The following is a 72,089-nucleotide window of genomic DNA, read 5'->3' as shown; positions in this document are numbered from 1 at the left end:
CTCAGAACAATAGAATTACTAAAATAGTCCATCACAATATTGATTATTGTTTGTATAATGTGAGGTAAAAAATACAGAATAAGTTTCAGTGTTTGTTTCCTCTAAGAAACTGTAGCGATATTTCTACATCTGGTCAAGAACTGGTAGTGTTTATAGCATATGTTGATATTGATGCATATGGAACAGTTTTATATCAGTGTGTTTCTTGCTTCCAATGAAGTGACGTGTTGTAATTGGTACTAACTTTCTAAGGCCTGCCAGGGAACGTTTTATGTGAAGTATGGGATTATTCCAGTGTTTCATATGTATTATTATAGTAACAGTTCAAACAATTTCATGACAGATACGTTATAGTGTAAAATATAATTATCAGTGTTTACTTAAATAATATTTACCACGATAATTTGGCTGAAAGGGCGAGTATGTTTGGCGCAACGGGGATGCGAACCCGCGATTCTCAGACTACGAGTCGCACGCCTTAACACATGTGGCCATGCCGAGCCCTGCTGTACTGAAAAAAACAAAAATCCAATATTTTCTTCAAAATATAACAATATATTTTTTGTTTTGAGAAAATAATACTTAGGCCCTGTTCTGAGAAAACAACATTATAGATCTGTCGTTAAGAGAAGACACAATAGTTCAAGTTGTGATATCTAAGTGTTTAGTTAAAATATGTTATTACTGTTTCTCCAAATGATATATCGTACGATAAGGTGTGTGTTTATTACCTGTTATAAAAAGATATGAGGTTCAAACCCAGTGATTTACTTTCATTGGGAGCATTTCTAGCTGTCTATAGGAATGAAATTTCTCAGAGTGTTTCATGTGTTTAGAAATTTTGACAGCATGAGAACATCGGTTATTTAGTATATGCTAGTGCCATCTATTATTAGAAATAATACAAATCAAAAGAAATATTTGAATTTTCAGAAATCACACTCGCAAATTTGTGCTCCATCTATAAACAAGAAAGTTATACCTAAACATCAGAGTAAATTTTTTTTGGTTTTTTTTGGAATTTCGCACAAAGCTACTCGAGGGCTATATGTGCTAGCCGTCCCTAATTTTGGAGTGTAAAACAAGAGGGAAGGCAGCTAGTCATCACCACCCACCGCCAACTCTTAAGCTACTATTTTACCAACGAATAGTAGGATTGACCGTCACATTATACACCCCCACGGCTGGGAGGGCGAGCATGTTTAGTGCGACGCGGGCGCGAACTCACGACCCTCTAATTATGAGTCGCACGCCTCACGCGCTTGGCCATGCCAGGCCTATCAGAGTAAAATACGAATCAGACGAATCTTTCGTCTTGGGAAAGAGTGTTATTTATTCAAGTATTTACATATTTTTTTATTCTACATTTTATTTTATATACCAACAAGTTCTCAGTAATTCATAATGCAATAAAGCAATACCTCACGTGAATCAACAGTAGAAAAATGTTTCTATAAATAGGTTGGGTTTACCTTTTAATATTTGTAACTTAACAAATACAGGTTAAATAGAGTGGTTTTGTTAATACGTATGACATCAATTTAAACATTTAAGAACGTAACATTGACATTTTGTTTTAAATATCTCTATAATTATCCAGCTATTTATATAAACATGTGTACTTATATATATATGTACTTATCCAACATGTACTTTGCTAAATTTACGTACTACGATCCAGTGCACAAACGTAAAAATGCGTCTGTTTAGAGGTCATACAGCTAGCTAGTTGCATCTAGAAACACTTATTCTTTCTCGTGACGTTTTCAGTCTCAAAATGTTGATGTTATGCTTTTGTATTCGATATTTCATATATTTGTTCTAACATTTGTTCTTTGCTATACAAGTATTACAAGTATCTATTTTTTAATTTATGTATTAACTGCTCATAGTTTGTTAAATTCACTGTAAATAAGATTTGATAAATAAAACTTTCATAAAACGTTGGAAGACGAGTAAAATATCCAAAAAATTAAATGTAATTTGGTATTTATTATTTGTTTGGTACATAATTAAACAAACATAGATACATAATGAGCTTCAAACCAATGTTTTATAAAATCGTTTTAGTTTTTTTAGCACTGTTGTTCAAAAAAAAAATTTCTCATGCACAACAAGTATGGGAAATAACAAAGTATACCTTAACATGTTAAAATATCATATGAGCATTTACGCTAGACAGATTCCTCAATAAATCAACAGTAAGTGTGATGGCTTATTGCTCCTCAAACAGTTATTTTATTGATACAATGGACATATCTTAGATGCAAATATATAGTTTAACAAATAATGACATAACTAATATTGAGTTTCCCAAATATATCATGTGATCATGTATTACCTAGGCAGACCGTGGTCTATATTTTCCGTAAAACTGTTGGTGGCTGCAGGAAAAGGTAGAAATAGTCATGATGATACCCTTCAGTATCCCACAATTCTCGAGCTCTTAACTCGTACAACCTAGGACAAGTCTCGGTGTCAACTATTATATAAATTGCAAACTTAATACAAGAGGGTATTACAGAGAAACACGATCAACCAAGCATTGTCAGTGATACGTAACCCTAATCTTAGTTAAAGCATTACTTCACATTTATCACCGATTTAAAATGACCAGGTAGTTAGGTAGTTCGACTCGCAGTTTGGAAGCCGCAGGATAGAATACTTGTCGCACCAAACATATTTTTACTTTAAGCGTTGTATTGTATTGTCTCACTACGGACAGTCTCACTATTTGTTGGGAAAATAATAGGTCAAACATTTGCGATGGGTGGTGATAACTAGCTGCCTCTCCCTCTACTATTTCTCTGTTTAATTAGAGACGTGAGCACAGTTAGTTTTCCTGTAGGTTTACACGATATTGAAATCAAACCTATTCACATCAACCCCAATTCAAAACTTGCAGGTAAGACATCACACAATGTTTTGATAAAGTCTGGAAAACACTTAATGATATATCATTAACTAGATATGAATTGGTGGGATACAGCAAAGTAAAATATAGTATACAATAGCATGAAATGGTTTAAATCCTGCTATTTAGTTTACAAACTAGTAAACAGCATTATTAACGGTTTTCTTATCAACCTTTTTAATAATTTGTTATTTTTTATCATGTTGGAAGATTAAGAGACCAATTGAACAGTATCCAAGAATTTATTAGAACTTGGAGGATACAGTAATTAGAAATGTGTAAAAAATCCCACTATATGGGGAACTGTGACAACTGTAATAAAGTAAGTTACAGTGAGCTTAACAACAATGACATTTTCTTAACTTTCCTGTCAATTAGAAAGTTGTCAATTTCTTCTCATATACTTGAGTAAAACTACTCAATGGCTATTAATGCTACTTATCCATGGTATAAGTCCATAGGTTAGAAAGAAAGCAGTTAATAACAGATATTAAAAACATCTTTTCTGACATCAGTGATCTTATATAATGAATAACGTTCGCTTAGACGTAGCTTCAAAGATTTAAATTGGAGCACATAATGAACTTCACACGTATTTTTGGAAAAAATAAAACGAATTGATTTATTTAGACTCTAATTACAAACCTATGTTAAAATATAATCAAATTTGTTTGGTATTGAAATGCACGTTTAATCAACTTACTGTTGAAAGACACCTCAAACTACATGATACACAAAAGTGGTGTAAACAAATACAACCAACATCTGTACTCTTAGTTCACTCCAGACTTTATCATTCTATCTGATTACTGACTAAAGAATGTAAATCCTCTTGCTAATACCGACTGATAAAAATTAACAAAAAGGTTTCAGGAATCTAACTGCATAAGATATATAAACTCTTCAAAAAAAGAAACGCAAAAGGCAAAATTTGAGACATATTGTTAACAAGTTCATTCCGGGCAGTTCTGTATGACATGTGTGAAACTTTTCACATTCACTGCTGAACATCTAGCAAAATCGAATCGAAGTCCACGCTCACTAGTTGACGTTCAACGTCACTCAACGTCAATAACGAGTATGCCCCCGTGAGCATCAATAACTGCTTGGCATCTCCTGCCCATGGAAGCGATGAGATGACGAATCCCATCTTGTGGAATGGCTGTCCACTCAGCCTGCAAAGCTGCTGCAAGCTGAGGTAGAGTCTGCGGTTGAGGTTGTTGCCGTTGCAGACGTCGGTCCAACTCGTCCCAAAGATGTTCGATGGGATTTAAATCTGGTGATCTGGAGGGCCAGAGAGAACGTTGATGTTGTGGTGTCTCAAGAAGACAGTGGTGAGTCTGGCTGTGTGAGGACGGGCGTTGTCATGTTGAAAAACGTCGTTGACATTCACCATGATGGGGCCTAAGAATCTCGTCGACGGTTGCGTACGGTTTGATCAGAAATCCTACGCCGCCCTGGTATGATTGAGGCAGTAGACGTCGCAGTGGTGGTCCTATCCCGAAGGTGAAGTAACCGGATGTAGCGATCTTGTGCGGGCGTAGTCACACGAGGTCTGCCAGATCGTGGACGGTCACAAGTTGATCCATGTTGTTGGTGACGATTCCATAGCCTTGTGATGGTGCTTGGGTAGACATTCACAGCTCTTGCAACATCTGATCGAGATTCGCTTGCTTCCAAGCGACCAATGGCGTTGTTGCGTTGTGCTTCAGTCAGTCTTGGCGTAACTGTATTGCGTGTCGATGGCTTAACACTGAGCTATGGAAACCGAAAACCAGTCACTTTTATAGGGATTTTGCACATGTTGAACTTGCAGAACATGCAGATCTTGCAAACAAATTTATTGGACACGCACGTGTTGTGGCGAAAAATATGATGTTTTCCTCCGTTTTCAAAGTGCACAACTTTTATTGTTATTTTGGTCTGACAATCAGTGCCTTAACACGTGTAATATCACATACTCTGATATTAACGTTATTAATATATTTGTAACGTTATTACATATATTTATCTTTAAAATAACAAAAATATCCCTTTTTGGTTCTTTTCTTGAAGAGTATATTTACATAATATATAAATGTTTAACATCACATTCTTATGACAATAACCTAATTCTTTGCTTACTGTCAAAAAAAAAAATTAAAATATTTAGCATTCAGAAAAAAATACAATAAAATTATCACCTTTTAAACATTGTACGTAAAATATTCATAGTGTTAGCTGTGTGTTTTTAAACATAACTCAGCTGGATAACGTAACGTTTAAAATAGTCTATTATTTAAACTTTTCAATAAATATCGTACAACATCTGTTACTGGTACTAAGTTATGTAGTTTAAAATTAAAATAAACATTGAAAGAAAATAATTTAGTAAGTAAAGACCAACAGGTGTGGTAACTTGTGGACAAATGTTGGATAATGTAACACCTTACTTAGTTTCTAATTACAATAAACTATGTGTTTTCAATATAACCATGACATAATGACAGGGAATTAATTATTTATTTGAACATGACATTGTCATTGAATCGGGTGTCTATCAAACGTGTTATTAAACAGAATAATTAATAGAATATAAAATCTTATACAAAGAAAATAATTTGTAACACAACAAAATAATGCTTTTCATAATAAATGTTAAATGTTTTATTTTGAGCTCCAGTCAAGGAAAAGTGATAAGATAATACACAATAAAGGGTGTTATGAATTAAATAATGTTTTATATACACAACAAATAATATATATCTGAGTATTTTCTAAATTCATATTAATCATAATTCTTAAATTTTTATTATTTTTATTACAGCATGGAAATCGACTAATGATTATCTGGGATCTGTCCTCCACGAGCATCGAAACCCATTTTATTACGTTCTAACTTTTCAAACAAACCGCTGCATTACTCTAAATTTCAAATACCTGTAAATTTGAAATAAAATTTAGAAATTAATTGTAACATGTATCAGGTTTATGATATTTAGTGACAAGATTGATACACAGAAAACAGAAAATTAATAAACGTAATAAGAAATATCATAGTATGTATGTCTGGTGAAATGGTAAAAACATATTTTGTTACAATATTTAAATATAACATCTTGAACTATTGTGTCGTTTTCTTAAAACAGAATTAGAATGTTATTTTTTCAAGATAGAACTAAAATGTTCATCTCTCAGGTTGAGACATGGATGTTATTTTCTCAGAACAAAAGAACAGTGTTATTGTTTAAGACAGCAGTACAGTGTTGACACTCAGGACAAATTACATAATTATTTTCTTGGTATAAGACTTGGGTATTGTTTTCTCAGGACAAAACTATATGGTTATTTTTTTCAAAATAGAAGTAAGTGTGTTGTTTAATAAGATAATGTTGTTAAACTGGAAACAATAAATAATGGAAAATTTAATCTTCATTTATAACTCGAAATAGCTTAAAACTAAAGTTAAATTGTAATTTAAATTTAGAAGTTATTTAAATGTTGAAACGTATCAAGTCCATGATATCTGCTAACAAGATTAATGCATTAGGTTCAGTTATTATAAATAATAACTTACATATAAAAGTTTTACAAAATTATAAACAGTATCGAGTTTTCTATGTGATCAAGAAATTTATTGATATTCTGTTCAAGGTTCAAGATGAGTGAATTATTTTGGAGTTGATATCTGTAATATTCACATAACGGACAGTTATATCGCTTAACGTTGACTGCACGCCGAATAGAAGTCGAGTTTTTCATCGATTAAACGGTTTGTAATGTTCAAAATATATTAACGTTCCTGGTCAATATCTGAAGTTACCGAATAATAAGTGTTAACCATAGATGTACTTTAAGAGGTTTATAGTATAAAATTGTAGCAAACAAGCAATACATACTGTCTTTCGGAGAGTTGCGTTGATTACGTTTCTTAAATGTTTCGCGATATTTTTGAAATTTTATCTTGTACAACAGAACTAGCTTTTTTATGCACATATATTATTGATTGTTAGACTAGAGAATCTTCTACAAGTTTGGTGAATAGGTAGGAATTTTGTAACACAGATTTAACAGTATACGCTACATACATTTACAAATATATATTTAAGTAAAAGAAACGTCGATATTAAAATAGATATATAATAGTGAAACAGTCACACCTCCTTTCTTACAGAAATAAAAATTCGCCTTAGACACTTATATATATAAATCTGTTCCATATGCAGCAATGCTAACACATATTATAAATATAACAAATCTTTGACCAGACATGAAAACATGACTACAGTTCTTAGACAAAAACTAATCAAAACGGGAACTTACACAGTGTTTTTGGATAAACATTATATCAACAATAATCATTATTCTGATAGACTATATGTGAAAATATTTTGTTCTGAGTGTAATGTTTTAAGTCATTACTTAATGAGTGTCTTAACATTTTCCTTCCACAGGGATATATCTCCCCTGATACATCTTGACGAGTGGCTCTAAATCTGTAAAAACACCAGCAACTCACACGCCCTGTCGGTTTACTGATCAATACATTATTTACCAATGTAGACTACAAAATTGTTGCCAGAGTTATTATGTTTCAGTTTGGGCACTGTGTTAATTGAACTTGTTCACTTTGTTCACTAATATATTTGTAGGCTCGTGATCTGTAATGACGTGTGCCTTCTCTACCAATTCCAGCCGTTTTTAAATATATATTGTAGGGTTTGTTAGTGTTGTAAATACTATTTAAAAGTTACATCAAACTATTTCCTTTAATTGCTGTGACTCTGGCTTGTGGTCACCAATGTTATACAAATACAGTAACAAGAGGTGAAGTTGGAAAACGTAGATTATGCAAATGTTCACTTAATATCGGTTCAGTGTTCTATGGTCCTTACACCGTTCTGCAGAAACCATCCCAGCACCATCACTATAATTACAATGCTCTCCATAGTTTATTATAAGAATGATAATGGTGGTTTGACGTCAAACAACACCTTGAAGTTTGCTTATCTCTCAATAGGTGGAGATGGTTTGTTTATTTGTTTATTTTGGGAATTTTGCGCAAAGCTACACGAGGGCTATCTGCGTTAGCTATTCCTAATTTAGCAGTGTAAGACTAGAGGGAAGTTAGCTAGTCATCATCACTCACTGCCAACTCTTGGCCTACTCTTTCACCAACAATAGTGGGACTGACCGTCACTTTTTAACGCACCCACGACTGAAAAAGCGAGCATATTTTGTGCGACGGAGATTCGAACCTGCGCCTCTCAGATTACGAGTCGAACACCTTAACCCACATGGCCATGATAGGCCAAAGATAGTACAAGACTAATGAAAAAACAAAATTCAACCAGTGCAGAGAACGCCACGTCAATTGGACACAAAAACTGGGAAAAAACTGAATCATCGACAGAGACAAATTCTGGAAGATAAGAAAAATCAAACAATCGTTTTATATTAACACTAGTAAACCTTCACTAAACAGAAATTCCAGATTAGAGGTGAGTAACCTGTGGCTACCACTGGTTGAATCTACGGGAAATATCTCATCCAATCAGATAACTACAACGGTGCTAATGCTGCCTCTTATCGGGGCTGCCCCAAATTCAAGGCAGTTCTACAAGCCCAACGAACTCCAACACCGAGTTCCAACTAACCTTTACAGCCAAAAAGTCCTTCCGGTTTGTAGAACCAATGCTCACGAAGCCCACCAGAAACCAACCTCTCATCGAGGAAATGCGCCTATAGAAAATCCAGGTGAAAAACAACATATGCAGCTGCTTGCAGTAAACAAACAAAAAGTGATCTAAGACACTGGTGATATCCTGTGTACAATCGTGCTCATCATTTCCGATGTCCTTTTTCAACTCTGCTATGACAGCTTCGACAAAGATCATGATCCCTCACCTAGCATGCAAAACCGTCGATGCCACCTATACTATCGCAAACCCCTACACTTTGTCAGACTGCTGGAAAGAAAACTTGCCAATCAGGAAAAGGAAATTCATGTAAGCCCGAACCCCAGTTAAGTCCTTTTTCTTTCATATAATGGTAGTACTTACACGTATAAACGTCTCAAGCAGTGTACAAGGGAAAAAATACGAACTATTCCCACTGCTTAAGGCTACTCACATTGATATCTTATGCATGAACGAAACTCTACCTAAGGAAAAACAAATTTTAAGACTACAATGCAACCCATAAGCCACTTAGTAAAGACCGCCGAGGCATCGCCATATTATATTGCAAAGACATCATGACATCTTTACCAAAGATCTCGCTCACCACAAATAATGAATTAATCATTTGTCAAATACATACCACACAACTTCATCCAATATCAATGATCTCCATTTTCGAATCCCACCGAACCAAACCCGACACAACCATGCTGCAAAATATTTACAATACATCCCTTAACAACATCATCATAGGTGATCTTAACAGCAAGCACACTGACTTCAACTGCTGAACCACTAACAGTAATGACACCATTCTCCATAAATTCCTTGAGAACAACAATCTAGTTACACCAAACAACAATCAAGCCACCCACACGCGTTATGGTGGCAGTAAAGACATCCTAAACTTCGTCATAGACGCAATGGGCCAGTCACACCAATTGCGTAACTTTCAAATCCCTAAAGACGTGGGAAGTGACCACTACCTTATCTACATATATATTTCACCCAAACCTAAGTCCAGCAAAAGTGTGCAATAACCAACATACGATTACTTAGACAGGACTCACATTCATCATCACATTGCTAATCCATTACCGCCACTATTAACTGAAGCATCCAACGTAAATGAAATAGAAAACTATGCAATCCAAATAACCAATGCCATTATCCAGGCCACCAACGACGTAATACTCACTTAGAAACGCAATAACAATACCAACTCGTGGAAACTCAATCCAGAGATACATCAAACAATAACAGAAAGACGCCGACTTCGACGTCAATTCATCATTACTCCCGACCCCAATACCAAAGCCCTGATCAATAACAGGAAAAAAATCTTATCAAAACTACAAAAACACACAATCAAAAAAAATTATTACAACGCCATCAAAAATGATTACTCAACATCGCAATTTTTTTGGCTAAAGATCAAATCCAAAACCAATACCCAGTCAAAAAGCAAAACACCCAACATCAAATACAACACCACCTCGGAATTCACTGACTCTGAAAAAAGTAATGCATTTGCTTACCATTTCATGAACATTTTCGTCACCCCAAACATCTCAACGTATCACATGTCACACCACAACCACATCAGTCAGTTCATCACCTTAAACTTCACTCTTTGCTCCACTCAATTTCCTACCAATCACAACCATGATAACTGGTCCTCCTCATTTTACACTCGTCCATTCATCAGAACCGAGAACAAGATGCTCCTAAATAAAATCAGAAATAATGCCTTAGGACCAGACAAAATCAACAACGTAGTTGTTAAAATTCTGTCTGATGCCACCCTCAACCACCTAACCTCAATATTTAACCTTTTCCCGTTTTCAGGATATTACTGGAATATTTGGAAATCTGCAGTAATTAAGTTCATACCAAAAAACACACTAATCTAAGTAACCCTAATGATTACAGACCAATCATTCTACTAAATACCCTCGGCAAACTTATGGACAAAGCTATCACCAACAAAATCAATTGTTTTCTCGAGTGTAACAACTTGATTAGCGAAAAACAAGACGCAAGAAGAAGAAAAAGACAAACCACCGATCACTTAGTCCGTCTCACTGAATCAGTTTTGGGAGAGTTTACTCGTAAAAAAGCAACTGCTGCCACGTTTTTAGGTGTCAAAAAGGATTTGACTCACTCTGGCACAATGACCTCCGATACAAAATCCAGACTCTGGGCCTCACGCCAAGCCAAGTCCGATGGATCTCCAGCTCCAACTCCAACCGTACGGCCGTAATTAATCTTCATACCTCCCTTTCTAGTTGATTCATCCTAAGCGCTAGTGTGCCCCGAGACTCAAAGCTCACCCAGTGCCATACATTTATATTAATTAATTACCCTTTCCTTCCCTTAATTATACCCTCATTTCCCAGTATGCTAATGACATAGCAACATGAAGCACCTCTAGCAGCTAACAAGGTTCAAGCAACACTCGACTCTGTATTTCATTAAAACAACAAGTGACGTATCACCTTAAACCCCACCAAGATCCAAGAAACGTCAATAAGTATAGGAAAAAATTAAACTAAGCCTCAATGAAATCAATATCCAATTCACAAATACAATCTAAATCCTTGGTCTTACCCCGTCTCGGAACCTAATCTGGACCCGATACACACAAAACATAAATAAAGCAAATAACAGAATATTTTTCGTAAGAGTGGCACCAAAAAGGATTGTTCATCAAAAGTCATCCTCACTGTATACAAAGTATTTATTAGACCTCTTTTCGGATATATTAATGCAGTCACATGCAACATGTCCGAATACCAATACTCATAATAACAAAATCTCCAAAACCACGCAATCAATCTCGCTTTTTGGCTTCCCAGCTACAACCCAATGGCATATCTCGAAACACTAACTGATCTGCTAACAATACAAGACTGGTTCATTAAATTAGCAGATCGCTACTACACCAAAGTCAAGAAGAGAAATACTTAAGCACGTCTAATATATAAAATAGCTGACACCCCCAGCCCAGGGTTAAATACACCTAGCCACTAAACCACACGGATTTGTATTACCTTATTTATGTGTTAGTATCTTTCAACATTTCAGATCTGAGCACTGGGCGGGTAGATTATTCGCGGTTTTCTCCGTGCACTCCGGTTTCCACCACAACTAAATTTCCTGCCATCAAATCTACATATCTCCAGTACCCCGGCCCTGAAAGGATCCCTTCCTTCCTCACTCTTTCCCTTTTTCTCACCTTCCTCCAGTCTTTGTCATTCTCTATGGAAATTTTGTTTTTCCTCGCTTCTTTCTCTTTACCGTCTCCCCACTCAACACATGTCGTGCTGCAGCCTGGATCTCTCTGGTCAACCATCGTTTTCGCCACCTGAAGTCCCAACTGCAAGGTAAAATGGGGCTGCACCTCGAGCAACTTCTCCGAGCTTCTTCCCAGCTACTTTTGACTTGCGGATTTACCACCTGAAAAAAACCAAGAATCACCCTTGTTTCCCAAGTTATGTCTCGCCTCCGAACGTGTGCAGAGCTAAAAAGAAACAACAGTCTTTAAGCGCACCTGGTTTGTCTCTATGAGGTTTAAAAACTTGATCTACTGCCATGACGAATTGGAATTGAATGAACACACACACTGGTCAAGTGTGTCGTCAACAGACTATCGCCGCTACAAATCACCAATTTTATCGCTCAGATTACACCTGGTGCAACCATACACCCTACCAGGACCCGAATCCTGCGTCGACGCGGAGTTCTCTTCCAGTCCTTTACGCCTGAAGATCTGTAATATTTATGTTAACCCTGGAAAACTGTAATCAGCGTCAGCTGTTTGACCACGAAAAGCTCTATCCATCTATTTTCTGTTTTTCTTAGAGGCGTCGATACACTCATTCACGTTGCAGAAACAAACATGCTATGAAACGCCAAACCAAGACCGATATATAGCAATCTACCAGATTTCCTCCAAACCTACCAATCAAGCCACTAGATTCATTAAAATAGTTATAACCTCTAAACACATTGCCGATTACATTTTGTCCTCCACAAGTACAGCGGTAAGTCTACGGATTTAGAACGCTAAAATTAGGGGTTCGATTCGCCTCGGTGGACTCTGGAGATAGCCCAATGTGGCTTTGCTATAATAAAACACACACACACGAACATTCACTGAACATATTTTATGCAACGGATGCAACTATCATATATTTCACTTCAGCGCCGAACGCCTTCATCGTCTCTCGACCAAACCATGGATATCTGAGCCCCCTGAACAACTACAACGTAGACAATCAACTGAAGTCTTCACACAGCCAGCCAATGATTTACCGCTCAATCAACAACCAGCCAGGAAAAGCACACAAACTTTTTCATTCAACTCTGCATGGATGCTGCTAACCTCCACTGCCAGCAACATCCCAATATTTACCATCATGACCAAAATCAATGACACTGAAACTGACGACGTTCCCAACCTTCAGCTACGACCTAATCTAAACAAGAAATGTATCAAATCCTGCTAGACCCTAAATTCAACTCCAAGTGTAACAACCACACGCCACACTCAAACAATGTAAATAAGGACCACCGACGCATTTTTTGAAACAGAAAACCACAACACTAACACTCAGAAGACACAATCTAAAATTGCAAGACACACAAGTCATTCCAGACCGCTGAAGAACATCAAAAAAGAACATCCAGTGGACTCACCTCCACCTTCACAATCGTCCTCATAACCTCTGAACACCTGATGTGAACGCAAGTTCAACATGAATTTTCTCGCTTCTTTACAATATCGCAGCAAGTCGTTTTCCAAGCCACCATCCAACTAAGTACTTCGAATACTCTCGAATTGTCGTTCTCTACACTTGTTTCTCCTCAACAGGCAGTTGTCGTCCATTCTAAAAATTTCATCATGGATGCTTTGCCTAAACAATCTATAAAAGTAAATCAAGCTTATTTAAATTAACCTTTTTCTTCTGTTTTATTCACATAAAATTTTGCTTTATTGCACTATGAATTACTGAGAAGTTGTTGGTATATAATATGCATTGTAAATTCTTGGGTAAATAGTACTCCTTTCCAAGTCGAAAGATTTATGTGAAACATCTTCTGTATAAAATGAACATTCAGGTAGATATATAACTCTGGAAACAAGTCAACATATTATTTATCGTCAACTTTTAGATCCATGTTACTGAATATTAAAACATACGTTATTCCTTCGTACATAAATTAAGTTAAGAACATAAATATGTATACTGAATATATTACATGCACTACCACCTGTTCACTACAGATGTTTATAACTTCAGAACAAACAGCTACGTAATACAGCTTACTGTATGTGAAGAGAAGTCACAAAATAGTATAGCATGGGATCAAGGTAAGACATCCTTGTCATATGTACTTAAGAAACAAACGTTAAGGTAAACAGAGGTAACAATTAATTGATCTGTATCTTACACTAGTAATGACATGTGCACTTACACGGTTTCAACTGCTTACTGTGATAAGGCTCTATATAAAAATATCTTGGTAAAAACTACTGGCAGGTTTAAATTGGTAACCCTCCATGTTGTTGAGAGTGTGTTACACGGTTGGCCTTTCTCATATAATATATTAGTTGTATTATATTCCTAACTAGTAAAATCATGGTTTTATTTATATTTCATAAGTGGAGTCATGAATGTCAATATAATGAGTGGATCAAATATGAAATATTCTTTCGGCAGAACATTTAGTTAGAGGTATCTCAGAATTGTAATTGTTTTCTGCATGTTAGAAGATATTTATCAAAAGGAGGAATAATCTCCAAATCGTCACCCATCAAAACATCTGTAATTGTCGTAATTTGTACTAATTCTCCACGTTAAATGGTTCAAAGGTCGACATTGTGGATCGTAGTAGACAATCGGATTTATGAGGTTTGAGGGTGTGTTGTATAGTTGTGGTGTGCGTGAGTTGGTCTTCAGTAGGTAAGAATAAAGTTCCCGTAGATTGTGTTGGCCCGGCATGGCCAAGCGCGTAAGGCGAGCGACTCGTAATCCGAGAGTCGCATGTTCGCGCCCGCGTCGCGCCAAACATGCTCGCCCTCCCATCCGTGGGGGTGTTATAATGCTATGGTCAATCCTACTATTCGTTGGTAAAAGAGTAGCCCAAGAGTTGGCGGTGGGTTGTGATGACTAGCTGCCTTCCCTCTGGTCTTACACTGCTAAATTAGGGACGGCTCGGTGCAGTGGGCTAACAACCTACTCACTTAAATACTTGTTAAAGAATACGCAAGCGATTGCGGCCCTATGTTCCCAGATGGAAGCTAATGGTGATAACTAACTAACTAACTAGGTTGTGTTGGGTTTTTTAATTTGTAGTAATACTTTGCTTAATTGTTTTTCAAGTGTTTTTGTTGGATCTGTGTTTATTACATTAAATTTATTTGTATCTGACAAGATGTTAATTTTTTAAAGTATTCATTTGTTTTCATTATAACTATAGCACTGTCTTTATTTCCTTTTTGAATTTTGATGTTGTTGTTTTTGAAGTTTGTTTATAGGATTAATATCTCTCCTGTGATGTTGTTTTTTAGTTTTCTTTTGTTTAAAATATGTTGGTGGTTTTTGTGTGAAAATTCGTTGAAAAGTTGTTTCAGGTATTGTTTGTTTGTTTCGGAATTTCGCACAACGCTACATGAGGGCTATCTGGGCTAGCTGTCTCTACCCACTAACTGTTGGGCTACTCCTTTACTAAGGAATAGCGCTATTGACCGTCATATTTAACGCCACCGCGCCTGAAAGGGCGAAAATTTTTGGTGCAACAAAGATTCGAACCAGCGATCCTCAGATTACGAGTCGAACGCCTTAACCCACTTGGCTATGCCGGGCCTCCTGCTACTGTTTTGAGGAATTTCTGGAATATAGGTGTTTTCAGTTCTACATTAAAAAAAAAAAGTGTTGTTGGTTGTTGGTGGAATTGTTGTCGAAATTGTCTTCTTTTCTTATGGTTATTTTTCGTTGTTTTTTTATTGTTTTCAGTTTGTGTATTGTGTATCACCTGTCTTATAGTGAAATATTCCAGGCAGGCTTTCATTTCAATGAATGGAATATTTTTAGATGTTACTGCGAAGCTCAGCCCTTCATTGTATCTCTTCATTGATGTTGCGTTGAACGAGTCAATAAATGTACGTTTGAATTCAGAAGGTCAGATTCATTAAGATTCATTTTTTGTTTCTGCAAGTAATTTTGCTTGTATTATTTCCAGTTTAACATAGTTTTTGGTATTTCTTTTCTCTAAATTACGGATGATGTTTCTAGATTTGTTAAAATTCTTGGATAGTTTTATCATTACAAAATGAGATATTTGTTTTCCTTTCTGAATTGTTGGATGAAATAAATATCATTTCTTGTGTGGATAATTTATTGGATTAAGTTTCATAATTTTGTTAAAATCGCACGAGCTTGAAAGGTTAATTTAATAAAATCCAAGAGCAAGAAATAAAAATATTTGTTTCATTAGTTTTCATTTTATTTACTCTCGAAACAATACGATTTCGTGGATCTTGCGCAAGTACATCTAATTATAACAAGTATATGTTTTAGAATCAAGTAAAATTTCGTTTGTGGTTTACCAGTGAGACAGCGGTATGCTTAAAAACTTACAAAACAAAAATTCAGGGGTTGATAGACAGCAGTGAATATTTAAAATAGCTTAAGAAAGTTTTTCTCTTTTCTTTCCATTGTTTCATCTTACTTTTCAGTTTATTTTATTTGATTTATGGCGTTAATAATAAAATGTTATCAATATCTTATAAATTGACACTGAAATATTGGAGCTTTATGTTAAAGTTGTAATATCTTTTGAAAATTGCACCCGAAAACCAATACGTTTATACAGACAGCCTCATAACACATATTTAAGGTTTCATCACTGGTCTTCCTACATGCGAGTTTTATTCTCTTTATTCCAAACAGGAGGAAACAGGATATATTTATTAGAAGACTTCTCTGACTGTCCACTATTGTTCCATGGCTTCTTCAAAGACCAATGATCATTCATTTATATGCAAAAACGGCTCGTTTGGGTTGAGAAAATATTTTACATAGAAGAGCGAACAACGTTTCGACCTTCTTCGGTCATCGTCAGGTTCACTCAAATACTAAATAAAGAAACAAACATAAACAAACGCAAAATTAAAGAAGCCTTACTTATACAACAACTTAAACCCAAAATAAACCAATATAAAGGAACGCCTTTATACCTATATTAATATAAATAAATAAAATTATAGATTCAAACATCTAATACCGCCCTCTACATTTCGACACACAGTTACACAACCCCTTTCAAACATGTGGTCAGCTTCCGGTCAGTTACCTCTTTCTTTGTGAACCTGACGATGACCGAAGAAGGTCGAAACGTTGTTCACTCTTCTATGTAAAATATTTTCTCAACCCAAACGAGCCGTTTTTGCATATAAATGAAGATTCAACCGATAACGGTTGATGATGAACCAGCTGTGAGAAGTTTCTTACAACTGAATTTAGCAGAGATAGTAAAAACATTATCTGTAATACATTATCATCAAATATACAAAAATATGAAACTTTGGATTATAATACTGATAGCTGTCATTCTGTTCAACATGTTTATTTCTAGCATTACCTATTCTCTGCTGTTTGGAATTTCGTTTGGGTTAACAGTATTTTTAAAATCATCACATTTGATTACACAAATGGTTCACACATATGGCTATAACACTCTAAATCCAGAAGTAATGACCCCGGTTACCTGGGCCTTCCAAAATAATCACACGTATCTAGTAGGAAAGATTGAAGATGAGGGTGGTAGCAACAGTTATTATCCAAAGAGACAAAAATATTCCGTATTTGACCAAACTGTATTAAAGAAAAATCTACGTGGTTTAGGAATAGGGAATTTAATGCTTAAAAGATGTGTTCAACTTGTTAAAGTAGAAGGCTACGGAAAACTGCGTCTTTTTGTAGACATTCTAAACACAGGTGCAACTAAATTTTATTTACGTAACGGTTTCAAAATTCTGAGACAAAAAACCTATGCAGAAAAATATTTATTTAAGTTGTTGTGTAATGAAATGGAAATAAGTGTTTAGAAACCAAATATTACAATGTTTATATATAGAAGTTTATTTAATTCATAACAACTTTTCATATTATTTTGTTACTAGTTATTCGTGATGGGAGTTCAGAATTAATGATTTATTTTCAACAGTATTATTGTGTTGTGTTGTAAATGATGTGCAATAGAAACTAATTTACTGTTCTGTTAATTATTCTATTTAAAAACATGTTTGGTAGACACCCGATTACCCCATAATGTGTTGTTAAAATAAATAATGTCCTGCAGACACCACTTTAGTGCTCTGTTCATTATTCTATTTAATAACACGTTTGATCGACACCTGATTCATCTACCTTGTTATTTTCAAATAAATATTAAACATCCTGTCATTTAAAAAAATTGACCTAGGAAAATAAAGACGAGAATTTCTTTTGTCATGTTCGAGCCATGACAAGAGTTAACTTGACGGACGGCAGAGTGAGAGTTACAAAGATCGAACTGTGACGTAGTTCAATTCATTGCTTAATTTGAGCTATAAGTGGGTTATAATAGTGATAATAAATACTGTAACAAAAAACTGGAAACCTTTCTTGTTGCGGAGGACATTGTTAAAGGAGTACCCTTCTCTTGATCAATAATCTAAAATTAAAGACGGTTATACTTATTTCATAAAGACCACTGGCCTTGTCGTTTAGTTCACGTATATGTATATACTGAGTGTACCAGTTCTCTGACGGAACTGTAAATGATGAATTTTAAGTTGAAAATGTTCCAAACGTGATTGTCAGTCATCAAGCACTGTTAATGTTGATGTATATTTTCAGCAAGTCAATTCGTAACTCGTTGCGGTCTTATATTAACACACCGCAACAGGTCAGGTTATTTTTTATGACAAGTCTATTCTTGTTATTTAATACCAATATATGCCATTTAAGTAACCATATGCAACACCTAGGAATTTATATGTTATCGCACTCTTGATGCAAGTGCTTAGAAACCGACATACTCGTAAATTAGATGGATTATGGAAACAGTGTATGGTGTAGTGGTGTGATTTTAATATTTCAGACTGTATTCCGAAACGTTTACTACGGAAATAATTCTTCAAGTTTATAGCTATGATATGTGGTCACCTGATAGAGAAGACTGAAATGAATATTTTTGATTTACTTACAGAATGTTTCGTTTCACGTAATTATACTTTCAATAAAATCCTTTCCGAGTGCTTTACAAGTAGAAGAAAACAATAGTAGTATCAAATGAGAAGTGGCCTGAAAAAGTAATAAATAAATTATAGAAAAAAATTGTTCTTAAGCACAAAACTACACATTCATCAACGATAGATTAAGCCCATTTGTTAGAGTTATAGACCCTGAAACGTACCTTCGAATCAGGTGGGTCAACTGAACAGAAGAGAAAGACTGTGTGATTGATTGTTTGTTTGAATTTCGCGCAAACCTACATGAGAGCTATCTGTACTCTCAATAATTTAACAGTGTAAGACTAGAGGGAAGGCAACTACTCATGACCACCAAACGCCGACTCTTGGGCTACTCTTTCACCAACGAATAGTGGGATTGACCGTCACCTTATAACATCTCCACGGCTGAAAGGATGAGCAGATTTGATAGGACGGGGATTTGAAGTGGCGACCCTCGGATTATGAGTCTAACCCCTTATCCCACCTGGCCATACAGGTCTAGGATTATATGATTTGATATGTGGAATTTATTAAATTGAATAAAATGAACACACTGACATAAACAGAACAGTATATTTAAATACTTGTCATTTGGTCTGTAGGGGCATTCTAATGTGACGGCCAATACCATTATTAGTTAAAAGTAATCCAAAGTTAGCTATTGATTGTATTTACTACCTTTGCTGCAGTAAAAATAAAATAAAAACCAGCTTGCATAAATAGTCTTCTTGTAAGTTTGTGCTAAACTCAAAACACAAACTCTTAGTATACCTATTTTCAGAGCCCTCAGTAACACTGTACTTACAAAGTTAATGAACTGAAATGACTAGGAATTGAAAGGTCCGTTTCTCCATTGTCTTACATATCTTAACTGTTTCACATTTTGACAACAAATAATAATTTACATTGGATACAGCGATTGAAATGAATGAAACACCTATAAAAAGAAATAAACTAACAGACTAAAGCCGATTAATAATGTATTTGTCTGTATGAATCTGTAATACTTGACCTTATGTTTTAACAACATTGATATAAAATGTGTTTTTATATCACTTTTATTACAAAGTATTTATTATCATATTTCTATTCATGGTTACATTAATTTTATTACACCAACACTCTTCCAGGACTTCATCTTTTTCAACTTGTATCATTTTCATTAATCCTCACTTTTTTCTTTGTTTTAATACTAAAAACAACTCAAGCAGTCCATTTATTTAAAAAAACACATAAAACACTTACAAACCTCATGTTTACATTTCTCATGAAGAGTCTTCAAATTATAATATTCTTAATGTGATGGATTCGTGTAAACACTTATGCTTTTGTTATGAGATATTTTTTTTCTAAAGCACACCTGTAAAGTTAGCGAACTCTGAGAGAGTTCAGGAAATACATTTTGGAAACATTGAATGAATGAGTTAGAGTTATGAGAAATTATTCGAAGAATTCAGTTGCTTAGAGGATAGGTTTTTAAAACTGGAGAAATGACGCGGTTTTGTTTGAACTCAGTACTCGTTTTAAAGGTAGTGTGGAAAATGGGGAAGACGTCCAGTCGTAGAATTCTGTTTCAAAATAATAATAAGCAAAGTGAAAATAAACATAATTATAATGGACCTAACTGAGTACTCTGGATGTTGGACAAATATAATGAATGTTTTAAAGAACATACACGTTTATGACTTTTTTGTCGTCATTTCTTCTTCGTTAGTATGAACAAGTTTACCAACACCTTTTCACCGGTGTATGTATCAGGTCATACCTCAAGTAATATCCAAAAAAGGCTCAGAATAAGAGAAAGGATTTTAAGCGCTTTTAATGTTATTTTAATCAGTAATGTATGTTACATTATTACTAATTACTTCCTGCTAACGGATCACAAGCTTCTGAGTGCCACTCTTATAAAATTCTTGGGGTTTAAACAAAAAGAATATAGAGTGGATAGTTTTGACAAGTTCATGTGTTCCGAGCTCTTTTTATCAAGATAGTTCTGTAAACTTCGGAAAAGATGATAATCAGTTGGAGCAAGATCTGGAGAATAAGGAAGATGTGGAAGTTTTTCCCAGTTTAGCTCTTCAACCCAGTGTATTATCCTCGTGTAACACAACACCTTTACGTCTGATCAAAGCAGGCCTTTGATCTTTCAGGGCAACATTCAAGCGCTCTAACTAGTGAAGACTTTTCTAGGGAGAAGGTCCACTTTGGGCTGTGCTTCAGCCAGTTTGCCTGCACGTAGCTATTGTCTGCAGCGCTTAACATTTTTTGTAAAATATCCATTTTCATCTCCAGTTACTAAGCTGTCCGATAAAGATGAGTTACGTTCATGAGAATGCAGGGAAGTACAAATGCCCACTCGTGCTCTAAGGTTGACTTCTGTCAAATCATGGTGGACCCATTTTCTAAATTTTGACACCTTTCCAAGCTGTTGCAGATGACGGTGAACTGTTGAATGGGTTGAATTAAGCTTCTGTGCTATTTCTTCAACTATTACAGCACAATCTTCATTAAGTGCAGTCAATCAGGGATTCGACTCTCCTCGGTGGGCTCAGCAGATTGCATAATGTGGTTTTGCTAAAATAAAATACACACAGAGCACAGTACAGTTATTATCACATCACCAGTTATTTCATGATATCAACAAAGAGCCGATAACCTACATATATTCCTTACCGTAAAAAAAAAATATTTTTCAAACAACATTGTCCTTCAGAAAGACCCCCAGGCACACACACAAAGCTGAAAGGGAGATTATGTTCGTAAACGTCCGTTTTGTTTTTTTTCTGGTCAATATGTTTCCAAAAACTTCTTCAACACACAATCTTTTTCATGAACATATTTTTCAACAAAATATCTTATGTCAGTTTAACTGACGTCTAACATTAAACAGACGTAGATTTAATGTACGTGTGCAAGTATTTAATATGACCAAGCAGAAAACAGAAAGATACTGTGTTACAAACGCAGCAGTTCATAACGTTGTCTACACTAGAGATAAACCAAAAAACAAACTTTTAATTAATATCAGCTATTGGAAAAACAAACTTGATGGGAATGAGAGAAAAGTAATAAATATTAATAAGTAGATAATAATATTAAAAAATAACACACTTCAGTATCTAATATGCTTAAGAGAGTTGCTTGTTTGTTTGTTTTTAATTTCGCACAAAGCTACTCGAGGGCTATCTATGCTCGCCGTCCCTAATTTAGCAATGTTAGGCTAGACGGAAGGTAGCTAGTCATCACCATCAACTGTCAACTTTTGGGCTACCCTTTTGCCAAAGAATAGTGGGATCGACCATCACATTTTAACACCCTCACAGCTGAAAGGGCGAGCTTATTTCGTGGAACAGGGATTCGAACCCGTGACCCTCAGATTATGAGTTGTACGTCTTAACCCTGGCCATGCCGAACCTGCTTAAGATGATACGAGCGTTAAAACTGATTAAATGGAGTGGTTCCCTAATATGTGTTATTGTTTATAAAGAGAGTATAAGAACCCAAACCTTTTTTTTTTTTTCTCAGACTCTGTAACGATATTTTCATACGTAAACAAGAACTGGTAATATATGTAAAATGTATTGATGATACAGTGTGTGGAATAGTTCTATTAACATATTCAGTGTTCCTTGATGCCAATTATATGACATCTGTTAATTAGTCAGAATTTTTTAAGATATGTCATAATTTGCGTTGTGTGAAGTATGGCATTATATCAGTGTTTCACATATATTATTATTGTAGCAGTTAATGAATTTATACGAAAAGATGTTTCGGTGCAAAAACGTAATTGGAATAACTTATGTAACAGATTTACTCTTGGATATCTGCTTCAATATTGGTGTTCGTTTCATTAAAATACATATTTGGAAGTTCATGTAACTTGCGCTTATAAAGTTGATGTATACCATACAGAATCTTCTACACTTTTTGCGAATAGGCTGGAGTTTTGTAACACACGTTTAACAGTGTACTCTCGAAAGATGAACTGGAGAAAGTTCCAGTAGGTTTTTTCTTTTTCATAAATGGTATGCTCATGAGGTAATAGAGACCATCAGATTTCCCATCTTCAGAGGACTAGGCTTATTTAGGTTTATCAAATCGTTTTTCTAAAAGGATATCATTCTGAAATATTGAAATAATAGCATGAAATTTCCATCATAGGACATTTCAGAGTAAATAAGACACTTGAAAAAATTATGAGACATTTTTTTGTCCAAATATTAGACAAGATGTTTCTCAGTTTTGTAAAAACTGTCATACATGTAGGATGGTCAGAAAACCAGATCAAAAAATTCCTGTCACTCTTTTTAAAACCCACCATAGCTTTTAAAGAGCCTCTGAGTCGTGTGATTGTTAATTGTGTTGAGCCTTTACCAAAAAGACAATGTCTGTGCTAATGCACTGTAACGCGCTATGTAATTTTATGATGATAAGGCCATTTTGATTTATTGTGTTATATGCTGTCATTGTGTTTGAAGTCGTATCAATATTCTTTGATAGTGTATTATTTTTTATTCGCAATGCATATCTATATATAATGTCGTAGTTAAAAATTATCTAATGCCAATTTTTAATTCTCTAAGGAGGAAGGTATGACTGATTTAGTATTATAAATATATTTTAATATCGATGTCTGTTTTACTTAAATATATATTTAGAAATGTATGTAACGTATACTGTTCAATCTGTATTGCAAAATTCCAGCCTATTCACTAAACTTGTATAAGCTTCTCTAGTGTAATAATAAATAATATATGTGTATGTAAAGGCTAGTATTGTTGGAAAAGATAAAATTTCTAGAATATCGCCATAGGTTTCTGAAACGTAATCAACGCAACGTGCCAAAAGAGAGTAAGTATTGTTTGTTTGCTACAGTTCGTATACTATAAACCTCTGAAGCTATATCTGTGATTATTATTGGGGAACTTCAGATACTGACCTGAAACGTAAATATATTTCGAACATTACAAACTGTTTAACTTTAGCGGATGAACATTGGAAGTTAGAATTTTTATGAAAACATTACATAACTTCGTCGGTGAAAATTTGGATTTGTATTCGGCTTGTGGTCAGCGAAGAGCTAGATAAAAATCTGTTAAGTGAATAACATAAATATAAACTCATAAATAATTCACTCCTTACCAACCCTGTACATAGTATCGAGGAAGTATCTCATCAGTTGGGAACTCTATACCGTTGATAAGTTTGTAAAACTTTAGTATGTAAATTATAATTTATAATTACTAAACCTTGATACGTCTCGACATTTAATTAGCTTCTAAATCTGAATTACTATTTACCTTCAGTTTCAGGCTATTTTGAATTTTAACTGGAAATTAAACTTTCCATTATGATTTGTTTCCAGTTAAATAAAACTATCTATTAGATAATACCCTCACTTCTCTTTTGAAAAAATAACCCTATAGATTTGCCTTGATAAAACAATACCTTTGTCTTATACTGAGAAAATAGCTTTATAATTTGTCATGAGTAAACAATACTGTAGTGCTGTCCTCAACAAAAACACTTGTTGTTTTGTTCTGAGAAAATAACATTCTGTCCCATCCCGAGAAATCAACATTTCAGTTCTGTCCTGAGTAGCAACAACCGAATTCTGTTGTGAAGAAACGACACAGAAGTTCAAGATGTTATGTTTAAATATCGTGACAAAATATGTTATTACTATTTTACCAGTCATACATACCAGGATATTTATTATTATGTTTATCATAAAAATACGAGGATTAAATAAAGAAATCCAGGTATTGTGACTTGTATTGTATTGCTCTTGGTATATTAAAATATATTTGTATTAAGACAGTCTGAATTAATGTGTTTATCATTCTCTGTATGAATTTTTTTGGTAAATATCGTAAATTTGATACATATTGACATTCAATTAATTTCTAAATTTTAAATCATATTTGAAGCTGTTTGAAATATTAAAACGTACAATAAATTGCAGGGTTTTTCAAGATGAATTATAATACACAATAACTGTGGTATATGTTATTATATCACTAGCGATCAAATTTGTGAGAGTTAATATATTGTTTTCATTTCACGTGTTTCAAAATTTCGATAATACGAGTATATTGGGAACTCACCATATGCTAGTGTCATTTGTTATTAAAAAAGTAATACCTTATCAAGAGAATATATAAATATTGTGAAACCACAATCGCTAATTTGCGTGCATTTATTAATATTAAAGTGACATGACACTTATTGATAATATTAAAATATATTTTTAAAAGTAATATAACTCTCAGTGGTACAGCCGTGTGTCTACTGAGTTACAACGCTAGATAATCCAATATGAGTCTCAATGCTACAATAAAAAATACGATGATTTAAGAATTATGATTAATTTTAAAACACAAAATGATCACATATATATTATATTTTATTAGATTTTGAACTTATTTTTCAGTTCCATTTAAAACAAATATTTTTTATACTTGACAACGAATGAACTATTACAAATGTTGACTTCGTTGAGTAAAAGTTGGGAACTAACGTTATTTGTGTCATTCTAAATAAACAGAGAATAATGGTAAAACATTACAAAGACTGTTGTTTTCTTCTAGTTCCCAAGCGGTTATTTGGAAATTACCATAGGTTCACTATTATGAATAAATACGCAGATTTAAAATCGGATTGACCAATCAAATGAATTAAACTTCAAACGTTACCAGTGTTATGCACGTGTAAGAAACCAGCAGCAGCAGCATCTTTATTAAATTCCAGATTTATTTGCCTTAAACAATATTTAAATATACGTTTTTACTCGTTGACCAATTCTTACTACTAATCGCTGAACTGGTGTTTAACTGTACTGTTTTCACTTTTAGTACAATTTAACCGGCAGACAGGTTGTTAACGTGGGCACTAAAACTTGTTCTTTGTACGACAACTGCTTTATGAATGTGTTAAAATCTGTTTTCCACATTTGTGAAAAATAGTATACAAATCTCTTTTAATTTAAAACAGATGTCATCACTGGCATTAGTTCAGATTGCATTAAAACCATAAATGAAATCATCAACTTTGTCCGGAACTTTTACCCTGCTAAAGATATTAACATCTGTTAAATACTTATTTCAACAACAGGAACAAGCAGTGAGAAGTATAATATGATTTCTACTTGATATATAATACAGTTTTGGATGAAACCATAGTTTAAAATATCCCACACCTCCTAAGAGTTTGGTGATGAATAATGCCACACTGATAAATATCTCTTTCTTTTGTTCGAATTTAATTTTTATAAAGATCTTGTTATTGCTCAGACATCGTCATTAAAAAAGTCTGGAGAAATGTTAAATTTATATATTTTTGGGCAAAAGCATTACTGTGTTTATATATGAAAGTTTAATTAATTCGTAACAACTTTTGTTGTATATTATTATTCCAGTTTTCTTTGACTGGAGCTCCCAATAAAGTATTTAACATTTATTATCAAGAGCTTTATAGTGTTTTGTTCCCAATAATTTATTTAGATTCAACTTTATATTCTATTAATTATTCTATTTAATAACAGGTTTACAAGAAACATAAGTCAACCAAAATTTCATTAAGAAACAAATAATTAACCATCAGTCATTCTTTCATAGTTATAATGAAAACACACAGTTTATCGTTTGAAACTAAGTAAGCTGTTTTATATTGTCAAAAATACGTTTACAAGTTAACACACTTGTTGCCTTCTTTCTTACCTAAGTGCTTATAGTTAACATTAGGATAGCCCTTGAGTGGCTTTACGCAAGTATTCAAGAAGAAATAAAACAACTTTTGAATCGAAGAGAAAGTTGGGAAAATGTCATTGATGAAAAGCTCACTGTAACTTAAGTTACAACAGTTGTCACATTTCCCTATATAGTGGGATTTTTTATACATTTATAACTATTGTATTCTTCATGTTTCAGTATATCTTAATATACTTTTCTGTTGGTTCCTTGATTTTCCACCCTGATTAAAAACAACAACGTATTGAAACAGAAGATATGAAAACAGTTAAGAATGCCGTTTACTGGTTAGTGAACTAGGTAGCAGGATTTTGACAATTTTCTGCTGTTGTACACTGTATTTTTCTTTGCCGTATCCAACCATTTCACATCCAGTTAATAATATACCTTCAACTGTATTCCAGAATTTTTTAAAACGTAGTGCGATGCTATTGCAGCACGTTTCCGGTTGGTGTTACTGCAAACAGGTATGGTGTGAATCTGGTGTGAAGCTACTGGAAAACTATCTCGCTAGTCGTAACTAAGTTAACAGAGAAGGAACAGAGGGAGAGGCAGGTAATTATCACCATCCATCGCTTGTGAGGCTGACCGTTACATTATGACGCTGAAAGGGCAAGCATGTTTGATGTGACGAGTATTCGAACCCGTAACCTGCAGATTGCGAGTCGAACTACCAAACTACCTGATCATTTTAAATAGAAGATGATAAATTTTCACTAATGCTTTAACTAAAGAAAGTGTTATATAACACTAACAATGATTGGTTTGTCGTGTTTCTCTATAATATACTCTTTTATTAAGATTGTACTTATTTTAATTGTTGACACAGAGAGTTGTACCAGCTTTTATGAGTTGAGAGCACCAGAATTGAGGGATATTGATGGGTATCATCATGTCTATTACTATCTTTTCCTGCAGCCACCAACACTTATATGGAGAATATAAACGACGGCCTTGCAACATAATATATGATCACATTATACATTTCTGAAACTCATTATGTTGTATTAGTTATGTCATTATTTGTTAAAATATAAAGTTGCATCTAAGATGTGTCCATTGCATGAATCGAACAAGAATTTGGGGAGATATAAGCCAAATAGCGTACTGCGGAATTACTGAGTAAAACTGTGTATCTTAAATGCTCATATGATATTTAACATGATCAGGTATACTCCGTTATTTGCCATACTAGTTATGCATTAGAAAATTTTCTTGAACAACAGTTCTAAAAAAACAAAAACAATTATTTTACAACACTTTGGTTTGAAGATCATTGTGTATCTATGTTTGTTTTATTTTCTACCACACAGAGAATAATTACCAAATTAAGTTTAATTCTTTGGTATATTTAACGCATCTTCCAACATTTCGCAAAAAGTTGTTTATCAAATATTATTTACAGTAAATTTAACAAACTATGAACAGTTAATACATAAATTAAAAAATAAATACTTTTATAGTAATGTATCAAATGTTATTGAATAATGAAAACAAAGTAATATTAGGAGTGAAACTTACTGAATACAGCTGTTTATGTCTTTTCTTATAACAAAGCCACATAGGGCCATCTGCTGAGCTTATCAAAGGGAATCGAACTCCTTATTTTAGCGTTGTAAAACAGGAGACATACCACTGTACTAGAGGGAGACACAGGTGTTTAATATCGTCTACTAATTTAATCTGAATAAGCTTTACAACATCCACCACATGTTTATAGAAATAGCTGGATAATTATAGGTGTTTCTAAGGTATACACCACAGATGCTTATAATTTTAGCACAAACAGCTACGCAAAATATCTGACAGTAAGTGGAGATAAATCAAAGAATATTATAGCACGGGATCAAGGTAAGACGTTCTTGTTCTTTTTACTTTTAAAAAACGTTACTGTTGATAGAGGTAATATTTAACTGACATGAATGAAGCTGTGTGTTACACTAGTAATAACATGAGCACCGTGGAAAGAATGTTGTTGCATTCGTATTTTAACTTGGCTGAGCTGGAGTGGTTTGTCTACTCTCATTCTAACAGTAACCTCGACATTTGTTTTTTGTTTTTACCTTGACAGTTCATTAAAACCTGATCAAAGCATATTCTTAATTTTCATAGTTGGCCTTTTTTATTGTTTTTCAGCTAGTTTTTATTCAGTTTTTCTTCAATAAACAATGACATGTATCTATCTTAATTGTGTCTTTCTTAGTTGTTTTTTTTGCAGGAAAAACACATTCTTTTTTTTTTTACTAATCCTATATCCAACATGAAGTTATTTGTAAGTAGGTACATGTATAACACGTTGGTACATTCATCGCTTTAATATAACGTTGCTATATTCGTGTATTATGTTTTGTCATAACTTTTTTAATTCAACTAGCCGTCATTTCTATTGAATTGTTTGGAAACCTGAAGATGTCTCTTGGTACAGGTAAGATACGCACCTGCACAGAGCTAAAACAAGTAAAGTAATCGTTATAATGCATATTTTTAAGTTAAAACGGAACATCTTTGTTTGTTATTAAACACAAACAGTCATCTTTGTAGCTATGAGCTACAAAGCGTCACAGTGGTATATCTGTGGAGTTATACCGCGAGATACCAATTTTGGAACATTATTACCTTATACACCCACCCTCTTTTAAACTAACTGTTACCAGGCATATGTCTCAGGGACGAGAGTATAAATGGATACAAGATTGTAGGTGGTGTTACAGTTGGACGTTAGGTTTTTAATTAGTATGATATAAAAGTGTTTCTTTACATTAGTTTAATTTTAATGTAATTGTTATATAAGTAGGGCTTCTTTAATGTTACGTTTCTTTATATTTGTTTCCCAACTTTCTATGTGAGTGGTTTTTGGTTATGTTGTATTTATTTGTTTTGCACTGTTCAAAAATGCTGGAAGGTTTTTTTGTGTCATTGAATCTCGTTTCTATTTTTCTTCTTGTTTCTCCAGTTGTTACATTGTGCTTTTTAATGATGTTGGTGTTGTGTTTATCAGTGTAATTTTTATATAGTATGAATTTTAGTTTTGTACCTGGTTTTTGAATAAATTTGTTGTTTACTGAAATGGTGTATTTTGTTAAAAGTACTTTCCAAATGGTGGTTATATTTTCGCTGATGTCGGGAACATATGATGTGTAGCAGTGTGAGGTTTTGTACTTTGTTATATGTTGGTCTTTTATCCACTGTTTTTGGATGAAATTTGCTGATTCTAAACTTTTGTTTTATTTTGTTCATTTCGTCGTTAATCTTATGGAATTAACATAGTTTTGTAGTGTGTTTATTTGGTTTCTTAATATGCTGAGTTTTTATTTCGTTTCATTTGCTGAATTCCAAGAAATACATAATCGAGTATGTGTGATTTCTGTGTATTTCTGTTTTGAATTATGTATTGGCTCTGGTGATTTTGAGGTTAAAAATGCTATTAGATTAGTTCTTCGTCTTAACAGGTGAACTTAATTTTGGGGTGTATGGAGTTAACGTGGTTGAAAAAAAACTAAATATTTGTTCTGTAGGTGTGAATCCAGCAATTGTATCATCAACATACCTGTAGCAGTATAGTGGTGGGTGTAAGGTTGAATTGATCGCTTGTGTTTCAATCTTTATCATAAAAATGTTGGTTAGAAATGGTGACACGAAATTTCCCATTCTTAGGTCATTTATTTGTAAGTGGATTTGGTTATTAAACACAAAGATAGTTTTGGTGGTAGAGAATTCTATAAAGGTTGCTAATTTCTTGCTGGGGATAAGTATAAATCAATGGGTTGGGGTATTGGAAGTAAAGTTCTAAAGCCATCTTGTAGGCTTTGATAATTGGGACTTCTGTGAAGAGAGAGAGTATTCATTAAAGTTTCATGATATAGTTTATTAATAATGGGCTTAAAGTTAAAATATTCTTTGAAAAAGGAGCCATCTATGTAACATATTCGGAAAATGTCCATGTTATGTATTTACCGAGGTTGTAGTTAAATGGTTCATACCTCGACATTATGGGTGGGAGTGGACAATCGGGGTTTGGAGATATTGAACACTTGTTGTGTGTGTGAGTCGGTCTGTCATAGGTAGGAATAAATGTTTTTAGAGACTGTATTGTTTTTTTTTTTCATTTGTTGTAGCACTTTGTTTAATTGATTTTCATTTGTTTTTTTTCGATTTTTATAATTTTTTAATGTATTCATTTGACTTCATTATAACTATAGCATTTCTCTTTTGTTTCTATAATTTTGATGTTATTGTTTTGTTTTAGGTTGTTTATAAAATTAATATTTTTTTCAGTGTGAGGTTGTTTTCAGTTTTCTTTTTTGTACAATTATGCACTAGGTTTTGTGTGAATTTTTTTGAAAAACATTGCTGATTTGTTGGTGTTTTCAGTTTCTGTATAATGGATCACAAGTCTCCCAAGTGTAGCTTTCACGTTTTTGTTACTCGATTTATAGAGGTAATAATAAAATTTCATCAATCTCATATAAATTGACACTGAATTGTTGGGGGTATATGTTAGTTGTAATGTCATTTTAAAATTTCATGCAATAAGAAATACGTCTAGACAGACAGCCTCATAACACATATTTATGGTTTCATCACTTGTCTTCTGACATGTGAGCTTTATTTTCTTTATTCAAAACAGGAACAAAGAGGATATATTTATTAAACGACAATCCAACTGTCCACTGTTGTTTTATGGCTTCTTGAAACATCAATGATCATACTTTTCTACATCCAACATCACGATTGAGCCGATAACAGTTGATGATGAACCAGCTGTGAAAAGATTCTTACGACTGAATTTAGCAGAAATAGAAAAAAGTGTTACCTACCTTACAATATCATAAAATCTACAGAAATATGAAACTTTTGATTATAACATTGATAGCTGTCGTTCTGTTTTACATGTTTATTTCTTATATCACATATTCTGTACTGTTTGGAATTTCGTTTGGATTAAGATTAGGTTTAAACTCATCACAATCGATCACACAAGTGGTTTACATACATGTTTGTAATGACTTAAGTCTAGATGTGATGACCCCAGTCACGTGATCCTTCTAAAATAATCACTCATTTCAAGTAGAAAATATTGAATATGAGGTGTTAGGAACAGTTATAATTCAAAGAGAAAAATATATTCCGTATTTGACCAAAGTGTATGTAAAGAAAAGTCTACACTGGGTTTCGAATAGGAATTTAATGATTAAAGATGTATTCAGCTTGTTAAAGAAGAAGGCTGCAAAAAACTGTGTCTCCTTGTTAATTGTTTAAACACAGGTGAATAAATTTTATTTACACGACGGTTTTAAAATACAGGAACAAAAAACTCTTTGCCGAAACGTGTTTCATTAAGTTTTTGTTCAAAGAAATGGAAATAATTGTTACTTGAAACATTATATAAAAGGAACTTTACTCTAATGTTTGATAGTTTGTTAACATTTCTTCCGTTTTGACTCATCTGGACACACTATATTACAACAAATTTTAATATGCAGTTCACAAAATATATAATAACTTGTAACGGTTTCAAATAAACACACTGTTACAAGTAAGGTTTTTATCATATGTCTATTTTTGTTATTTGTTACAATCATATACCGTAACGGTAAGCAGAAGCAGCACCTATGAATTTATGTGTATCGTACTGTTTGATTGTGGAAACAATGTCTGGATGAGTGATGTGATTTGAATATGTCAGTCTGTATTCAGAAACCTTTACTATGAAGCTTCTCTGCAAGGCTATTGTTAAGATGTGTGGTCATCTGATATAGAAGATTGTGATGAAGGTTAATGATTTACTTACAGAACGTTTCGTTTCAGGTAATTATGCTTTCAATAAAATCGTTTCCGAGTGTTTAAAATTGGGAGAAAACAATAGCAATAACAGATGAAAAGTGGCCTGAAAAAATAATAAATAAATTATGGAATAAAATGTTTTTTAAACAAAAAACAACACAATCATTAACGAGTGATGAAGCCCATTTATTAGTGTTATAATTTTTCAAACTTACCTTCCAGCCACGTGGGTCAACACAACACGAAAGAAGGATTATATGAATTGATATGTGGAAATTATTAAATTGATGAAAATAAACAAATTGACATTAAGAGGACTGTGTATTTAAATGCTTGTTATCTTGTCAGTAGGGGCATTAAAATGTGACGGCCAATATAATTATTAGTTAAAAGTAATCCAAAAGCCAGCATGGGTTGTATTGACTGTCTTCCCTCCAGTGACAAAAAAAGAAATATAGACAGCTTGTACAGATAGTCGTCTGGTAAGTTTGTGCTAAACTCAAAACACAAACTCTTAGTCTAACTATTTTCAGAACCATTAGTCACACAGTCCTTGTAGATTAAGTTCCTGAACTGAAATGAATAGTTACTAGAAGACTGGTTTTTATTTTGCCTTATTTATTATAACTCTTTCTGAAATACAACGTGACATTTTGCCAAGATATGATATGTTACATTGGATACAACCATTGAAATAAATTAAACACACATAAAAACAATAAATTAACAGTCTAAGGCCGTTACAAAAAAATTATTTATCCAAATAAAGCTATATTCGTTGTTTGTAATATCTTGTTCCAAAGTTAATCAAATCAGATTTAATGAAGGATTTGATTTTAGAAGTGAAATGAAATATCTCTGAAGGTAACTTCACTTATATGAATGAATGGTGATTTGGTATTTTGGTAAATGGGTGGCAGTTTTTTAATATGGATTAATGCACTCATTAACAAACATTAAAATCTCGAAACCCCCCTCATGAATATAAATATTTTCCATAAATTGTAACAACACTGATATAAAATGTGTTTTTGTGTCACTTTTAATACAAACAATTTATTATTACATTTTTTCATGATTACATTAATTTTATTACACCAACACACCTCCAGGACTTTATCTTGGTTAGTGGTTTCACTTTGATTAATCCTCAGTTTGTAATAGTTCATTTCAAGCAATTCATTTAATTTAAAGGAAAACAGCACGAAATACCTAGAAACCTCACGTTTACATTTCTCATGAGGAGTCTTCAAGTTATAATATACTCAATGTAATGGATTCGTACAAACACTTACGCGTTCCCAATAACTGAATTTTATCATAATACCACCTGAAAAGTTTGCGGATCCAGAAAGAGTTCAGGAACCATATTTTATAAAGATAAGGTTTGTAAAGATAAGTGTTAGAGTTATGAGAAATTATTCACAAAATTCATCTGTTTGTAGGATCGGTTTTTAGCGTTGAAGAAATGACGCCAGATGTATTTGAAGAAATTCTCACTTTCATAGTATTGTAAAAAATGGAAGTGACGTCGAGTTTGGCTTCAAAATAATGATAAACAAAGTAAAAATAAACATAAATATAATGGACCTAACTGAGTGCTGAGCATTTTGGAAATATATAATAAATGTTTTAAAGAACATACTTGTTTATAAGTGTCACTTTTACCAGTTATTTCTTCTTTTTAGTATCAACCAGTTTGCCAACACCTTTTCACTGGTGTATGTATTTTATATCATCCTACCAGTTTCACACCACATTTGTATTAACTCAAAACCGTCAGAGGATTTCACTGGATAATAACCAGACCAGCTACTCTAGGTCTTTCTTTTGCAGGTAATATTTTATCATTTATGGTATGTGAGAATGTTGAAAGAACAGCACTGGCACTGTTGATAAACAAATGGTGGAAGTGGTTACAATACATCAATATCTTAAATTTCAGTTTGTTAAATACTAAATATCTTATTAGGAATTATGAGGAAAATTTGCAACAATGATTGTTCATAATATCAAAGAATCCACTTGTAATAAAGTTCATGTGGATAGTGAAAAGGTTGTTACTTCCTTCATATTTGAAATAAAAGTTTTATAAATAGTTACATATCATTTCCATCTATTAATAGATAACAAACTTTTCAGCATTTTTTGACGTGACACAACCATTATCATACTTGTAGTAAAGCATTGTGAGTGTTATGGTTACAGTGGTGATCCTGTAATGGTTTCTACAAAACCGTATAAGGACTCTAGAACACTAGACCGATGTTAAGAGGACATATCGATAATCTACGCTTTCCTACTTCACTTCTGTTTACTGTATGTGTACACAATTGTTAACCAAAAAGCAAGGAAAGAGCAGTTAATAGGAAAAACTTGATGTTATTTTTAAATTGTATTTACAACACTACGAAAAGTAGAAATACATTAGTAGAAAAGTAAAATTAAGACAGTGCCCAAACGAAAACTAGTAACATTGAAAAAATTCTGTAATGTACATTGGGAAATAATACTGGTCGATAAGCAGACAGGGCTTGAGAGTTGATGGTGTCTTTACATATTAACAGCCACTCATATAAATGTAGCAGGAGAAAGATATCCTTATGGAAGGAAAGTGTTAAGGCAGTCACGTAATAAGTATTTCAGACTTTTCACTCAGAACAATAGAATTCCTCGGATAGTTCATCAGAATATTGATTATTGTTTGTGTAATGTGAAGTAACAAATACGGCACAAGTTTTCGTTTTTTTTTCTAAGAATCTCTAGCGATATTTCAATATCAGGCTAAGAACTGGTGGTATTTGTAGTATGTGTAGGTATTCTGGCATATGAAACAGTATTGTTTTTAGTGTGTTTCTTGTTTCCTAACTTTCTAAGGCATGTCAGACAACGTTTTGAGTAAAGTATTGGATTATATCAGTGTTCCATATATAATTTTATTGTAACAGTTCAAACACTCACACGAAAGAGATTTTATGGTGTAAAACATTGAATATAATTATATATTTAAATAATATTTACCACGATAATTTATTTTCGGTTTAATAAAAATGTCTTACTCTGGAACAACACTGTTACTGCTGTACTTTAACTCTGCCTTTAACCTGTTAAGTGCCGTAGACGAGATAACTCGTTCAAGCACATCGGTGACACAGTGCCACCGAGTTAATTCTTTCTAAATAATACATAACTTCAACGCTACATGTCAGCACCATACATGCATTTCACTTTCGATCCAAAATGGCGTAACGAAAAAGTTACAAAACGAAGAAACATTAGAGTTGTAATGTAGCAGCTGAAATACTTAGCAGCCAACAAGTTAAATTTACATACCATCTTTGGATAGATATTCAGAATCTTGATATTAAAATTATCTATTCACACTGATAACGGTAGCCATCTCTTAAATAATAACTCCAACAACAGAATGATCTAGAGGAAACTACAATATGATTTTTACTTGAATTATAATGCCAATTTTGGATTAAACCACAGTTTACAAATATCCCACACCTCTTAAGAATTCAGTGTTAAATAATGCCACAGTGATAAATATCTCTTTCTTTTCTGTCGACTTTAATTGCAATAAAGCTATTGTTGCTGCTCCAATATCGCCAATACCATAAAAAAAAATTTAAGAAATGGTAAATTTATATATTTATGTACAGCTACGATATACTAAGCAAAAATATCATGGCTGACTTTGTTATAAATTGGTGTTCATATGAACACAACTGCTAGTGATATACAGTTATATCATATCAAAGTTTGAATATTGAAAATGGATCGCTAAAGTGTACTTTGAAAAAAATTGTTAGTTGATACATGGAAGAAATATTTCTTACACCAACAGCTACAACAAAATATTTAAACATCCTCAAAGTAAAGCACAACTTACTTACATTATTTAAAAGTATAAACATGAAACTTGTGGCTTTAAAGTAGTAAACTTGATGTGATAAAGGTCAGTACCAGTCTAATTTTCTTCCTACCTTTTCCATTTAAATTATTAATGTTGTTTATTCATCATTCATTCACCACTCGATTCCGTCAAGGAACATAGGGCCGCAATCACTTGCGGTTTCATGAACAGGTATTTAAGTGAGTAGGTTGTTAACCCACTGCACAGAGCCGTTCCTAATTTAGTAGTGTAAAACTAGAAGGAAAGCAGCTAGTCATCACCACCCACCGCCAACTCTTTGGCTACTCTTGTACCAACGAAAAGTGGGATTGACCGTTACATTATAACGCCCCCACGTCTGGGAGGGCGAACATGTTTGGCGCGACTCTGGCGCGAACCCCGACCCTCAGATTATGAAGCGCACGTCTGAACGCTCAATGCCATGCCGGGCCATTAATGTTGTAATTGTGTATTAATGGTTAACACACTCAACAAGATTTGTTGACAGTCATTTAGGCTAGAACCACGTATATCCATCCCTAAAAATTATTTTAATTTACGTTTTGGTAGCTTCATATTTTCAAGAAAAATAAGTAGTTATAAAAAATGAGACTTATATCATAAAGTTATAATTTGTTGTACCACTTAAAAGAAACACTGGTATTCATTATTTCGGTTCAGGTTAAAAAATATTTTTATATCTTTTAAAACTGAAGAAAATTAAAATTTGTTAAGCAAACAATCTCATACATAAGATATGATATTCCCTGATCGTCTCTCAAAGGCTCTATTTCTGTCATAACCATTTTTATCCTCAATTTGTATTTAAAATAAATCATTTATGTTAATTTTTACATTTCAGTTGACAATCTTTATTCCGACTTCCTACTTTAACTTTCTACTAATTCACTTGGAATTCTAATGATCTAAATATCCCATCAGTGAAGTCATTTTATACTTGTTAAATTAATAATGCTTATATTTTCTTATAAATATTTAAGTTGAACATGTAAAAAAAAAAATGTCTTTGGAATATTTTTATACTTGATCAGTTTCTCCATCTTTATTTGGCAACAATGTACTGAATAATATAAATTTATTTATCTAAGGCAATTGTCTAATAAACAATCATAACAATAACTTACATATGGTATTGAGGTTATTAACCATGTAGAAATTGAACAACAATAACTATGAAAAATAGAAATTAAACAGTTAAGATTTAAGCTTTTCTGTACACTGATACGTCAAACCTCGATCTTTGTAACTGTTGATCAAAATATTTAAAATCCAATAATTATCTGAATTTCATAAACATAAGAAAAGGGTATAATTACAGGTACTACACAATAAAATAAAATGTACAGATTTCAAATATTACGCTAAATAATAACTGGTAACGAATAAAATATAAAATAACTTTTTTATAATTATTTCACTTTTAGTCGAATAACGATACTTTGATATTTTTTCATAAATGGTGTCCACTGAGTGGTTGTTAACAATTGCTTTGTTAAAACCGGCTGATGGTATGTTGTAAACAGTGTTGAGTTACATCAAATTTATTGTATTGAGAATTGCCAAAACCTTACTCTGTTATAGCATGGTTTAAAAGCAGTGTCGATGTTAAATTGAATTAATTTTAAAATGTGATCAAAGTTCATGAATTGTAAGATGCCCAACACATGTGTCAGAGTTTTCTATATGCCTACCTGAATGCAAAATTTATTATACTATTTCAATTCAAATGTATATATATATATGAAATTGTTGTGCATTTTAGAGAAAACCAGATCAACAGTGAATTATACCAGAACTGAATTTTATTTGGAAATAATAATCAAACCTCACTTTTAATGATTTTTAACTTTATTAGGAAGTAATTCTTTTCTATTTAGTCAATGGATATTGACGCTTTTTGCTCGATTTTACCCTAAACATATAAAATATATCCCAGTATCCCTTGATATCGAACAAAATTCGTAGGTGCTATTTTAATGTGAAATAATGAATCACATGGTATGTCTTCGTACTCACACCGCGAGAAAACGTGTGTCAATGCCTGTGGTGGGGAGATAAGAGATAATCCATTGAGTAGCTTCGTCTTTCATTCCAAACAAACAAACAAAGAAGATGGATAAAATAAAAACAAACTTATAAATCTACAAATAAACTTTCAAACAAACTTCAGAATGGGCCTGATAAGATAGAAGAACAGTATAGGCATGGTATTTACTCAAATAACAGACCTTTCAACTGTCTTTATATTTCTCGAGCAACATTATTTGTTTCAAGTAGATTAAAGAAGCATTAAAACTATATCGTTGAAGGAAAGTTGATACACCGGATTTATTCTTGAATGTTCAGTTGTATTTTGTTTCAACAAGGTTTTCAGTTTTATCTATCGAAACTAATATGATTTTTATGTTTTGTTAATGCTTTACTATTCTTAATATTAATAATGTAGATCTATTATTACTTTTTAAGAAATTTTAACGAATCATTTTTCCTTTTTATGATTTTCTAAATACAGCTTGTATAACTTACATTTATTATTTTGAAAAATCTAGCTTATTTCTAAAGGAAATAGAAGTGTCGTAACTTAGATACAGAAAAATATTTAGACTTTTTACGAATTACACCAAATTGAAAAATAAACATTATTATTAAAGGTCTAAATATTTAATTATTTTAGTTATTGTTTTATGAAGCAGTTCCATTATTGTATAGATATATATAATAATGGAACTGCTTTATATAGATATCATTTCAACATACGACCACTTGTAAGTATATTTCTCGAACAGTACACCAGTGTTATACACTATGAATCCACTGTTGATATAAAACTCAATTGACTTTGAACTTAAAGAACTGGTACGAACTTGTATCTTCTTACACTCTTTGTCTTTACCCATTTCTATGCAACATTTCACCATTAACTTTCCTATTCCACGACTTCGTAGACCTTTCCTCATAAACTTCCTTCCTAAATATCTTTGTTTATTTGAGCCTCTTTTGAATAACGCTGTTGCTATTAGAACATTTTGAATTTTTTTTTCTACCAGGAATATGTGGTTTCCTTTCACGTGTCCACGCAACTGGATTGATTAGATTCGCACTATAATCATTGTACAATCTGCTGTGAAATATTGTAATAGCAGACGTGACATTTTTAAGGCTATTGTAATTCCTTACGTAACACCAATTATAACTGAGATAATAATAGTTTATATCAAGGTGTAGACTGCAGTAATGAAGAATACTAAAGCGATCCAGATTTTAACGTTTCTAAACACTTCAGTACAGTGGAAGGAAGCAAAGTTTTATCTTTTTCTGCAAACATCAATAGGAAGAAATCTCCAATATCTTGGACATCATCAGTGGTTAATGATTCAATAGTGGTGGCTGATAAAGCCATGATTCCTTTGGAGCCACAAAAGCGATGTCTTGTGTGGTCCTGTGTAATATGAAAATAACATTTGTTCTTATTATTAAACGTCAATTAATATACACTATATGGACAAACACATGTTGACACACTTTCTTATTAGTGGGTTTGGCTATTTCAACAACACCCATTCCTAACAGGTCCATAAAATCACGCATACAGCAATGCAATCTCCATAAACAAACATTAAAAATAGAATGGGTCGTACTGAAGAGCTCAGTGACTTTCAACGTGGCACTGTCATAGGATACCAAGGATCTTTCCAAGAAATCAGATCACCAAAATTTCTGATTTGCTATAGCTGCCCCTGTCAATTGTAAGTGCTTTTCTTGTAAAGTGGAAACGTTTAGGAGCTATAACAGCTCAGACACGGAGCAATAGGCTACACAAGCTCAGAGAACGAGATCTCTAAGTGCTGAAGCATGTATCGCATGAAAATCGTCTGTCCACAGTTGAAACACTCACATCTGAGTTCCAAACTGCTTCGGCAAGCACAAGAACCATGCGAAATACCAAGCGTCGGCTGGAGTGGTGTAAAGCAGATCACCATTAGACTCTGGAGCAGTGGAAACTGGTTCTCTGGAGCGATGAATAACTCTTTACTCTCTGGCAGTCTGATAGACGAATCTGGGTTTGGCGAATGCCAGGAGAACACCACCTGCCTGAATGCATAGTGGCAGCTGCAAAGTTTTGTGGAGGACGAATAATGGTCTGAAGCTGTTTCTCGTGGTTCGCTCGAGGCTCATTAGGACCAGTGAAGGGAAATCTTAATGCTACTGGATACAATAGTATTCTAGGGAAGTGTATGTTTCTAACTTTATGGCAAAAGTTTGTGGAAGGCGCTTTTTGTTTAAGTATAAAAATGCCCCCGTGCACAAAGCTAAGTCCATAAAGACATGGTGTGTGGAGGTTGGCCCCGACCTCAACCCCATCAAACACCTTTAGGATGAATTGGAACGCTGGCTTCGAGCAGGCCTTCTTGCCTGATATCAGTGCCCAACCTCATTTCCGCAGCCATATTTAAAATCTAGTGAAAGGCCTTCCAAAAAGAGTGGTGGCTGTTATAGCAACGAAGGGATACCAACTCCATATTAATGCCCATGGTTTGGGAATGAGATGTTCAACAAGCACATATGGGTATGATAATGAAATGTCCACATATGTTTGGCCATGTAATGTATTTGAGCTGTGTATATTATTAATTTACTGCAAAACATCTGACCGTTGTTGGGTTTTATCTCATGTTAATTTTGAAAGTTACCACAAATTACCAGTGAGTATGCTAATCATATGGCCATATCATCTTACTCTTGAGATGGCTCCAAGAGAAGATGAGGAGGCATAATTAATTCCTTAATATGTTTAAATGCACTTTTATTACTTCATGTTTAAAGGAATTCTCAAAAGAAAACAAAAGCATTATGGCGGAAGCAAAAGTGATTGCGTGCATCCATCAAACTAAGTATATTATAACTTCAAGACTTCTCATGAGAAATAGAAAGGTGAGAAGGGTATTTTTGGCTCTTTTTTAAAATTAATTAAAATTTATTATTATAGTACATAAAATCTTAATTTATCTCGAAATATATAGTTGCCAAAGAGAATACTGATTAAGTTTTCCAGTGAGAGAGAAGTAAGTATTCAGATTTAAAACGCGAAAATCAGGGATTTGATTCCTTCAGGTGAACACAGTAGATAGCATGACATGGTCTTCTATAACAAATAAAACACTGAGGTTGTATAAATTACGAAAATATGTTATGTTAGAAAATAATTCATTAAACAAACATTCCGAAAAATGTACCATTTGCCTAAACTTGTATATTTAATTAAACGGTTAACGGTTAACAATGATCAGCGAAAAAAAATCAACATATATTATCTTGTATTTTATATTTTGTTTGCTCTTTGCCTGAAAAACGTCACAAGATATTTTAATAAAAGTCAGAGATTGTAAGAAAATAAGCTACAAGTGGTAAGGTGAAGAAATTAAACTGTTTTCGCTGAAAATTAACACGTGCTTAATGCCAGGATGAATAGCGTTTCAAGTAAAATGTTTAGATGTTAAAATATTGTAAAATCTATCGATTTCTTTACAAAATACGTTGATAAATTTATTAAAATAAAGGAAGATTGTTCTGGCTGGTCCTCTCATTCATAACGTCTAAAACAAAGCAGTTTTATATTGACTAATATAACAACAATGAAGGAATCCAACTTACCCTTGAAGATATTGTCCTTACTCCAGGAAAAAGGTCAGTTAAGAAGTTGAAAAATATCTTACAGAAAACAATCACGGATTTAGGCCACAGACACACTGACCTCCTATCTAAAAGACAACATTCTGAATCAAAAAAAGACATATTACAAAGAGAACAAACCGAACAATTTACTGCCGAAATACTAAGTTCATATTGTATCCTATGCTGCATTATTGAATGTTTTGCTAGGTTAAGTCATCTTTATTAGTAAGATGAGATAACACAGTGATATTGACTAGTCTCGGGTTGTTCCGTAACAACAAAAATACAAGATAACATCCTTTAAAATTACAGAGATGAAGAGGACTTTACAAATGTCATAACGGAAACAAAGAAACTTAAAAAAGGAAATTACTGGAAAACAGTTGCTCGGTAAAAAAGAAATACACATTTTTTTATATTTTATTTGTTTGTAAATAAGCACAAAGCCACACGTTACGGTTTCTGCGCTCTGACTACCACCGATATCGAATCTCGTTTCTACCGTTGTAAATTCACAGACATGCCGCTGTGCCGCTTTGAGACATTTTCATATTAAAGTTTATAAACGAAGTATTTATCTACAGAGAGACTTGTTACAAATTACTACAATCAAAGCTGTCTTGATAGGTGATGATTTGGTGATTATTCCTGCTTCTGATAAATATCTTCCAACATACAGAAAACAATAAAAAAATTCTGAGATACCTCTAAACTAAATGTCTGCCAAAAGAAATATTTCATATTCGATCCACTCATTATATTGGTATACATTATTACACCTATTAAATATTAATAAAAGCATGGGTTTATTAGTCAGGAATATAATACCAATAACATCTTATTTGTGAAAGGCTATCCGTGTAACACTTTCTTAACAACATGGAGGGTTAGACGTTTAAACATGCCAGTAGTTTCTGTCAAGATGATTTTTTTACAAAACCTTAGTACATATAGCTCTAGCATTAACATTAACACTTTTCTAAATGAAATATGAGAAGAATGTCTTACGTTGATCCTGTGCTATAGTATTCTGTGATTTCTTTGCAGATACAGCCAAGTATTTTATGTAGTTGTTTGTGGGAAAATTATAAACATCTGTAGAGAAGAGGTATGTAATACATGAATAGCTAGCTAAGGAAAGGAAACTTGACGAGCCTGGTTTCAATTTGAAAATATTGAGTCAGTTTGGACGTGTTTTTGATAAACTATCATTAGAGTTACAAAAAAAATGTATTTTTGTAGTTATTTAAGGAACTTATGAGTCGATCTAAACTTGTGTGATTACACACAGGAAGAAATAAACACACCGTCTTTTTTAATCGCATCTGTGTACAGATTTTCTACATGCACAACTATGTTATTTGTACAATTTATATATGTTTGTTAGTTTTGAATTTCGCACAAAACTACATGAGAGCTATCTGCGCCAGCCGTCCCTAATTTAGCAGTGTAAGACAAGAGGGAAGGCAGCTAGTCATTAGCACCCACCGCTAACTCTTGGGCTACTCTTTTACCAACGAATAGAGGGATTCCCCGCTTCGTTTTAACGCCCCCACGACTGAAATAACGAGCATGTTTGGTATGATTGGGATTCGAAGTCGCGACTATCAGAGTACCTCAACCACCTGACCATCCCTGGCTTCCACGTGATGGATGTTGTAAAATTTATGCACATGATACAAGCAGAAGCTGTAAAACACTTCTGTTCATAAAGTTTCACCTTGACGCATGTCACGGAATAATTTCAGCTGATTATCAGTACTTTTCTAACATGTACTTTGCTAAATTCACTTATTACATTACTTCTAGTGCTTAGACACATGAACAGACATATACTTAGAAGCCATATTTTTATTAAGTTGTATCTTGAAACACGTATTCTTTCTCATGATATTCTCAGTCTATCGGTTTACTACATTAAAATACCAATTTGAGAGAGACAATTAAACAATCCTTAACTTCATAAAGACAATATCACTTTACCTTATATCAAATTTTCCACCATACAAAATTAAAAGGTGTTCGTTTTTCTTGGAACATTTCCATTGACCATTATCCTTTTCATGTTCTTACTCTAATACAACATTGATATATATATTTAAATTACTTTAATGTAATGATTTTGCTTACTATATATTCAAAAATCTTTGTTAAAACATTTGTTCTTTGCTATACAAGTATTTATTTTTTAATTTTATGTATCAACTTCTCGTAGTTTGTTAAATTCACTCTAAATAAGATTTGATAAACAACCTTTTGTGAAATGTTGGAAGACACGTTAAATATACCAAATAATTAAACGTCATTTGGTAATTATTCTTTGTGTGGTTCAAAATTGAACAAACACAGATACATAAAGAGTTTCCAACCAATGTGTTGTAAAATTTCTTTTTTTTTCAGCACTGGTGCTAATGCGTAACTAGTATGGGAAATAATGGAGTATACCTTAACATGTTAAAATATCATATGAATATTTACGCTACACAGTTTTCCTTACTAACTCAGTTGTGAGCTTGATGGCTTATACCTCCCCAAATTATTGTTCGATTAATGCAATGGGCACATCTTAGATGTAACTTTATAGTTTAGCAAATAACGACATAACTAATATTACACAACTAGTTTTACAAATACATAATGTGATCATGTAATACTTAGGCTCTCGTCTATATTCTCCGTAAACTATAGGTGGCTCCAGGAAAAGGTACAAATGGTAATGCTATCACCAACTAATAAAGATTAACAAAATGTTTCAGGAATCAAACTGCATGAGAAATATATTTACAAAATATTTAGATACTTAATATCATATTCATCTGTCAATAACCCATTTCTTTGATCATTGTCGAAAACTAAAATAAAAATATTACGCTTTCAGAGGAACAACATACTAGTATTATAACCTTGTAAACATTGTAAGATAAAATACTCATGAAGTTATCTGTGTGCTTTTTGCATATAACTTAACTGGATGATGTAACGTTTAAAATAGTCTATTTTGTAAACATTTAAATAAATATTTTACAACATCTGTTACTGGTACCAAGTTATGTAGTTTAAAATAAGAACAAAAACATTTAAAGAGAATTATTAAGTAACTGATGACCAACCAGTGTGGTAACTTGTGAACGTATGTAGGGCTACTCTTTTACAAACGAATAGTAGAATCGACCAGAACATTGTAACATTTGTGTAATTTTGCGCCATAAAAAGTATAACTTTATTCACTTTATTTTCTCTCTTTGATCGATTTTAAATGTCTTTTATTATTACACACTTGTTTATTAAACCGCATCTGTAGTGAATTGGACACAATAGAAGCAGGCAAATGGGGAAAAGAGATGTTGGTGTTTTTACTACTGCACTGTTTGTCAATTACCATGCAAAAACTTATAGATTGCAGGACCTCGGATTTTTTTGTTGGAGCCTCAGGCTAAAAGAGTTGAGGATCTATTATAAACAAAGACGTTAAAACAAAGAATATTGAATTGATTAAAAATTGTAAATAAATAAACAGTTTTACATAAAGTAACTTCAATACCATCACTCACCATAAAATCAACCGATATATCCGGGTTTATTATAAGATGATGAAATAAAACATCTGTTACCAAGAGGTCAACACAGTGTCAACTTTATCATTACTCACGTTAATTTGATAAGATTTCGTACTGAATAAGTGTGATGTTTCACTGTTATATGCTCAAGTTTTCGATTTGATATTAGTGGACTGGGTTAGATATGTTAAAAAGTCAAGTTAGTTGAAAAGATCAAACAGAATGATATATCGTTTAAAACAGCTTATTTTGTAAACTTTTTAATAAATATTTTACAACATCTGTTCCTGGTACTAAGTTATGTAGTTTAATATAAAACTAAACATTAAAAAAAGTATTTAATAACTGACGACCAACCAGTGTGGTAACTTGTGAATGTATTTTTGGTAATGTAAAACAACAAACTAAAATAAACTGTGTGTTTTCATTGTAACCATAACATAATGGCAAGAGGTTAGTTTTTTATTTGAACGTGACGTTGTTATTGAATCGGGTGTCTATCAAACGTGTTATTAAATTAAAGAATTAATACAATATAAAATATTATCTAAAGAAAATAAGTTGGAAGACAACACAATAATGATGTTGATAATAAATGTTAAATGTTTTATTTTGAGTTTCAGTCAAGGAAATCTAGTAGGGCAATACACAACAAAAGTTGTTATGAATTAAACTTTCATATATAAACACAGTGATGTTCTTGCCCAGAAATATACAGATATCAAATTTTGTTAAAATTTTTAATGACGATGTTAGAGCTGTTACAAGAGCATTTTTACAATTAAAGTCGAACAAAATAATGCGATATTTATAACTGTGGTTTAATCCAAAACGCTATTATATATCAAGTAGAAATCATATTACAGTTTCCACTGTTTGTTTCCATTGTTGAAATCATTATTTAACAGGTGTTACAGTTATCAGTGTCTATAGATAATTTTAACGTGAAGGAAAGTCTAACGGAGAGTTAATGGGCAACTTTTAACATTTCAGAATTATATCCTTCAGGAAAAAAGAATTTGATAAAATACAGCCCATTCCTCTGATAGTCTCCATTTTCTCAAGATCCTACCATTTATGGAAAAAAAAATAACCGTTTGGAACTTTCTCCAGTTCATTTTTTTGGAGTGCATGTTTCAGTTGTAAAGAGATGTGCGGATCCTTCTCTTGCTCACAGGTCAGTTTCCTTCTGGCAAACAGAACTTCGATCGAATCCATTCCGTTCATCATTGTCACGCACCAATAACTTTTCAGGAGGACAATTCGGACCCAATAAATGCCTATGGTCATCAGATGTCATTTCATTCGAATCAAAGAGCATTAGATACAAACTTATTCCACATACTGTTTTACCAGAACATCTTACAAATATTAACAGTTCTTCACAACTTATATAAACATATCTACAGAGTATTAGAGAACAAAAAATAAGGGATTTATACCCTCTTGGTAGCCATACGTTTTAAAAACAATAATCAATATTAACCAACTAAACAACTTACAAAGTTTTAAGGCTAGTCTCCTAAGAAGCATATAGCATATGGAAATGTGCTATTTTTAATATTATTATTATTTATTTATATTTATTATTATTTTTAACATATTCCCTCAACTTTGTTTTCCAAAAGAAAACGCTCATGAAAGCATGTTATTTTGATTTCAGGTCTATATCTAGCTTAGATTATATTGTTATTAACTGCTGCATGTCACCACTAATATTCTCTGGAATCCTTCTATTTCGTTTACAAGAGATTCACAATAATTTCTCGGATTACCTTACATTAGTTAAGAAAATATTACCTTAGTCAATTTTGAATAACCGCAAAGTTACTACAGAGGTATTTTTGCTAGCCTTCTCTATTTTAACAGTGATAGGTTAGAGATAAGGAAGCTAGTCATAACAACAAACCGCGAACTATTGAGTTACTCATACCAACGAATAAAGAAAATAGATCGTGTTCGGTGACAAACATTTGATTGTTTTGTTTGTTTGTTTGTTTTGAATTTCGCACAAAGCTACTCGAGGGTATCAGTGCTAGCCGTCCCTAATTTAGCAGTGTAAGACTAGAGGGAAGGCAGCTAGTCATCACCACCCACCGCCAACTCTTGAGCTACCTACTCTTTTACCAACGAATAGTGGGATTGACTGTTACATTATAACGCCCCACGGCTGAAAGGGTGAGCATGTTCGGCGTAACTGAGATGCGAACCCGAGACCCTCAGATTACGTGTCGCACGCCTTAACACGCTTGGCCATGCCGGGCCGTGACAAAAATTTGAACCCACGGAGAATGCGAGCCGAGAATCTTAACCATCAGGCTCTATCAGGTCTGATAGTTTAGGAGAATACCAGTTGTCCGTGATATGATTTTTTTAGAACTACCTTAATTGTTTTCATTTATCTCGCTGTTCCGTCAAATAACAGAAAGTTGTTAATGTAGGATGAAATAAATGAAATCTTAAATAATTACATCTTAATCTCTTCCATTTATCAGAAATTAAACTACGCATAATCTAGTGTCTTTCTGTTTATTACTTGTTCATGTTAAACACTTACACATGTACATTAAGTCCAACATGAATATTAGACGTCATTTAAAGAGATATTAGGTAATTGTGTTGAAAAAAGACTATCAAAACACTAGATGTTACAGAAATTTTGTACAGTTACTGACTGGCAAAAAACAATAAAAAACGTTCGTTATCGAACATAATATCTATTTCAGCTGTATTTGTGTGTAAATGCCTTGATGGCTTTCTCAAGGGCGATGTTGAGTGAGAAATAGTTCTTTTTACGTCTAGAAATATCTCAAGGTTATCTGCTTTTTATATTTTTTACCTTGAATGACAAGTGACGTTGTAGCTCCTACGCTGTGATAGGCTTAACGTTATCGTTTTATTCATATCATGGTATTTATACTATATCAGTTTCTTCAAGAGTTCCACCTGGTAAGTTCTCTCAACTGTTAGAAAGAAGGCTACTTATCTTGTAAGTAAATACAAACTGTTATTCACTTTGTTTTACGTCGTTTCTTTTCTTCCATTTAGTAAAATCCGTTCTTCAGTAATACATATTGAATTTCTTCCTTGTTTTATTGCTACATTGCTGTACTGCATAATGTGAATTGATTTAGATCTTTGTCTCGCGCTTATAAGTAAAGAATATAGAGAGCCATTAACTTGTTAATATAAAACAGTGTAACGCACTTTTACTAAAAATAATAAACTCAGTAGGCATTTTTACAAATAAACTCTGAACTGTTTATCTTGTCTTTTACTGACAAACAACAAACTGTATAGATAGCCTTTTACTAAGGATACGTATTGTAATTTATAATTATATGTATAATTGTTATTTATTGATGTTCAGAGGGTTGTTCTTCTTAATGGTTAAGTAAAACAACACTTTAATGAAATTACATAACTAATAAATCATGTTATTTATTTAAAATTGAGGGTTATTCTTCTTAATGGTTAAGTAAAACAACACTTTAATGATATTACATAACTAATAAATCATGTTATTTATTTAAAATTTACAGCATTTTAGTGGGTAAAGAGGTAGATAAGAATTGTTCTCTAATTTCTCAAATTGGTTAGACATGACCAGGTGGTTAAGGCACTCGATTCATAATCTGAGGGTCGCGAATTTGAGTCCCCGTTACATTAAACATTCCCACCCTTTTAGCCATGAGAGATTTACAATGTGCGGTCAATCCAACTATTCATTGGTGAAAGAGTAGCCCAAAAGTTGGCGGTGGGTAATGATGATTAGCCTCCTTCCGTCTAGGTTTATACTGCTAAATTAGAAACGGCTAGCGCAGATAGCCCTTGAGTATGGAGATATGAGATTCAAAACAACAAACAAAAGAGTCTCCGAAATAAATTATAATACATACTGAGTTATGTAATACACTTTGTAATATCGGTTATTACCAATAGTTAATACAAGTTCGATACTGAATCTTATATCTAGTCTAAAATTGAGTATTTTATCGACATTGATAAACTTAATTCTGAATTTATATTGTCACACCTAGATGAAGCTAGCTAGATTGATTGGCTTTACACAACTGACTGTAACCAATTATGATATTTTATGCCTTCTTAGTAATTCTAACGTTCGAAGCAATTCACTGAGGTTGAACGGCTGGAAATGTTCGAAATCTATAAACGTTCTTGGACAAATTCTGTAGTTTTTCAATTAATAGACGTTAATCACCACAAAAGCTTCTCAGGCCTACAGAACACTTACTGTAGCTGTTTAATAATATTCTTTTTTTTTCAGACCATCGGTTTCACAATAAGAACCATGTGGGTTTCTCGACGTTTCAACAATATTCTACCTCGTTTTTTGTGGGTATTTTCGTGACTGTTTTCTTGCGCGTGCATAACTCTTCGAACGATCGATATTTAGTATGCTTGGTTAGTCAGTCTGATTTTAGGACAATACATTTCTTTTAGTTTGAGAAATAAACCGTTAATTTCCCAAAACATCACTTTGAAATAAAAAATGGTGTTTATAATGTTGAAATATTACTATATGTTTATTTTGGATAACACAAGTAACAAAAGAAAAGTGCGTAACTTTTATCCCTTTCAACATATGTGATATTTCACTTGTTGAGAAATATATATATATATAAGTTCAATGAACATAACTCGATATTAACAAGAAAATAGTTTTACATATGAAATAAAGATATATATTAAATTTATTTCAAAATTGCACATTCGAAATAATCACAGTTCTTAAATTCTCATATCTTTTAAAAAACATATTTTAGTGTGTTCTTTAGGTATCACTTTGATATTAATAGACGGCCCTCAAATTAGCGAGTGCAATTATGTAAATTTAAATATTTCTTTTGATCGTGTATTTTATTTTTCTAATAAGAGATGATACTACCACATTCTGAGTTACCAATCTAGTGTTCTGAAACTTTTAAATCATATGAAATATATTCACTATGACAAATTTGATTGCTATCATAGATGAAAAAAGCACCCAATGAAAGTGAATCCCCAACCTTGAATCTCATTCATTTATTGTACACGTGATAAAAGCATACCTTAGTGAAACATATATTATCTTGAAAAATAGTAAGAACATATTTCATCAAAATACTTAGACATCACAACTTGAACTATTGAATGGTTTCCTCAGTACATAACTGCAGTTTTGCTTTATCAGGATAGGATTGGTGTATTCTTTTTCCAGGACAAAACTTGTTTTATAGTCTGAGGAAAATTTTGAAATGATGTTTTTTTCAATACAGCAGTAATGGTGTTGTTCTATAATAAGAGATTTTTATTCAATTGGAAATTTGTTCATGAGGTAAATATTATTTAAATAAATAATTCAGGTTTACATAGTAACATCTCTGTTATGGAAGTGTTCGAACTGTTACAATAATAAAATGTATGTAAGTTGGTACCGGGTCTGGCATGGCCAAGCGCGTGAGGCGTGCGACTTGTATTTCGAGAGTCGCGGGTTCGCGCCCCCGTCGTGCCAAACATGCTCGCCCTCCGAGCCGTGTGACGATCAATCCCACTATTCGTTGGTACAAGAGTAGCCCAAGAGTTCGCGGTGGGTGGTGATGACTAGCTGCCTTCCCTCTAGTCTTACACTTCTAAATTAGGGCCGGCGCGGTGCAGTGGGCTAATAACCTACTCACTTAGAAGAATTCTTCACTGTTGAAGAATCCGCAAGTAATTGCGGCTCCATGTTTCTTGATGGAATCTATTGGAGATAACTAACTAAACTAACCAAGTTGGGTCCAATCACTAGATGTCACTACTTTGGGTTCAAAAAACTTTCGGATATAAATTTTTTCCAAATACAGCAATACCAACGCATCTTATAAATACTATCAGTTCTTGCACAGGTATGGAAACACTGCTACAGTTTCATGGAGAAAAGGGAAACGGAAACTTATGCCGTGTTTTTGGACGCACATTATAAAAACAATAATCAATACCCTAATGGCCTACCTGTGGAATTGCGTTGTTCTCAGTGGATTGTCTGAAATCCTTATTTTATGAGTGTCTTTAATATTTTCCTTCTACAAGGATGTCTTTTCCCTGATACATCTTGAGGAGTGGCTCTTAATCTATAAAGACACCAGCAACTCACAAGTCCTGTCTTCTTATCCACCAATATTCTTGCCCAATGTAGACTACAGCTTGATTCCAATATCATTAGTTTTCGTCTAAACACTATCTTAATTTAACTTGTCCACTAATGTATTTCTAGTTTTCTGTAGTGTTGTAAATACAATTTAACAATTTTATTAACTTACCCGTTTTTATGGTCATCCATGGTATGCGCATACAGTAACCAGAGGTCAAATTTTAAAGCGTAGATTATCCACATTTCCCCCTTATCGTCGGTCTAGTTATATCAACTAGTGTCCTTGTAGGAACCATTACAACATCATCACTATAACCTTAACACACGCCATGCTTTATAACAAGTATGATGCTGGTTTTGCATCAAAAATACTAAGAAGTTTGATTATTTCTCAGTATATGGAGATGATATGAAACTATTTGCAAAACGTTTCTTTGAAACACGCATAACTTTATGTTCAATGGTTTCTTAGATATTGTGAACAATCATTGTTGAAAATTTTTTTGTAAATCGTAACAGGATATTTAGCATTCAACTAGCAACTTACCTATAAGATGTTACTAATATTATATTTACAATAACAAGTTAAATAAGATATCGGTTATTAGGCTTGGATATATCTCCTAGGGAAATAAACTGGATGACCTATAACCTATACCACCAATTTTTTGTTCGATCCTTGTGCTGTACACAGCGCTTTGTGCACCTTTACACTTAAAAATGAACAAACAAACGTTATATCCAGAATACCCGGCGTCAATAATAAATTGTTTGTAATCCTGAGAAGGTTTCTTCAGTTTATGAGAATGAAAATAGTTGAATCGTGTAGGAAATACAGAATATCCTTCTATTTCTATCTCAGGTTTATTAACTTTAACTCACCTTTGTTGTATGGCTGATATTTATGTTTTATTTAGTTGTTAATTATTGAATTTGCTATCCATACACTTTATGTAGACAGAACGTAGGCTAGTTTAAATTGTTGTTATATGATGTTATTAGTAAGGACATTTCATATTTCAATATTTGAGAACCAGAAATGAAAAAAAAACGTCTAAAAACACCTTGAATATTAAACACTGAACGAGATTTAAAAATTGGGTATACTTTGTTAGAAATACGTTATTTATTTAGATAAGAAAAGAAGTGAAATAAATAGCTTTTGAAAAACAAAGCAGCTCGAAACCTACTATCTTGTGTACAATAAAATCAAGTTGGCTGAATTTTACTATTATAGTAACTGATAAACATCGCTTGTTGTATTTTCTTTTAGCTTATTATTTAAGGAATTGTCGTCTTCAGGACGATGAAAAACTGAACTACCAACTAAATGAAATCCAAAAGCCAGAAATAAAAAATATTTGGTACTCTTAATTTTAGTTTTATTTACAATAAAATCTGGACAATTTTTAATTTCGGACATAGTTACTTGAGAGCTATCTGCGCTGGCCGTCCTAAATTAACAGTGTAAAACTAGTGGGAAGACAGTTACTCATCATCACCAACTATCAATTATTTGGCTACTTTATTACCAACGAGTAGTTGGATTGACCGTCACATTATAACGCCTATACGGCTGAAATGGCGAGCATATTTGGTGCGACGGGGATTCGAATCCGTGACTCTCCGATTACGAGTCAAACGCCTCAACCACTTGGCAATGCCGGACCGAAGGTACATCGATTGATAACAAGTATGTTTCTAAAACTCGAAGAAAATTTCGCCTGAGTTATCCAGTAGAACAGCAGTAGGCTAAGAGACTTACAACGCTGAAATCCAGGAATCAATCACTCGTGTTTAATACAACAGACAGTCCAATGTGATTTTTCTCTTTTTTCAATATTGTTATCTTACGTGACAACCAATACGACAGACAACCTGGTAGCACGCATTTAAGGTTTCATCACTTGTCTTATTACATGTGAGCTTTACCTTCTTTATTCTAAACAGGAACAAAGAGGATACATTTATTAGACGACATCTCCAACTGTACGCCATTTTTCCATGGCTTCCTCAAATATCAATTATCATACGTTTCCTACATCCAACGTCACGATTGAACCAATAGCAGTTGATGATGAACCAGCTGTGAGAAGTTTCTTACGCCTGAATTTAGCAGAAATAGAGAAAACATTATCCATATCACAGTATCATCAAATCTACAAAAATTTGAAACTGTGGATTATAACCCTGATAGCTGTCCTACTGTTCAACATGTTTATTTCTAACTTTACATATTCTCTAATGTTTGGAATCTCGTTTGGATTAACAGTAGGCTTAAAATCATCGCATTCGATCATGCAAGTTCTTCACACATATGTTTATAACGACTTAAGTCCAGATGTTATGAACCCGGTCATCTGGTCCATTCAAAATAATCACACATTTCTGATAGGTAAGATTGATGGTGAGGTGATAGCAACAGTTGTAATCCAAAGAGACAAAAATATTCCGTATTTGAATAGAGTATATGTAAAGAAAAATCTACGTGGTTTTGGTATTGGGAGTTTAATCATCAAAAAATGTGTTGAACTTCTTAAAGAAGAAGGCTGCAAAAAACTGTGTCTTTTCCCCAGTTATTTAAACACAGGTGCAATTAAATTTTATTTAAATAGTGGCTTCAAAGTTCGAAAACAAATAATTTCTGCAGAAACTTGTTTTTTTAAGTGGTTACTTAATGAAATGGAGAAAGAAATTTAAAAACTGAATATTACCATATTTATATATGTGAAATAAAACATTTAACTCATAACAATATTTGCTTTGTATTATCCTTCTAGTTTTTCACGACGAGATCTTATAATAAATATTTGATTTTCAACAACACTATTGAATGTTTTTTTATTATATTTGATCAATGATGTTACATAGATAACTCTTGGTTTTTTCCTCAGAAATACCCTGACGACACTCGAAAGAATTAAAACATAACTTCTCAACTGACCTTTTCTTCCTCGAATTAGAACAATATCTAGAAGTGTCAGTTGTATTCCTTCATTTTTGTTATATTAGTCAATATATCTGCTTTGTTTCAAATGTTATGAATGCGAGGGCCAGCCAGAACAATTTGCTTTATTTTAATAAATTTATCAATATATTTCTTAAAGAAATTGATAGATTTTACAAGATTTCAACATTTAAATATTTAAGATAAAACGCAATTCATCCTAGTATTAAGCACGTGTTGATTTTCAGCCTAAATAGTTTAATTTTTTGACATTATAGCTTGTAGCGTCTTTCTTACAATCTCTGACTTTTATTGAATACCTTGTGACATTTTTTCAGGCAAAGAGAAAACAGAACAAAAATACAATATAATATATATCGAATTTTTTTTCACTGATCATTGATAACCGTTTAATTAAATATGCAAGTTTACGAAAATAGTACATTTCTCGGAATATTTGTTTAAGGAATTATTTTCTAACATAACATATTTTCATAATTTATACAATCTTAGGGCTTTATTTGTTATAGTAAGACCATGCCATGCTATCTACTGTGTTCACCTGAAGTAATCAAATCCCTGATTTTAGCGTTTTAAATCCGAATACTTACTTCTCTCTCACTGGAAGTCTTAATCAGAATCCCATTTAGCAGCTATATATTTCGAGATAAATTTAGATTTTATATCCTATAATAATAAATTTTAATTTATTGCAAAAAGAGACAGAAATACCCTTCCCACCTTTCTAATTCTCATGAGTCTTGAAGTTATAATTTTCTCGGTGTGATTGATGAACGCAATCACTTTTACTTCCGTCACAATGAATTTTTTTTTGAGAATTCCTTTAAACATTACGAGAATCCTCAAAGTAATAAAAATGCATTTAAATATATGAAGGAATTAAGTAAGCCTCCACATCTTCTCTTGGAGCCATCTCCAGAGTAAGATGATATGGCCAGATGATTAGCGTTCTCTACTGGTAATTTGTGGTAATTTTTACAATTAACTTTAGATAAATCCCACATCGGTCTGATGTTTTGCAGTAAATTCATAATATGCACATACGTTGAGGACACCCCACTGTCACACCCGTATGTGTTTATTCAACATTGCATTCCAAAACAATTGGCATAAATATGGAGTTGGTATCCCTTTGTTGCTATAACAGCCACCATTCTTCTTGGAAGGCCTTCACTAAATTTTGAAACATAGCTGCGGTAATTTGCTCCTATCAGCCACAAGAGCATCATTAAGGTCGGGCACTGATATCAGGCGAGAAGGCCTGCTTGCAGGCGGCGTTCTAGTTCATCCCAAAAGTGTTGAGGTCAGGGTTCTGTGCAGGCCAGTCAAGTTCCTCTACACCAACCACGTCAAACCATGTCTTTATGGACCTCGCTTTGTGCACGGGGGCAATGTCATACTGAAACAAAAAAATAGCCTTGCCCAAACTGTTGCTGCTAAACAGGAAACATACAATTCTCTAATATGTCATTTTATGCTATAGCATTAAGATTTCCCTTCACTGGGACCAATGAGCTGAGCCCAAACCACGAGAAACAACCCAGACCGAAATTAGTCCTCCACAAAACTTTACAGTTCGCACTATGCACTCAGACAGATAATGTTCTCTTGGAATTTGTCAAACTCAGATTTGTTAATCAATCTGCCAATTAGTGAATCATTATTTATCACTCCAGAGAACCAGTTTCCACTGCTCTAGAGACCAATGGTGGTGTGCTTTACACCACTACATCCGACACTTGGTAATGAGCATGGTGGTCTTAGGCTTGTATGCGGCTGCGTTGCCATGGAAGCCCATTTCATGAATCTCTCGACGAACAGTTCTTGTACTGACACTGCTTCATAGGCCCGGCATGGCGAAGCGTGTTAAGGCGTGCGACTCGTAATCGCGGGTTCGCATGCCCGTCGCGCCAAACATGCTCGCCCTTTCAGCTGTGGGTCATTATAATGTAACGGTCAATCCCACTATTCGTTGGTAAAAGAGTAGCCCAAGAGTTGGCGGTGGGTGGTGATGACTAGCTGCCTTCCCTCTAGTCTTACACTGTTAAACTAGAAACGACTAGCGCAGATAGCTCTCGAGTAGCTTTGCGCGAAATTCGAAACAAACAAACAAACAGACACTGCTTCCAGAAGCAGTTTGGAACTCAGTAGTGAATGGTTCAACTGTGGAAAGACGATTTTCAAGCATTACGCGCTTCATTGCATCGCGGTCTCGTTGTGTAAGCTTCTGTGGTCTATAACTTCGTAGTTAAGCTGTTCTTGCACCAAGACGTTTCTTCTTCAAAATAACAGAACTTACAGTTGACAGCGGTTAGTTTTAGAAATCAGAAATTTGACGAACTCATTTGTTAGAAAGATGGTATCGTATGGCAGTACCACGTTGAAAGTCAATCAGCTCTTCAGTACGACTCATCCTACTGCCAATGTTTGTCTCGGAGATTCAAGGTTGTATGCTTGAACCATTCTACTGCCAAGATTTGTCTATGGAGATTCATGTTTGTATGCTTGATTTTATGCGCCTTTTAGTAACGGGTGTGTCTGAAATAGCCGAACCCATTAATTTGAAGGGGTGTCCACTTACGTTTGGCCATGTAGTTTATATTAATTAACGTTTAGTAATAAAAACAATGTTATTTTAATATTACTTAGCCCCTCACCTTTGTGGTTCCAAAGGAATCATGGCTTAATCAGCCACCATAATTAACAAATAGTCTTTTTCCAACCTAATGACTGAATCATTAAACACTGATGATGAACAAGATATCCAAAATTTCTTCCTATTGATATTTGGAAAAAAAAGAAATAACTCTGCTTTCTTCTAGTTCAGTGAACTGTTTGAAGACGTTAAAATCTAAATCGTTGTAGTATTCCTCATTACTACAATTTCCACGTTGATATCAAGTAAAAAGAGAATAGAACTTTCCTAAGGTCATTATGTATCGGACCTGAGTATCTGCTGTCTTTAGATTCGCACCGGTCCAGAAGAGTTCATGTTCACTTTTCAATTTGACAATAGAAGAAGATAGAACTTCCCAATAGTGTTGAATCCACATCCCACTTTATTGTTGAGAAGCTTTTTCTCTATTTGAAAATTTATCTTCTGATCTTCTAGTGTTAAGCTGGTGAAAGAAGTTTAATTCATCCAAGGCTTTGCTTCATCAGAATTAATTTTGTGGTTAGTTGTGTGAACATAAAATAATAAATCATTCAACGATATAGATTACATGGTTCTTTAATCTAATTATTCGAATAAATACCCTGTCTGTAAAACTCTTCCATCTAATCAGGCTCATCGTTACATTTATTTCAAAGTTCATTTATTGACTTATAACTGTGTTTAACTTCATTCCATCTTCATTCCAAAGCTACACAATGGATTATCTGTGTTCTCCTCACCACAGGTATTAAAACATGGTTTGTAGCTGTGTGGGTTAGAAGACATACCACTTCGGTTTGTTACTCCACCTTTAAAGAGAACATACGAATTTTGTTTGATATCAAGGGATCCTATAGTATACTTTACATGTTTAGAGTAAATTCAAGCAGAAAAGGGTCAAAATCCACTAACTAACTAAAAGAAAAAAGTATTTCAAATAAAGATAAATATCATGAAAACTGAGGTTTGACAATTATTTCCAATTAAAGTTTAGTTGATGTAAATCAACACTATTTACAACAAACCATGAGCCGAATTTAGCAAAACGATTGTCAACAACCACTCAGTGGACACAATTTATGAATATTATATCAAAATATCATTATTCGACTTAAAATTAAATAATTATAAGAAAGGTTATTTTTCTACTTTATTTGTCACCAATTACACTGTGTAACACAAATTTTATTCCTGGATAGAATTTCTTATTCCTTAATTTCTTATGTTGTAAAAGTACAGAAAATGGCCATTATCAACTGAAAATTTTGCTTTTGTGGCCTGGATAATGAAATTTAGAAATTAACCTATTTTCTGTGTAGAAACGGACAAATTTTTAATTTATATAAGGTCTCAATAAACTAACATATGAATCAAACTTACATGTATTTATACTAAAGCGATATAAAAATGAACAAAAATGTTAAGATGTGAAAAGTTTTTCGAGATTTCTAACAAAAATGTAAATTAATTTCACGTATCACTCAAATATAGTCTCCCTTCTTTTATACGCTCGCAGGTCATCAAAGCAAAGTTTGAAGAGAAGGATAGGTCTTTTCCATTTACTTTAGGCTTAAACAATTGGGAAATAACACTTTTTTGTCCGGAAAAAAGAAAAAGTAAAAATGTTTTACATTTTGTTATTATCTAACGTAATATTTGAAATCTCTATATTTTATTTTTCAGGGTAGTACCTATGATTTTACTCTATACTTATCGTTATGAAATTCAGGTTGTTATTGGACATTAACTATTTTAAAATAACAATTACAAATACCGAGGTATCAGTGTACATAAATGCTTAAATCTTAACAGTTTATTTTCTATTTTTCATAGTTATTGTTTATCAATTTCTTAATAGTTAATAAATTTAACACCAGATGTCAGATATTATTAGGATTGTTGACTACATAATTGTCTCAAATAAATAAATTTATATTATTTTGAACATTGTTGCCCATTAAAGGTGAGGAAAGTGATCAAGTATGTAAATGTTCCAAAGACAATGTTTTTACGTGTTCAACTCAGATATTTTCCTTGTAAGGATATAAAAGCATTAAGAATCTAAGAAGTTTATATTGACTTCTCTAACTTGAGATTATATCATTAGTAAATAAACAGAATTGGTAGAAAATTACATAAGGACGTTGGAACAAAAAATGTCAACTGAAATGTAAAAATCAATAACGAAGATTTATTTTAAACACAAATTAAGAAAAAGAAATGGTTATGATAGAGGTAGGGCCTTTGAGAAACGATCACAGAAAAAAATATCTTACGTATGTGATTGTTTTGTTAACAAAGCTTAAATTTTCTTCAATTTTTAAAAACATCAAAAATAATTTTCAACCTGAACAGATATATTGAACATTAATATTTGTTTTAAATTGTACAATATATGATAACTTTATGAAGTAAGCTTCGTTTTTTCATAAATACTTATTTTCCTTCAAAATATGAAGATATTAAAATGTAAATTAAAGTAATTTTAGGGAGGGATATATGTGGTTCTAGCCTTAATTACTGTCAACAAATTTTGATGAGTGTGTTAACCATTAATGCACAATTACAATATTAATAATTTAAAAGGAAAAGGTAGTGACAGAAATAGACCAGTACTGTCCTTTATCACATCAAGTTTCATGTTTATACTTTATATAATCTTAATAAATTCTACTTTATTTTGAAGACGTTTAAGTATTTTGTTGTACCTGCTGATGAAAGAAATATTTTTTTCATGTATCACGTGATAATTTTGCCAAAGTACATCTTAGCAACCCACTTACAATATCCAAAGTTAGTGATTAGATAACTGTATTTCACTAGTATTTCTATTTATATCAACAAGAAATCTTATTGTAATACAAAATATTTTTGCTTCGTATATCATATATATAGGTGAATATATAAACTTGACATTTCTTTAATTTTTTTCAAGGACGATGTTAGAGCTGTTACAATTAAAGTAGAACAAAATAAGAAGATATTTATCCCTATGGTAATATCAAACACTAAATTCTTTAGAGATATATGATATCTGTAATTTGTGGATTAATACAAACGGTATCATATTTCAAGTAAAAATCATATCGTAGTTTCTTCTGGTTGATTCTGTTGTTGGAGTTATTATTTAATAGATGGCTACAGTTATCAGTGTGAATAGATAATTTTAATATCAAGATACTGTACATCAGTCGAAAGATGGTATGCAAATTTAAAGGCATTATGAAGTTTTGGACAAAGTCGATGATTTCATTTATAGTTTAGATACAAGCTGAACTAATTCTTAGTAAGAACCGGTCAGAGGGTTACAAATGTATATTTCATTTAAAATGTGTTCAAGGGAAATAAAACTAGAACTTGTTACAGATGTTGCCGCTGTTGTTGCACGTTCCCACACTGTGAGGTTCGATATTGAATGCGTTCTGTTAACCAATCCGATTTTAGGTCTGTATATTTCTTTTAGTGTAAGAAATAAAAGGGTAATTTCTCAAAATATCGTTTCGAAATAACAAATTAGTTTTTGTGATGTTGTAATATTATTTTAAAAGTACAAGTAAGTACAAAACCTTTATCCATCTGAACATCTGTTATAGTTCACTTGTTGTCAAATACATATCTGTATAACTTTAATATATTCAAAAGATATGATTCAATGGCAATACCCATAGTATTTGAAATACGTATCAAATAATATATATTTAATTTACTTGTAAGTTGCATATTCTAAATAATTACAATCCCGAAATTCTCATATATCTTTTAAAAATTTAGTTCAGTAGTGTATTTAGGTGTCACTATGAGTTAGTAGTGTATTTTGGTGATTGTGATAGATGAAGCATAAATCTGGGACTGGAGTTTCTCAAAATTAAATATTTCTTTTGATCATGTATTTTTTTCTAATAATAGATGGCACTAGCACACATTAAATTACTGATGCACTCATGTTCTCGAAATTTTTAATTATAAGAAATATATTCTCTCTGAGAAATTTGATTTCTATAATAAGCTAGAAATATTCCCAATGAAAGTGAATCACTGAGCTTGAATATCATATCTTTATATTACAGGTGATACACGCACGCCTTGGTGTAAGATATATCATCTGGAAAAACAGTAAGAACATATTTCATCAAAATATTTAGAAATCACAACTTGAACTATTGTGTATTTTCCTCACTAGTGATATATAATGTTGTTTTCTCAGGATAGGGATAAAGTATTCTTCTGCCAAAGCGAAAATGCATTGTTATATTTTCAGGAAAATATAACAATGTTGTTTTTCAGTACAGCAGTAAAGGTGTTGTTCTGTTGTAAGACATTTTTATAAAACTGAAAATGAATTACATTGATCAAATATTGTTCAAATAAATAATTATAATTAACGTTTTTACCCCATGACATCTCTCTCGTGTAAATGTTTGAAATGTTACATTAATAATATATACGAAACACTGATATAATCCCATACTTCACACAAAACGTTGTCTGGCAGGTCTTAGAAAGGTAGGACCAATCACAATACATTACTTCACTGGAATCAAGAAACACACGGATATAACATTGTTCCATATGCAGCAATGTCAACACATCTTATAATTACCACTTGATATGTAAACATCGTTTTAGATTCTTAGAGAAAACAAAAACGAAAACTTATACCATATTTCTTACCTCACATTTTTCAAACAATATTCAATATTCTGATGGACTACCTGTAAAATTATATTGCTCTGAGTGGAATGTCTAAAGTCTTTATTTCGAGAGTGTCTTAACATTTTCCTTCCATAAAGATACATGTCTTTCCCCTGATACATTTATCTGAGTTGCTCTTAATATGTAAAGACACCATAAACTCATAAGCCCTGTCTGCTTATCGACCAATATTATTTCTGAATGTAGATTACAGAATATTTGCTAAAGTTACTTGTTTTCATTTAGTGACTGTGTTATTTTAACTTGTCCACTAATGAATTTCTTGGGGTGTTGCAAATACAATTTAAAAATTTCATCAACTTATTCCAATTAACTGCTCTGACACTTGTTTTTGATCACCAGTGGCATGCAAGTACCATAACCAGAGGTAAAGATGGAAAACGCAGATTATCCACATGTCCTCTTAGTATCGGTGTAGTGTTCTAGGGTCCTTGTTCGGTTTTGTAGAAAGAATTATAAAATCACCACAATAATCAGGAAAGTCACTATGCTTTATTACAACTGTGATAATGGTTGTTTCACGTCAAAAAATGTTTAAAATTTTGCTTTCCTATCAATACATGGGAATGATAGTGGACTATTTGTAAAACTTTTATTTCAGTAATAAAAAATATTGACATCTTAATGTATTTCTTAACTTTTTAAAATTAAACTATGTATAATCCAGTATATTTTTGCTTATTTCTTGGTCATATTCAACACTTACACACGTACATTAAGTCTAATGTTCAATACTGGACGTCTTTTAAAGTGACATCAGGTATTTGTGTTGAAAAAAATGATTATCAAAACACTGGATGTTACAGAAGTTTTTGGACAGTTACTGATCAGCAAAGAAAAAACATAATAATTATAAGTTATGTACGTTACGTATTATCATTTAAAATATAGGGAAACTTGAACTTAGAAATTAATTAACTTTTAATATATGTCATATTTATGGTATTTCCCAACAATGTTGTTACAAACCATTTTCTTTCTCTCACAAAAATATTTTAATATGGAAACAGAAATATTAATACACTTTATAATATCGGTTATTACTAATACTTATTTCAAATACGATACTGAATCCTATATCTGATCTACAGCTGACTATTTTACCGACAAACCAGATCTACAAATTCTGAGTTCGTATTGTCACACCTCTTTAAAGCCAGCTATAAATATTGGCCTCACACCGCTGACTTATTATCCATCATGATATTTAATGCCCTTTTAGAAATTCTAATGTCAGAAACAATTCACTGAAGTTGAAGGGCTGGAAATGTTCGAAATGTATAAATGTTCTTAGACATATTCTGTAGTTTTTCGGATAACAGACGTTAAACATAATTAAAGCTTTCTGGGACTATAGAACACTTACTGTAGCTGTTTAATAATATTCTTCCTTTTTGTCTCAGCTCATCGGTTTTGATATAATAATCGCGTAAGTTTCATGACGTTTCAACAATATTCTTGCTCGTTTTTGTAGATGTCATCGCAACTGTTTTTTTTTTCGCACGTGTATAAGTCTGCGAACGTTTGATATACAATCTTATTGTTTAGCCAATCTGATTTTAGATGTGTATATTTCTTTTAGCTTGAGAAATAAACGGGTAATTTTCCAAAATATCACTTGGAAATAAAGAAATATAGTTTTTATGATGTTGTACGATTACTATGTGTTTATTTTGAATTATACAAGTAACAAAGTACGCAACTCTTATTAAACTAAACATATGTGATACTTTCCTTGTTTATAATTATGTATATACAAGTTCAATGAACATGATTCAGTGGAAATACAACACAATATATGAAACAAAGATATACATTAAATTTACTTGTAAATTGATATTCGAAATAATCACATTCCCTAAATTCTCATATTTATTTTAAAAAGATATTTTAGTGTGGCCTTTATGTGTCACTTTGATATTAATAGACGTCACGCAAACTGCTTGTGCGATTTCTTAAAATTTACATATTTCTTTTGATCATGTATTATATTTTTCTTTTAACAGATGGTTCTATCTTATACTGAGTTACCAATCTACACATGTTCTCGAAATTTTGAATCATATGAAATATATTTTTTAGACAAAATTGATTCCTATCGAGAGAGAGAAATGCTCCCAATGAAAGTGAATCACTGAGCTTGAATCTCATCTATTCATACTGAAGACGATAAATGCATAGCTTAATGTAACATATACTATCTTCAAAAATATTAAGAACATATTTCATCAAAATACTTAGACATTACAACTTTCACTATTGTGTTGTTTCCTCAGTACAGAACTGAAATGTTGATTTATCAGGAAAGGACTAGTGTATTCTTTTCTCAGGGCAGAACTAGTTTTATATTCTGGGGAAAATATTGGAATATTGTTTCTTCAGTATAGCAGTAAAAGATATTGTTATATTGTACGACAATTTGTTAAACTGGATTTATATTATCGCGATATATATTATTTCAATAAATAATTAAAATGAGTGTTTTACACCATAACATCTTTGCCAATACTATTGGGAAGGTTTTCTCTTTTCTTTTGTCAAATTAAATAGTTGTTGTCATTGATGGTTCTAATTATAGGTTATTCTATACATAGTGACCTCAGGACAGTTTTATTCTGTTCCTCCAAAATGATAAGTTTTGTCTGTCAAAACAAACAGTATTTTTATATTTTTTTGGTGCTTTAACCTTTGTAAATTACAATGTTAATGTATTATTACTACCTTTTTTGAAAATTTACAAAAAACATTTTTTCTTATCTTATAATTACAACTTGACCATTTTATTTTCTTTAACTTACATTTATTTTTTTAAATATCCAGCTTATTACTGTAGAGAAGCATAACAAAAACCTTAGCTGAGTTTCCAAAACGTTTTGAGTATTTTACGAAGTTCACTGAATTAAAAAATAAACATTGTTATCATTATTTGAGATCGAAATATTTATTTATTTCAGTTATTGTTTTATAAAGCAGTTCCATTATTTTGTAGATACATCTCCATTTCAACATACGACCACTTGTACGGAAATTGTTCAAATACAAAAAGGGTGTAAGAACTTCAACCTTTTTTTTTTCTCTCAGACTCTTTACCGATGTTTTCATGTGAGGACAAGAAGTGGTAATATTGGTAAAATATATTGGTTATACAGTATGTGGAATTGTTTTAGTAATATATTCAAGGTACCTTGATCCCAATGAAGTGACACCTGAAGATTAATCACATTTTTTCAGGATATGTCAGACCTTGCGTTGTGGATGTATGGGATTATATCAGCGTTTAATATATATTGTTATTGTAGCAATTAATACCTCTATACGACAAAGATGTTACGGTGCAAAAACTTAATTAGAACTACTTATATATCTACTTTAATATTTGTGCTTCTTTCAGTTAAATACTTATTTAGAAATACATATAACGTACATTGTAAATGTGTATTAAAAAAGTTCAGCCTGTTCACTAAAAATGCAGAAGATTCTGTATGATATATATCAACATTATAAGAATATGTAAAGGTTAGTGTTGTTGTACAAGATGAAATTTTTAAAATCTCGCCTATCGGTGACAGATTTGTCACAGAAACGTTTTGGGTCCAATGGAGAAATTGTGATTATTTGTCCTAGTGACAGTTCGTTGGTGAGTGACAATCATGAACGTGGTGGATCAGCTTGAAGTTCCGTTTGCTGAAAGGAAACTGTTCTGTGAACAAGAAAAAGATCCACGGATATCTTCACTACTGAAATATGTAATCCGGAAAGATGAACTGCAGAAAGTTCCAGATGGTTTTTTCTTTATGAATGGTGTGCTCTTGAAAAAATAAAGACCACCAGATTTGCTACCTTTTGATGACAAGGCTGTAGTTTATTAAATCGATTTTACCAATGGATCACATTCTAAAATATTGAATGATTAACAGGAAATTCCCATTGGAGGTCATTTTGGTGTTAAGAAGACATGAGACAAAATTTTGAGATATTCCTTTTCGCCCAAAATTAGTCAAGATGCTTCTCAGTTTTGTAAAACCTAATCAGAAAATTCCTGTTGCTTTTTTCAAACATATTATAGCTTTCGAAGAGCCCCTAAGTCGTATTTTGTTGATTGTGTTCAATCTTTATCTGTGTTAATGCACTTTCACGTGCTATGTAATATTATGATGATTAGGCTATTTTGAATGATTATGTTATATACTGTCATGATTATTGAAGTTGTGTAAATATTCTATGAATTGATATGCATGAATTATTAAATTTATGAAAATAAACAGGACAGTATATTTAAATACTTGTCCTTTAGTCTGTAGGGGCATTATAATGTGACGGCCAATACCATTATAAGTTAAAAGTAATCCAAAATCTAGCTAATAGTTGTATTCACTAACTACCTTCCCCTAATAAAATAAGAAAAATAGACAACTTGTACAGATAGTCTTCTGGTAGGTTTGTGCTAAACTCAAAACACAAACTCTTTGTCTATCTATTTTCAGAGCCAGTAGTCACACAGCACTTATACACTAAGTACCTGAACTGAAATAATTAGTTACTAGACGGTTGATTTTTCCGTTGTCTTATTTATCTCAAGTGTTTCGGAAATAGAAAGAGATATTTTGCCAAGATATAATATATTACATTAGATACTACCATTCAAATAAATTAACCCCTCATAAAAACAAATAAACTAAATGACTAAGACCATTACAAAAAATTATTTATCCATATAAAGCTACAGATTTGTATCTATCTATCTATCAACATAGAAACAAGAAAGGGATTCGAAACCGCTGCCCTCAGATTACGAATCGACCGCCTTAACACACCTGGCCATGCCGGGCCCAGTGACTTGGTATTTTAGTAAAAGGGTGTCAGTTTCTGAATATAGATTAATGCACTCATTACTCCCTAACACCTAGCAATCCCCCCTCATAAATAAATATATTCCAATATCTTCCTTACTTGACCATATATTATAAAAAACACTGATATGAAATGTGTTTTTCTGTCACTTTTATTATAAACTATTAATTATTACATTTTCATTTTATATTACATTAATTTTATTACACCAACACTCTTCCAGGACTTCACCTTTGTAATTCGTATCACTTTTATTAATTCTCAATTTGTTTTTCATTTTAATATTAAAAACAACTCAAGCAGTACATTTAATATAAAGAAAACAACACAAAACATCTAAAACCCTCACGTTTACATTTCTCATCAGGAGGCTTCAAGTTATAATATACTTAATGTGATGGATGCGTACAAACACTTATGATTTCTGCTGTAATGGAATTTTATCAGAATATCACCTAAAAAGTTCATGAATCCTGAAAGAGCTGAGGAACCTTGTTGTGTAAACACTGGAGTAATGTGTTAGAGATATGAGAAATTATTCGAGAAATTCAGTCATTTATAGGATAGGTTTTCAGCACTGGAGAAATGACGCCGGTTTTATTTGAATTCAATACTCACTTTCATAGTACTGTGAAAAATCGGAGTGACGTCGAGTTTGGCTTCAAATAATGATAAACAAAGTAAAAATAATCTTAATTTTAATGAACATAACTATGTACTGTGGATGTTGGACAAATATAATAAATGTTTCAAAGAACATACTCGTTTATGAGTGTAACTCTTTTGTTATAATTTTTTGTTCGTTGGTATCAAATACTTTGCCAACACCTTTTCACTGGTGTATGTATTTTATAACAACCTAGTAATTTCACACCACATTAGATTAAACTCAAAACCGTCTGAGGATTTCACTGAATAAAAAACCAGACCAGCTACTCTAGGTCTTTCTTTTGCAGGTAATATTTTATCATTTAAGTAATGTAATAACGTTGAAAGAACAGCCCTGGCACTGATGATAAACAAATGGTGGAAGTGATTACAATACATCAATATCTTAAACTTTAGTTTGTTAAATACTGAATGTCTTATTAGGAATTATGAGGTAAATTTGCAACAATGATTGTTAACAATATCAAATAATCCACTAGTAATAAAGTTCATGTGGATAGTGAAAAGATTGTTACTTTCTTCATATTTGATATAAATGTTTTATAAAAAGTTACATATCATTTCCATGCATTGAGAGATAAGCAAACGTTTAAATATATTTTTTACATGAAACTACTATTACACTATGAAACATAATTTTTACTTTTTCTTGCATTGAAGAAATGGATAAGGCCTATTTTTTCTCTTCAAACTTTGCTTTTGTGACCTGGGAGCGTATAACAATGTATAACGAAAACATGATGGGAGACTACATTTAAAGCTGATACGTGAAAGTGATTTATATTGCAGTCGCAAATCTGGAAAAATTAATCACTTCTAAATATTTTTCTTCATTTTTATATAACTGTAGTATAAATAGATGTAAATCTTGATTTATACACTGTTTTAAACATACCTTATATAAATCAAAATGTAGAAATTTGCCGGTTTTTACACAGAAAACAGATTAATTTCTAAATTTCATTATCCAGATCACAAAAGCAAAGTTTGAAGGGAATAATGGCTACTTTCAGGTACTTTTAAAACATAAGCAATTAAGAACTAACACATACTATCCAGAAACAAACTTTGTGTTATATAATGTTATCATGCTTGTAATAAAGCATGATAAGTGTTGTGGTTACAGTGGTGATCCTGTAATAGTTTCTGCAAAATCGTACAAGGACCCAATAACACTAGACCGATGTTAAGTGGACATGAGAATAATCTACGCTTTCCATCTTCCCCTCTGGTTACTGTATGTGCATATCATGTGGTAACCCCAAACCAGGGTCAGAGCAGGTTATAGGAATAACTTGATGTCATTTTTAAATTGTATTTACAACACTACAAAACCTTACAAATTCATTAGTGGACAAGTTAAATTAAAACAGCGACCAAACAAAACCTAGTAACTTTGGCAACCATTGTGTAATATGCATTGGGAACTAATATTGGTCGATTAGAAGACAGGGTTTGTGAGTTGCTAGTGTCTTTAAATATAAAGAGGCACTCATATAAATGTCGCAGGAGAAAGACATCCTTCTGGAAGAAAAGTGTTAAGACACTCACGAAATTAGGACTTCAGACATTCCACTCAGAACAATAGAATTACTAAAATAGTCCATCAGAATATTGATTACTGTTTGTATAATGTGAGATAACAAATATAGTACAAGTTTCAGTTTTTGTTTCCTCTAAGAAACTGTAGCGATATTTCTACATCTGGTCAAGAACTGGTAGTGTTTATAGCATGCGTTGGTATTGATGCATATCGAACAGTTTTATATCAGTGTGTTTCTTGATTCCAAGGAAGTGGCGTATTGTGATTGGTACTAACTTTCTTAGGCCTGCCAGTGAACGTTTTATGTGAAGTATGGGATTATTCCAGTGTTCCATAAGTATTATTATAGTAACAGTTCAAACAATTCCATGACAGATACGTTATAGTGTAAAACCTAATTATAATTATTTATTTAAATAATATTTACCACGATAATTAATTTTCAGTTTAATGAAAATGCCCTACTTTAGAACAAAGCCATTACTACTGTACTGTTTGTTTGTATTTTTTAAATTTCGCACAAAGATACTCGAGGGCTATCTGTACTAGCCGTCCCTAATTTAATAGTGTAAGACTAGAGGGAAGGCAGCTAGTGATCACCATTCACCGCCAACTCTTGGGCTCCTCTTTTACCAACGAATAGTGGGATTAAACGTCACATTATAACGCCCCCACGGCTGAAAGGGCGAACATGTTTGGTGGAACCGGGATGCGAACCCGCGATCCTCAGATTACGAGTCGGACGCCTTCACACTATTGGCCATGCCGGACCCCTGTTGTACTGAAGAAAACAAAAATCCAATATTTTCCTCAAAATATAACAATGTATTTTTGTTTTGAGAAAATAATACTTTAGCCCTATTCTGAGAAAACAACATTATAGATCTGTCGTTAAGAGAAGACACAATAGTTCAAGTTGTGATATCTAAGTGTTTAGTTAAAATATGTTATTACTGTTTCTCCAAATGATATATCTTACGATTAGGTGTGTGTTTATTACCTGTTATATAAAGATGTGAGGTTCAAACCCACTGAATCTATTTCATTGGGAGCATTTCTAGCTGTCTATAGGAATCAAATTTCTGAAGGTGAATATATTTCATGTGTTTAGAAATTTTGACAGCATGAGTACATTGGTTATTTATTATATGCTAGTGCCATCTATTATTAGAAATAATACAAATCAAAAGAAATATTTGAATTTTCAGAAACTCCACTCGCAAATTTGTGCTCCTTCTATAAACAAGAAAATTATACCTAAATACCATAGTGAAATAACTTTTTTAAAACATATATGAAAATTTGGTATTTGTAATTGTTTTGAATGTGCAACTTAGAAATAAATTAAATATATATTTACTTTGTTTGTTATTTCAAACTATGTGGGTATTGCCATTAAATCATATCTTTTGAATTTATTAAAGATATATATAAATATATGTATACATGTCAACGAGTGAACTATTACAGATGTTTAGATTGATAAAAGTTTCGTACTTTGTTACTTGTGTTATTCAAAATAATGTAACAACATCATAAAAACTAATATGTTATTTCCAAGTGATATTTTGAGAAATTACCTTTTTATTTCTTAAACTAAAAAAATATACAACCGAAAATCGGATTATCTCACAAAATGCATTAAATATCGAAAGTTCGCAGTGTAGGCACGTGCAGAAAACAACAGCGGCGACATCTCTAATAAGTTCTATGTTTATTTAGCCGGCACACATTTTAAACGAAATTTTGTTTATAACTCTCCGACCACGTGCTGAGTACAAGAGTGAAGTGTTTCAACTTAAAATTTTACATGTTAAAAAGTACGAGACAACGTATGATAGGATATAATATGCTTTGTAGTGAAGAGGCTTACACTGTATAGAAAATTTATTTAATTTAATATGAATTAGTTTCTTAAAAACATTAAAAACACGGTTTATTAAAACTTCATTTATATTCATGTATATAATACACTCCTGCTTTACGAATATTTTAAACTGTACTGCATTTAGTTGTATTTTTAAAAGATAGATGGTAATGCATTCTTCATAACGGTTTGACTTTTTCATAAAAATGGATTGACTGTCACTAATGTTTATCTTTAGAATATTTTAACGTTCTAAATGTAGATTATGGTGTACATTAAAGTCAATATTTATTCACAGACATGCTTGATTAAAAATATATTTGGATATTTAAATGATTGATAAATATATGTGTTTTAGCGAACTGCTAACAGGGCAAACTGTCACAGTTCTTTGTTGTGTTTTATAAATTAGTGTATCTAAACATATTTTGGTAGTTATAAATTAATGGAAATCAGATAATTTGACAGTAATCTTGAATAGAAATCTTAAGTATATAAGCACTTGAAATGTGTCTATACAGTTTATTAATTATTGGTAAAAATATACCTTATTAGTTTGTTATTTATTAGCAGAAGTATAGCAACTAACTTTATTTATTTTTAGTGCGTGTTTTTTTAATAATAAAATCACATTGAACTATTTGTTTTAATATAATCCCATTATTTTAAGAGTATAAATCCAAAGATCAACCACTGAACCATGAGTGAACATTAGTTAGCTTACCTACACAATTTTTTATTTGTAAAAATCTACCTACACAGTTTTTTATTTAACAGTAAAACTCTAACTTTTATAGTTTGTTATTTAGTGCCTACGAAGAACAAGACGTGGATTGGCAATGAGGTTAAGACGCTCTATTTGTAATATAAGAGTTGCTGGTTCAAGTACGCGTAGTATCTTATAACGTAACGGTAAATCCCACTTTTCGTGAAGGAGTAACCTAAGACTTGAGATTTATCATATTTTTTCGATTTATTTAAGACATACATTGATAAATTTCTTAAAATAAAGCAAGCTTGTTCTGGCTGGCCTTCTCATTCATGACATGTGGAACAAAGCAGTCTTATGTTGACCAATATAACAAAAATCAAGGAATACAACTGACACTTGAAGATATGTTCTTATTTCAGTAGAAAGGTCAG

At 32.6% G+C, this 72,089-nt stretch overlaps 2 long non-coding RNA genes across 2 annotated transcripts; both read left to right on the top strand.

The window, feature by feature from the left end:
• The first annotated feature begins 48,435 nt into the window (after nucleotides 1-48,435).
• LOC143256070 (uncharacterized) lies at nucleotides 48,436-54,506 on the top strand. Its single transcript, XR_013030985.1, has 2 exons — nucleotides 48,436-48,535; nucleotides 53,630-54,506. It is a non-coding gene; the product is annotated as an uncharacterized LOC143256070 (long non-coding RNA).
• A 5,710-nt stretch (nucleotides 54,507-60,216) lies between these two features.
• Nucleotides 60,217-67,992, top strand: LOC143256071 (uncharacterized). The gene is made up of 3 exons (XR_013030986.1): nucleotides 60,217-60,747; nucleotides 61,371-61,416; nucleotides 65,006-67,992. It is a non-coding gene; the product is annotated as an uncharacterized LOC143256071 (long non-coding RNA).
• Nucleotides 67,993-72,089: the final 4,097 nt, after the last annotated feature.

This window comes from Tachypleus tridentatus, chromosome 7 (genome assembly GCF_004210375.1).
Source record: "Tachypleus tridentatus isolate NWPU-2018 chromosome 7, ASM421037v1, whole genome shotgun sequence".
Classification (NCBI taxonomy): Eukaryota; Metazoa; Arthropoda; class Merostomata; order Xiphosura; family Limulidae; genus Tachypleus; species Tachypleus tridentatus.
Note: the sequence above shows the minus strand (reverse complement) of the source record. Positions and strands in the feature narration are given on the sequence as shown.